Source organism: Barbus barbus, assembly GCF_936440315.1.
Source record: "Barbus barbus genome assembly, chromosome: 34".
Lineage (NCBI taxonomy): Eukaryota > Metazoa > Chordata > Actinopteri > Cypriniformes > Cyprinidae > Barbus > Barbus barbus.
This window is the reverse complement of record NC_136762.1, coordinates 25834573-25906661: the sequence shown is the minus strand read 5'-3', so window position 1 is coordinate 25906661 and position 72089 is coordinate 25834573. Positions and strand designations below refer to the sequence as shown.

Here is a 72089-nt window from a genome sequence, read left to right as displayed (position 1 = left end):
GACTAAAAGTGCTCGCTGGGATGTTGTTCTGTGGAGCCTTACCTCTCTAACTAAACTGGGATTTCAGCAGTGGACGCGTTTGTGGCTCGTTATTACAATGATAAAGGTACGTACGGCTTTTTTACTCTGCGTGTTTGGATGTGTACTGCTTACACAAATGTAGCAAATACATTCCTTATAAGCTTTCCATCGAAAAACAGCGATCTGTCGTCGATGCTTGAGGCTTAGACCTTCAAAATGATATATAGTTTGTCAAGATTAACTTTGTCCCGTTTCATTTATTCTATTAGAAAACAATGACACATGCAAACAAAGAGCGTTCAGTGCGACGTCGCTCTGGTGAACGTCAATAATCTGCCTGGTTAAAGCCGACAAAAATCATTTTATTTTACATTCTTTTTTTTAATCTCTGGCGGTGCCGTGAAGAGCACCGCTTGCACACCTCCAGCGAAACCGCCTACTTTCCTGCTATTCACAATTTGAATAACAGTTTTAATAAATGAGTTTTGTCTACCTCATGTAAGATATTTAATGTGGTTCGGGTTGGATAACGGGTTGGGTGTTCTGGGTGCGGGTATCAAACAGGTCCTGTGCAGGACTCTGCCTCCAGATGCTATGTTGAGGAAACCACATATTTTTCTCGTGGCCACGAGTTTAATGCTTAAACAAACCTGTGTGACCATAGCAACCAGGGATTATCAGAGATGGATTCATTACCATTTAATTTTGAATTACAGTATTTGCAAATTAAGGTAGCATATTAATAATATTCGTTATTAGTCGTGGCCTAATGGTTAAAGAGTCGGACTCGTAATCGAAAGGTTGCGGGTTCGAGTCCCCGGCCGGCAGGAATTGTAGGTGGGGGGAGGGAATGTCCAGCGCTCTCTCCACCCTCAATACCACGACTGAGGTGCCCTTGAGCAAGGCACTGAACCCCCAACTGCTCCCCGGGCGCCGCAGCATGGCTGCCCACTGCTCCGGGTGTGTGTTCACGGTGTGTGTGTGTGTGTGTGTGTGCATTTGTTCACTACTCACTGCTGTGTGTGTGCACTTGGATGGGTTAAACGCAGAGCACCAATTTCGAGTATGGGTCACCATACTTGACAATACGTCACGACTTTACTTTACTTTTTACTTAATACTAGCATAATTATACAGAACGCTAATTAGGTAAAGCTCTACACGAATTGAAAGGGAAATAAGCATATATAACAATAAATATAAAAATATAACCCTAACCAGTTAATACAATAATATAATATTATTTTTAGCCTACAGTTTTATAATAATAATATGCAAATATTAAATAAAAAGACAAGGTCAGTTAACGGATTTACAAGACTGTGGGATGGAGAAAAATATTTTATCCATCTCTGATAATCCCAGGTTGCTATGGTCACGCAGGTTTGTTTACACATTAAACTCTTTTTAATTATTTATTTATTTATTTTTTTTTCATTTTTTTTTTCAAATCAAACCATTACAGTATTTGAGAATTAACATGGGGCATGCGGACAACGACGAGGCATTCAATGAACTTCTGTTTGCTGATGTACCAAGTAATTATATACAATAACAAAATAAGCTACAAGAGCACATAGACCAGCTCAATGCAAGCTGTGAGAAATATGAAAATCAGCGTCAGCAAAACCGAGGTCATGATCGGTCATGATCAGAATCCTGACAAGCTGGACATCAACATCTGCAGAACCCCGTTGAAACAGGTTAGGGTATTCAAATATCTCTGCAGCATCTTCACTGAAGATGGCAAGCTAGACCGGGAAATTGAAACCCAATGCCAGAAAGCTATCGCAATCACCTACCAGCTTGCCCTGCTCCTTAAACACCCCAACATCTGCCTTAGTGCAAAACTCACCAACATCATCACACCATCTTCATACCCACTCTCACCTACCAGTGCCAGACATGGCCCCTAACAAAAGTCCACGAGAGAAAACTGACCACCTGTGAGATGAAATGCTTGAGGAGAGCAGTTAACAAGACTAGACGAGACAGGATCAGAAATTAAGAGATCAGAGACATGGTAGGAACAACATCAGTCCTAAGCTACATCGAGAATCAGAGAATAAAATGGTTTGGCCACCTCATGTGGATGTCACCCAATCAACCAGCACTCCGAGCTTACAACACCAGATACTCTGGAAGGAGAGCTAGAGGAAGACCAAGACGACGCTGGATAGACGCAGTGAAAGACACACTAACAGCTCACCAGTTGAGCCTTGCTCAATCCACACGCCTAGCAGTTGACAGATGTCTATATCTCCCCGCGACACTCCCAGTAAAAGTGGAAGGGAAAAGAAGAAAAAAACGGACAACATCACATGTAGATATAAGGGCTACACAAATCAGCATAATATAATGTCACAAACAAAACCCTTTACAGATACCTTACAACAGATTCAAGAATGTTTAATGTTTTAGAAGCCTTTGAATTCAAAAGTTTGGACACATTCTTAAATGAAGTAAAAAGAGATTTGACATCAGATGAAAACATTCTAAAGTTAGGTTTACAATGAATAGTTCTGGCTTTATGAAGGTGAAATTTACCCAGAAGACAAAGCAATAATACAGTATGTTCAAGACTGTATGTATGTTCAGTACTGTATGTTCCCATAGACATAGATAGACGCCCTATAAGACCGCTTCAGGCACGTAGATGCGGCAGCCATCTTGGAACGGTATTTTTGACATCATTCACCATACTGTAGGTTCACACAGAGCCGTTGAGCCGTTCTGTGTATGATTCCACATCTTTCAAATATTCAGTGAGTACTATGGTGTATGATGTTAAGTATACAGCTACAATATGGCGGACGGTTTACTTATAGCGGCCCATAGAAACAGTCGCTAATGAGGCATTTAGTATATCTATGGTTGTTCCCTCATACATTTACACTTACACACACATATATATATATATGGTGGCCACGACATATTATCACACTCCCACAAGTTAATATGTTGTGTCCAGGACAAAACTAGCCTATGGTTTTGTTAAATGACACTGTCAATAATTCAAATTTACACAATTCAAATTCAAATAGTTTTGTCATATTATAAGCTCCATACACAACACCGGTATACTTAAAAGTGTATACTTATGTAATAGAATCAGTTCAGTTTTTTTTTTTTTGTAATAAATTTGTTGTCACAAATCTGTTTTGTGCTTTGACATTATGGTGTATGGAAAAAAAGTAATTTAAAACAGTTTAACATATAGGGCTGCAACATAGCAAAACGTGAAAAAAATAATTAAGGGGTATTAATACTTTCACAAGGCACTGTATATAATCCACAAGCCAAAAAAAAAATTGCTAAGCAAACTTCCCACCATTCTTAAGAGAATTCCTTCAGCACTCGCACATTCCTGGTTTCTCAGCATCTTCTGCATACTTGAAATCTTTCCAGCAGTGGCTGATTGTGTGACATTTAAATCCGTCTTCACACACTAAGGGCAACTGCGGGACTCTGAGGTATGCAGCTATTGCAAACATTGATTGATGCTCAAGAAGGAAGCACAATGCATTAAGTGCTGGGGGTGTAAACTTTTGAACAGAATGATTGGGGTAAATTTGTATTTTGTTGGGAAAATATCTTATGTACATTCCTAAGGGCAGTATAGGCTACTAAATAAATAAGATCTTTAAACAAAATAAGATTAATTTTCACCAATGGTCCTGTTCACACCCTTAAATTAGTGTGTTGCCTGGAGCATCAGTGAATGTTTGCAGCTTTTCATCATTCAGCATAAAGAATAAAGTGCATGTAAAGTTTTGAACTGGGTTGTTGGTGTCAATTCAGTTATTATTTTGTCTTATATTCTATATGTAAATTTTGATTGTCTAAAATAGCCAGTCGACAGCAGCAACAGCCATTTTTCTGTGCAGTCACAGCAGCTTCTATGAGGAACCTGCAATGAATCAAACATCAAATAGAGATGCGCCAGTCGGCTGGCCATCATTCCTAATGTTTGCACACAAATGACACTAATTTATCTAATTGAATTAAAAAAATTGCTTATGCCTCATGCATGTAGCATCTTTGTGTGCATTGTGATTAATATGCAGTGTTTGCCTCTAATTTCAAACGGCTACATATACAGTTTGTTGAAGGCCAGTTCTATAATCTTTTTCTTGCCTCTTACTGTAAAACATTAACAATCAGAATCAATCAGTACATCCCGATATCAAATAATACAAAATGACAGGGATCAAAAATAGTGAAGTAGCCATGTTTGCCACAGCAGCATCTCAGAGATCTCGAATCGATTAATTAGCAGAAGTGATTGCTCCACCACCTGTGTGTGATGTCAATGACCTATATTACTCTATATAACTGTTAAACCAACGCAGTTCAAATGACAGTTAGTTTCTCCAATGAGATATCATACTTCAACAAGTTGTGTTGTTTGAGTAGTGGCTGCAGGTGTGGGTGATTCTGGTGACAGGGACCTGGTGACTGTGATTGTGATGGATCCCTGACAGTATCTATTTGAGCAAAAATAAAGGAAAAAAAAACTGTTATTTTGTGAAATTTTATTGTAATCTAAAATTACAGTTTTCTATTTTAATACACTTTAAAATATAATTTATTTCTGTGATCAAAGCTGAATTTTCAGCATCATTACTTTTCAATTTTCAGGATCATGTGACACTGAAGACTGGAGTATTGATGCTGAAAATCACAGAAATAAATTATATTTTAAAGTACATTAAAACAGAAAACCAATATTAGAAATTGCAATACGATTTCACAATATTAATGGTTTTTTTCGTGCATTTTTAATCTAATAAATACAGCCTTTATGAGCAGAAGAGACTCCCTTAAAAAACATTAAAAATCTTACTGATCCCAAAGTTTTGAGCGGCAGTGTATATATAAATATATACACTCTAAAAAATGCTGGGTTAAATACAACCCAGTGCTGGATAAATATTGGACAGAACATATGCGGGGTTGTTTTCAACCAACAGTTTTTTTAGAGTGTGTATATATATATTATATATATATATTCTGCTCATTTTGCTCATAATTGGCTGACGTAGCTTCCCCAATAGCGATCTAGACACAACGACTAAAGTTTCAGGCTCCTTGAAAGCTAAGTGACATCAAGGGACAGTAAGAGTCCTGGGCAGGAAGGGAGGGTAGTATGAATGGAAGAGGTTTCCAAAAATAAAATTGGTCTTTTTCTTTTTAGAAAATCCCTCATTGAGTTCTTGACGATGAGTCAGCCTGGACCATGCCTTCAAACACAAGCCAGACACACACACACTGACTCACACCAACTCCAGTCTGAAATGCTCTCATCAATACCATACACACAGACTGACCCAAATACACATTGACACAATGTACTAATTCAGACAAATGTCTACATACTAAAAATAGCTTCCAATGTGTCATCAAGCTACCTTTAAAAAAAAAAAAATGATTTGACTAGGATTAGATTCTTTTTGTGAAAACATGTCCAGGTCACATTTCAAACCTAAAACAGTAATATAAAGTCATTCACTTTAACAAACAAAAATGACACATTACAGTAATGGAGAGTGTGTCTGTGGGTGGGTGGGTGAAGATCTCAAGTACATATTACTCTCAAAAACATTCCTCCCTCTTGATTCGCTCCTTTGATGTGAAAACTGTGGTTTCCTCTCTCAAAGATCAAAAGATATATCACTTTGAACCTTAATTTATGAATCCTTAAGATCTTCTATGACCAACACAATATAGTTGTGTGAGTGAGGCAGGCTAATTCTTTAATAGACAATAATGGCATTTTATGGTCATCCAGTGAACAAGTGTGTGCGTGTGGTCTTGTTTTGTTTTGTTTTTCTTCCCATTTTATATCGCTTTCTCTATTCCTCTTCTTTGTTCTTCCCCTATCATACGGAGTTATGTAGAGGTGACAAAGGGTTAGGGAGCATCTTCAAAGTGGCATAATTTGAAAAGAGAAAAAGGCAGGCACATAGACAGATAAGGGTAATAAAAAGACATGCTTTGCTCTGCTGAATAGGTTTGTGATAGTTATCTTCCAGGTGTGAAAAGGAGAAAAGGGAAGAAGATCCATCCAGAAAAAAAAGCAGGTTTGTAGTTCTAAATATGATGTTTGGTACATGTTGGATATAATAGTTTATTTTTATTATAGTTATTCAATTTTATATTTTGCTGATGTTGTCATGTTTCTACCACTGTACAAATGGATGTAGCTTGCAGTTCTGCATAGAAAGGTTTAAGAATTGCATTGTATTTGGTACACTGTACTCTGAATATATGACGATAAAGTTTTGACTCTCAGTCTGACCAGCTGAAAAATGCCCAAATCCCCTCTAAAACCAGCAAAGCAGACCAGCCCTACCAGACTTTGGGACTAGTTAAAGGGCACCTATTATGCAAAATTCACTTGTACATGTTGTTTGAACATAAATCTGTGTTAGCAGTGTGTGTACAAACCACACTACAATGATACAAATCCACCCACTCCTTTTTTCTTTTTTATCCCCATAAATCAAAAGCAGTGTCTCAGAACAAGCCATTCACAGAATCCGTAAAATGACGACTGTTGGGACATTGCTGTATTAACATAGATCCTGCCCTGAGCGATCCACACACAATCCGCCATGTTTATCTTCACGCTAGAGTAGTGGTTTTCAAAGGTGCAAAATTCACTTTTCAAGTTGTTTGAACATAAATATGTGTTGGAAGTGTGTGTACACATCCATCCTATAATTATAAAAATCCACCCAGTGTTTTTTTTTTTCAATCCCAATTTCAAATCAGGCTGTCCTGAGGTTCCTGTCAGAATGACATAGTTTTGTACAGGCCCCTCCCATGATAGTTGATTGACAAGGCCATCTTACCTTAGACCTGCCCTGAGTGAGCTGAGAGAACTGATTGAGCTGTAAACAGTCCGACCGCCATTGTGTCCACTCCGGTGCAGGGGAAGACAAGATGTCTCAGATTAAGTGATTGAGGTGTTTTGTTGTTGGATGTAATAATGAATATAGCAGTAGTCATTTACTCCCGACATCTGAGCCGCTGAAGACGCAGAGGATTAACGCTACTTTCACTTTGAAGGGAATGCGCCGATCCCCAATCTGCCTAAATGCGTCTATGTTCGCGCGAATCATTCGTGATCCAGCTTCATCTACAGAAGAAGTGAGTATAAGGGTTTTTATGAATCTTTGCAAATCGACTTTCCTAATAATGTACTAGTTAGCCAGTTTCGCGGCTGAAGTAAACAGTACTGCTCGTCATTCCACGGAAGAGAAGGGCGGGGTCAGCAGAGCTCATTAGCATTTAGAGCAATATGGACTAAAAAACAGCTTCCTGAAAACAGAGCTGACTTTGGGTGAAAAAGGTGTTTTTTACACTACCATTGAGAAATTTTAACCGAAGTATGTTATAGACTTTTAATTAAACAATCATATCAACCCTAAAGAATCATATCAACTTGTGCAAAATGGGCAGTTATACATGGGCAAATACGTTGTACATTGAAGCATCCACAGTAATATAATAAAAACAGTAATATAAAGTCTAACATGACGAGACTAAACAAATAAAACCCACTATAAATGAGGCATTTGTTGCATCCAGTGGGGACATAATTACTGATTATAATGACTCATATGGTCTTTTTACGTGTTGCGTTGCACCACGCCACATAAACATAACACCATGTCTACATTTGTGATCGTAGAAACGCCAAACAAGCACTACTCTACACTGCTCCTCGCGTTTGAAAAGTCAGTAACAAATTCTTTACATATTGAAACCTACTTACAGGCTGTGAGTCAGAAGCACCAGACTGTCCTTGAGACGTTGGAATTGTCCCACTTTATAGTGTTCACAGCCATTCATAGTGTTCCACATTGAAGGCTACTCTCTCCCAGGTTCAGGAAACAGTCCTCCGTAAAATGCGCTGCACACACTCTAATATTTGTGTTGAACTGTTCTGGAACAGTGTTGTAAATACAACGTAATCACTAATTTCTAGTTGTGTACTCATTTGGAAGGCTGAAAAAGTACTTTATCTTTCACAACGAAACACACAGCGTCTGCACAACATGGCAGCGTCAACAACAATACTACAGCGAGGATACAAGTTACGCTTTCTTTCATTGCGTATACGTTTTGGCGGTGTTATGCAAATCTTCCCACACCGTGACATAGACATGTGGGGGCATGTTTGAATGAGCCATTTAGGAAGGCGTGGCAGAGTCTTTACTTTTATAAAGAATATCTCTTTGGGTTTGAGACTTTAATCTTTGCAACTTTGCAGATCTTATATATGCACAACCAGCTTGTAACACTCCAAAGACAAAGGAAAACATGAAATTGCATCATATGACCCATTTAAGGAAGCACACTTTGCACGCTTTCTTTGCTGTATATAGCCTATTCTCCATTCAGAATTTGAACAAAAGTTTTGTTTTACTGTTGCACAATAACTGAAGCTGTGTTTTCGTGGAAATAAAGTAGGCCTAATGAAAATCAAATATAGCCTACCGGTTTTTTTACCGGTGAGCATGAGCGGTGAGCATGAGCGGAACATTAGCGGAGCGTTTGCTTTGGCCGTGAGCAATTGAGTGTAGCACACGCCCACAAAGCGGAATATTGAGCGTGAATATTGAATATAGAGCTTCGCTCACATGCTCTGGTTTAAGCTCAATAAGACATGAAAGAGAGTTTATCAAAATCAAACCAATGTTTTGTTTTGGCAGAGATCTGAGACAGGAGCTGTAAAGGCACAGCCCTGTTCTAGAAAAGGGGGTGGGTAACAGCAGCTCATTTGCATTTAAAGAGACATGTACAAAAACAGCATGTTTCTGCTTCCAGTCGAAATAGGCATTTTCAAAATGATATAATAAATGATCTGTGGGATATTTTGAGCTGAAACTTTACAGACGCATTTTAGGGACACCTGCGACTTATATTACATATTGCAGAAAGGGCTATAATAGGTGTCCTTTAAAGCCAGCAAACAAGATTAGGTTGGTTGCACTTCAGGAAATGTTAAGGCACATCAAAAGTTTAAGTTCAAATAAAATTTACGTACTTGAATGTAGATACATTAGCTTTTTGTTCTGAAATTTGGTCATTATCCTCTATGCACACATTAACTATCTATGCTTCTCCTTAACAAGCTTGACATATTCTGGGACATCGGGATGGGCAAGAGTACTTCCATATTCAGAAGTGACAACAGTGATTAATTATGAAAACAATAATTTCATGACTTCTGATTTTTAATTGTGCGACTGGTTACCATGGCATTTTGGGTGGTGCCTTGTGGTTTGAATGATTAGATCTGGGACAGCAACTGAATATGAATATTGTACAAAGCGCTCCCTCAATGATGCTAAAACACTGTAAGTTTGTGTTTACAATCTCGATCAAGTTGCTGGTCTTGAGGCTTTTTTTCCCCCACAAATTATGAAAACTGTCTTTTACGCAATCAGACTCACAATAAAGCCCCAACAACTGTTTCTTCTTATTATTTTTATGAAAAAATATAAAAATCTGCTTTTATATAGTGTTTGAAATGAGTAATTTTGACATTTAATTTTGTTTTAGAGTTACAATGGCGTTTTACTGCCATATATAAAAAAAAAATAATAATAAAACAATCTAAGTTTACAAGATTCAAATCATAATATTTTGAGAATAAAGTCAAAATTGAAAGAATAAAGTTGTAGTAATATGAGATTGAAGTTGTAAAGTTGTAGATAAGACTAATCATTGTAATAATTTGACAATATTTTGAGAAGTGTATTGTGTGAATAAAGTCAATGAATGTGAAAATCTCAAAATACTATGACTTTATTCTCAAAATATTACAACTTTAATCTCATTTTTGTATGACTTTATTCTCATAATTTCAACTCTATTCTCAAAATATTATGACTTTAATGTCATAATTTTAGTTTTTTCTTTTTTTTTGTTTTTTTTTAAAGTGGCACTAGAGTACACAAAGTACTCACTGATTGAGTGTATATGAGAATTTGTTGAGTTGTATTTACAATGCATATTGTTCCAAAGCAGCATTAAGATAGTATAACAATAGTATGTGTAGCAGAGGCCAGCGGGTAAGTGCTGTGCAGGTTAAACCTCACTCCCCGACCTTAAGTGGCGCTCTAGCGACAGACGCTAGAGGCCGTGGCCTTTAGCCTCCTTGCTAGAGCGCCCGCCTCCCATGCTGGAGACCGTGACATATGTCAAAAGAAAAGTATCTGGAAAGAAAAATAGGCCTTTTGGCCTGAGAAACTGGGATAGAATCCAGGAGCTGCAACCCTACGTGGGACATATGCTTGGATACTGGATCCTTCAAGAGAGTAAGTCATAGGTGACAAAATAAAACTCGCTATAGAATATTATGTGGATGAGAAAAAGACTTCAGGAGGAACCAAGACAAGTGAATTTAGACCAAGGTTGTAGGTTTGGTTCGTAAGTTGGATATACTGGACAGAGGAATGAAGCAAAATTTTAATTTTTAAGATTAAAACAGTGAGTCACAGGAACTTGACCATATTTATAATTAGTTGTAGTGTAGGAAAGTAGAGTACTTAATTACAGAAGCTTATCTCGTAAAAGGGATTTCAGCATATTTCAGCATGGGTTCACTTAATAAAAAATAAATAAATGTAAAACTGTAAAAGCTTACTGTTAAACTGTTTACATACATGTACATGTGTTTGTCTGAAAAGCTGTGTGTTCTTTCATTGCAGCAGTGTTGTAGTATATCAGTTTTTCTGTGGTGGGTTTGTGAAATGAGAACATACTCCCTTTCTGTTCCAGTGAAGTGTCCTCACCACTGTGCTTTTCATTATCCTCTGTGGCCTGTGATTTAGAATGATGGAACTGTGGGTGTCACACTTTTTATAATTAAAAACAAAGAAAGACAAACAATCACTTTTTAGCATGACAAGCACATGTTCACTTTGTGCTTTCTTGTAAAACCAAAACAGTGCAAATGTGTTTAGGAGTAAAACATCATTTTTTCGTCTTTAAGTTAGTTTTTACAAGAGCTTGATTAGTTAAACAGAAGGGTGGATTTAAGGACACATGAAAACTTACTTATTTTTAACTGTTCTTTTTGATGTGAACACTTAAAACAGATCGCTGTTCCTGTGCTGTATTTACAAGGGTGTATGAGTGAATGTTACCCGATACGAGTAGCTTTAAAATAGTGCTTGTTGGACTCGATTGACCAACTATCAACAAAACTAACCTATCTGAAGAGAAGAGGGGTTAACACATTATAAGTAATGCAAGTTACTTAATCAGATTACTTTTTTCAAGTAACTAGTGAAGTACTGCATTATTTAAATTGCAACAAAATATCTGAGTTACTTCTAAGTTATAAGTAATAAGTTATTAATATTATTATTTTAAATTAAAGAAACAAATAAGCAAGCCAGGTGACAAAAAATTAACACAAAAGTATTGGGTAACACTTTATTTTGATGGTCCTTTTTGAACATTCTATTGATAATAAGTAACATTGCGCCTACATGTCAACTAACTCTCATTAAAGTATTAGTAGCCTGTCTGCTCAATATCTGCTGACTCTTTATTGTGATGGTCTCCCAAAAGACATTCTACTGACTATAAGTAACTTTGCAAATACGTCAACAATCTTATCCTAACCCTACCACTCTACTAACACTCTAGTGAGACTTTGTACATATGTAGGTGCGATGCTACTTATAGTCAACAGAATGTGTTAAAGGGACCATCAAAATAAAGTGAAACCAAGTATCGTAATGTATTACTAAATAATGCAATTAGTTACTTTTTACATTTACATTGTCATTTAGCAGACGCTTTTATCCAAAGTGACTTATAAATGAGGAAAATGGAAGCAATCAAAATCAACAAAAGAGCAATGATATGCTTTAAAAAGTTTTTATTATTTAATAAATAAAAAGAAAACAGATAGAATAGAAAAGGAATAGAGCAAACTATTGTTAGAGGCCTTTTTGATTTTGTTAATTGTATATTAAATTAAAAGAAAACAAATAGATAGAATACAAAAAGATTAGAAAAGCTAGTGTTAGTTTTTTTTTTTTTTAAGAATAGAATTAGAATAGAGAGTTCTAGATTTAGAGGGTCAAATAAAGATGGAAGAGATGTATTTTTAGCCGATTCTTGAAGATGTTTAAGGACTCAGCTGCTCGGATTGAGTTGGGCAGGTCATTCTAGAGGGAAGATTTAATTTAAAAGTCAGTGAAAGTGATTTTGTGCCTCTTTGGGATGGGCACATAAGTCTGAAGTAATGAATTTAGGTAAAGGGGTGCAGAGCCAGTGGCAGTTTTCTAGGCAAACATTAATGCCTTGAATTTTATGCGAGCAGTTATTGGAAGCCAGTGCAAATTGATAAACAGAGGTATGATGTGCATTATTTTTGACTCATTAAAAATTAATCTTGCTGCCGCATTCTGGATTAATTGTAAAGGTTTGATAGAACTGGCTGGAAGACCTGCTAAGAGAGCATTGCAATAATCCAGCCTGGGCAGAACAAAAGCTTGAACAAGGAGTTGTGAAGTATGTTCCGAAAGAAAGGGCCTGATCTTCTTGATGTTGAATAAAGCAATTCTGCAGGACTGGGCAGTTTTAGCAATGTGGTCTGAGAAAGTTAGCTGATCATCAATCACAACTCCAAGGTTTCTGGTTTTTGAAGGAGTTAAGGTTGATGTGCCTAACTGGATGGTGAAATTGTGATGAAACGATGGGTTTGATGGAACCACAAACGGTTCTGTCTTGGCAAGGTTGAGTTGAAGGTGATGGTCCTTCATCCAGCAAGAAATGCCTGTTAGACAAGCTGAGATGTGAGCAGCTATCTTCGGATCATCAGGATGGAATGAGAGGTAGAGTTGAATGTAATCAGCATAGCAGTGATATGAAAAGCCATGTTTCTGAATGACAGAACCTAGTGATGCCATATAGACAGAGAAGAGAAGTGGTCCAAGAACTGATCCCTGAGGCACCCCAGTAGTTAGATGTTGCAACTTGGATACCTCACCTCTCCAAGATACCATGAAGGACCTATCTGAGAGGTAAGACTCAAACCACTGGAGTGTGGTTTTTATAAAGCAATATTTGTAATGCATTACTTTTAAATGAATGTCAGCAGAGATCAGGACAACTAGATAAGCCCCAGAGATAGATCCCCAGTGAAGACCTAGTCACCTAGACAGCCATCGGGACAAGACCACGGGAACCAGATGAGTCCTCTGCACAAACTGCTGTTTCGTCTGGCCAGAGGAGAACTGGCCCTCCAACTGAGCCTGGTTTCTCCCAAGGTTTTTTTTCTCCATTCCTTCACCGATGGAGCTTTGGTTGCTTGCCGCTGTCGCCTCTGGCTTGATTAGTGGGGGACACTTAATTTCCAGTGATATCGTCGACTTAATTGCACAGAGACTATTAGAACTTAACTGAACTGGATGATGACATCACTGAATTCAACGATGAACTGCCTTTTCTTTTAAGCGCTATATAAATAAAGGTGACTTGAACTGACTTGACTTAAAAGTAACTTTCCCCAAAAATGGAAAAGAATGAAATGGTTTCAACGACTGTCTGCCTATTTATATAATTTGAAAATGGCATTCTCAAATTTACTTGGAAGAATGTATTCAAAAAGCTCAGTATATTAGCAAAATTCAGTTTTAGTGTGTACGGAACAGTAGTCTTTTCAAATGTATACGGATTAGCGTAGACATAGCCTTAAACATCTCCTTTGTATCTCCGTACAGATTTTAGATGGATTCCAGTGTCAGGAACAAGTGGATGAATTGTTTTAATGGCATTCTGTATCATGTCAGAGGGCTATATGTTTGTTCTGAGCATTTGACTGCAGAATGAGGCACATTATATTGGAGAGTTTTGCAAAGAAACTTTGTCGAAAGATGAAGCAGTACTGGATCTGACAGCAGCTGCATTGCAAACTGTAAGTAAATGATTTCATAGTGCTTTGTCTGTAAATGGCGGGTTCAAATGGATAATGTTTTATGTGCGTGCAGTTGCAAAAGGACATTCATATTGTTTTCTATGCAATGAGTTCCTATCATAACAGTGGCCTGTTATTGACAAGCCTTAAAGGGATAGTTAACCCATAAATGCAAATTTTGTGATAATTTACTCACCCCCAAGTTGTTCTAAACCTGTATGAGTTTCTGTCATCTGTGAAATGTAAAAGAATATATTTTTAAGATTATTAGTATCCAAACAGTTGGCAGTAGCCATTGATTTTATGCTATGAAAGTCAATGACTACCGTTTGCTTACCAACGTACTTCAACATATCTTCTTAGAGTTCAACAGAAGACAGAAACTCAGACAGGTTTGGAACAACTTGACGGTGAGCAAATGATGAAAGAATTTTAATTTTTGGGTGAAATATCGCTTTAAAGAAGCCTTCTCTTAAAACTGATAATTTCAGACAAAGGGTCAGAACGAGGGTTGAAAATAATAATTTTTCACATCTTTTTTTTTTCTTCTATTTTTCTTTGTATTGTGATTAAAAAAAAAGTTATAATTGAACCTTAAAAAACATTAAACAAAATAAATAAATAAAAATCCAAGTCATGGACCCTTTAAGAAACTCATTACATGGTAGATCAAACACCTGCTTTGGCTTCAGTCTGACCTCATCAAAGAGCTATAGACATCACTGGAACACGCCATCTGTGGATGTGAGAGTGTTTCAGATGGCAGACCTCATTTGTTATACAAGCAGAAACATGGAGCGTAACCACTTCACATGTCAGTGTAGGAACAATGGCTTAGACCTGGAGGAAAATTCACAGTGTATTTAAACTCCCCTGAAGCTGTCGACTCCAGTGCAGCTGTTGAATGAAGCTCGTTTGAGAACACAGAATGTTGCTGTTTATCGGCCCACTGGGGCTCTTATATTAGCACCCTGAAAGATTTACATGACATTTAACAACCACGCCACTCTAGTTCATCATCAGCGGGACTGTGGAAGAAAGCACATACACTTCTGTAATGTGACTCATTTCTAAGGGTTTCGGTACAAGTGACAGAAAATGTAAAGTCAGATTTGTTTGTGCACTTATGTATGATTCATGATAAGACTTGGAGCATGTATTAACAGAGCAAATAGAACATGATAGTCTCATAGGGGTAACATCTTTCAAAAAGATAAATATTAACTTTGGCATGTCGCAATTGGTCCCAAAACACAATGAGAGCCAATGACACTTGACATCACTGACGTCAAACCTGTGTTGTAACACTTTTTGAGGTGGTAATTGCTGAATGAGTTCAAGAACTGTAAGATTCAAGTCTAAAGGTTTGGATTATAACTGAAATAGAATTGATTACTTTTATGCTGGTTTAGTTCATTTTTTATTGTGTGTTAAAAGTTTAAGTATACTTCCTATAAACTAAAAATAAGAGAATTATGATCAGTCTACTTTTTATGTAATTACCAGTGATTTAACGAAATTATACTTAAGTAAACGTGGCTTATACTGACAAGTATACACAGAAAAGTCTAAGTATATTTGCCCTAAACTTGTTCTTAATATTTTGATTGAGATATACTCAAAAAAGTGTAAGTATTTTATTTTTTTATTTTTTTCACACATGGCTTCTTTGAGGCAGTACTGCGGCATATGTTTTACATACATCTTATAAACTTATGCTCAAGTTTACAGTAACAAGACAGCTTTGGGTGGAATTGCTTAAAGTAAATAATACATGGGTGGAGCCACTGGTAGTGTACAAAGGTTCAAGTGTAAAAATGAATAGTTGTAACCCAGTAGTACATAATGTGCAAAATTGATATATACAGTAGTAAACTGTGAGTGAGATGTTAAGTTCATTTAAACAAAATTTTCAAGTCTAATTTCAGTATAAAGTTTTTTTTTTTACTGAAGTGACGGTTTAAAGAGCCTGTTTCCGCCACCAATTAAAACAATTATAATAATTGCAACTTTTTGTCTCGCAATTCTGACTTTTTTTCTTGCAATTTCAAGTTTACTTCTTGTAAATCAGACATGAGATATCAACGCACAATTCTGAGAAACAAAAATGTAAAGATATAAACTTGCAAAAATTACTTTCTCACAGTTATGACTTTTTTCGGAGAATTATGAGTTTATTTCTCAGAATTGTTTTCACGCAATTCTGACAATTGTGAGTTTCTATTCCGCAATTCTGAAAAAAGTCTGAATTGTGTGATAAAAAGTCACAGCTACCTTTTTTAATTTTTATTCAGTGATGGAAACAGGCTTCCATAGACATTTCAGTGGTGCATGATAAAAGAGTATTGATTCCTTATGAGAGTGTTGCAATGGGATCAATTTTGATTTCATGTTGACTTGAAAGCTCTGCCAGCACATTCTGTGCCTTGGCAAAGACTGAAACTAATGGTTTGGTTAATGTGTGCTTGTTAAAAACCTCAAGGGGTAGCAATGAAACAATACTGATGGTGTTGGGAGAGAAGCATTTGTGTGAGGATGCCTCAGAGCCAAAGTTTGATGACAAGAGTTTGCAAAAATGTTAGAATGTTTATGAACAAAACAGTGTAGTAGATGAACGAAGCTTTTAGCCATTGCAGTCTGCATGCAACTTATGTAAAGGCTTGCATGGATGTTGTGGTGTGAGGCTCGCCAGCATTTGTATTTGTGAACTTTTCCATAGAGTCATCACTACAAGTTTTAAGAGCGGGCCTGGACACGCATCAGTCGTTTCCAAAGCCTGAGCAACCACATGTCAGTAATTCCCACAGGGAAGTGGAGAAAGGACTAAGTAAAAAGGAAACAACAACAAAAGGAAACAGAGAAGGACCATAGAGTTAAGATTGAAAGGGTCATGGCATGGATTTTTCTTATTATTTTAATATGTTCCTTGAGGGTCAATTATAATGTTAATAAAGGTGGGGTTTTTTTTGCACACACACATATGAGATACATTTTCAACTTGACAGAGTGCTTTGGAAACACTGGAATTATTGGGGTATAGCTCTAAAACGATTCAGGGTTTGAAACTATTGTTTGCCCCAATGCATGCTACTTCCACATTCTCAGTCTCCATTAGAAGTCTATGGTTGTGATGCAATTCTCTTTTTCCTTTTAAGGCAAGTCATTTCACTCTGTGGCCATCTTAGAAGTACCTCTCTGGCAGTCATGTCAGTCATGCAAGTACAGCTCCTAACTATTTGAAACAAACACCAAATTCTCCAAAGCTGTTCGCCAAACTTAAATTTCATATTAGAAAACACAAATGAAATCTGATAACAACTGTCTCGTAAATGTTTTATGCTCAAATAGCATTAAAAAGCTTATTTTTAAGGCTAGATGAGCCAATGTGCATGTGCACGTCTCAGAACGCTGACAGTTGGCAGCTGCAAATAGTGCCTTTACCAATTAACGATTGGTTCAGTAATTTCATCAAGCCAGTGAATGTGCTTGGGAAACACTAAAATTAAGGTTGCTTCCATCCTTAAAATGTCAAAGACAGAGCTAAGAACAAGGTCAGACTGCAGACATTAGAGACAACAAAGCTACAGACCGGCAAAAGGGCAAAAACAACTCTCCACTGACAGGGATGACCGCCATCTCATAAAAAAAACATAAGATGACATCAAGTGACCTACAAAAAGAATGGCAAACGGCAGCTTGGGTGAAGTGCATGGTGAAGACGGTTCGAAACAGGCTCCTAGGGGCAGGGCAAAGCTACAAAAAAAAAAAACGAGAATGAGAAGCAAAGAAGAGCCAGGCTGAGGTTTGCAAAACACCATAAGGATTTGAATTTTCAGCTTTGCCTAAACCTGGTCGTCTAATAATTAGACGGAGACCTGGAGAGGCCTACAAGCCACAATGTCCCACACACACTGTGAAATTTGGTGGAGCATCGGTGATGATCTGGGGTATCAGGCAGGACAATGCTCTATGCCGCACAGCCAGGTCAATCAAGGTGTGGATGTAGGACCACCAGGTCAAGACCCTGTTATAGCCAGCCCAATATTCAGACCTGAACCCCACTGAAAACGTCTGGAATGTGATCAATAGGAAGAGATCATGGCTCTGCACTCCTGTGCTGTGTACGTGCGAGTAAGAGCTTATTGTAAACAGGTATTTATTAAATCATTTTATTTAGTGAAGCACAGCCCTCATAGAAAGAATGTGTGTATTATCTGGTTACTGAATAATGTATTTGCAGTCCGTGCGTTTCACTTCGCAAGATAAATTTTGTGTAGTGAATTCATCAAACGCACCAACAGAGTATCGGCCTACTCAAGAAAAAACTAAAACCCAGTATAATTGCTGAGTAATGAGAATGAATTGAAAATATTACATTTGTTGTGTATGTGTATGATAACTTATCCCAGCTATTATTTAGTCGTGGAAAAGGGGGGGCTATGAACGGGAGTTTTAGGCTATAAAGTCACCCAACAGCAATGTGAAAGACTGGTGAAGAGCATGCCAAGACACATGAAAGTTGTGATAGTAAATCAGGGTTATTGCACCAAATATTGAATTCTGAAATACAGAGTTCTGGCATGAAACTCTAGATGGCGCTGTCCAATAGGTCTAACTCAATCTGACCTAATGACATCATTATCACATGGCACAGCTGACTGGTTCTCTCCTGTATTGGTAGCCAATGAGCTCGCTGCTCAATATTAAAAAATATGACTAGTGCTTGCTGTAGCAGTTTGCAGCATGCTTCAGAAACCCTCCACCTTCCCCAGCTCCACCTGTATAGATCTGCTACAAGGTGATTCATGTATGCTATATGGGGGTTATTTCACGTATTTTATATTTGCAGCAGCAGTATTTCTTACATGCTTGCAGCAGCATGTTGTGGACATATTGGAAGCAAATCTCGGACAGATCTATTCCGCCAAGACCAAATACATTAACATTGTCATGTGCATTACCATGCCAATTATTTGAGGACTGAAAATGCTGCATCTTTTTTGTCATTTTGACCAGTCGTCGTTTTCTGCAAATAAATGTTCTAAATGACAATACGTTTATTTGGAATTTGGGGAAATGTTGTCAGTAGTTTATAGAATGAAACAAAAATGTTTACTTTACTCAAACATATACCTATAAATAGTAAAACCAGAGAAACGCATCATTTGGAAGTGGTCTCTTAAATGTTTCCAGAGCTGTATGTCAAAAGATCAAGGAAAATTTGATGTGCCATTATGCCCCTTTAAAACATTAGATATTAAAAATGCATTAAGGAATAACATGTTGATATGAAGATATGCCCTTTTTAATATTGATATTTTTATACATTAATAAGTTATATCTATATATAAGTACGGTTGTTTGTAAAGCACAATTTGCTGTAGAAAAGGAGCTGTAACTCCATCACTCCACCTACACTAGGCCTACTTGTATTTAACACTACATCTTATGTAGCTTCTAAACTGATTGAAACTACTTTTTTGTTTTGCCAAACTGCTTTGTAAAGGCTAAATGTGGAAATGTTATATAACAAAATGTGTTCCAACACTGCCATTTCTCCTCTAGTTAACTTTTGGACAGGATTCTTTACTGTACTACAGTATTTCATGTAGTACAGTACATTATTTCACAGTAAATTATTTGTATTTGTGCATAACAATCTGTCTTTACATTAGATACTGTGGACTGAATTGTGAGTTTTGTTTATTGAAACAATTCATGTGTCACAATGGCATAAAATAATTGCAAAAAAGGAAATGTAATTATATAATAAAACACATGGATGTGAAATGTTTATCAAAGGAATTCTGTAGCAATTTAAAACAATTTAAAAAATGTCATAACAAAGAGGACAGTATTTTTCAGTGAAGAGTGACACTGCATTCATTTTGCGAACAGTGTGTTGCCGTATTGTCTTTAAACTAACACACAGAACACAATTCCCATCACTCAACACCGTCGATGTCAAACAGGAAGCCTCTATAAATATACACACTAATGTTCCTCATACAGATGTCAGCACGAGGCCAACACAGCTGAACACCACACAACAAACATACAGTACACACGCATAGATACAGACTCACTAACACAAACACATCACTTGCACAAACATGAAAGCTGAAATTTCACCTCAAAACCAGCAGAAAAAAAAATTTAAGTATATTTTGCAAGAACATTAAGCCTGTTTTTAGGAGCAGATTCTTTGCATTTTGACAACTGAGCACATTCTTCTTAGCGTAATAAAAATGATGCATTACTTTCATTTAATAATTTAATAGAAGTATTTACAGATCATGTATGTATTTTGTGTACTGTCTGTCCCTTTACTGTAAAACAATAATAACTGAATCGAATACATAAATTACAAATTGTGTCACAGGAAATCACACAATGCAAACAATCTTAATGGTCCTAAAAATAATGAAATGATTGTATTTAATAAATGTGAAACATGTCTCAGACATGTTTTGCTGAGATTGACCAATGCATTCATTTAGCAAAGCTGTACATATTTTTGAGAACTAACAAACCCTGACTACAGGAGACATTTTCCCGTGACACTCGGTATTGTGTGCAATACGAAGTTTGAAATGTTCACCATTCAGTCCTATTCCTCTAGTGTTCCACTCAGACCCTGTTCACAGAAAAGCTGTGCATGACAATAAACCCTACGGTGCACATAAAAAACTAATAATAATAATAATTAAAGCAGTTCATTGTTGCATGCTCCAATCCCATTAGCTTTCTTTGTAAGTCTCATACTGCACGTCATGAGCCTTCACTTCCATCGTTTAGTGCAAACACTTCTCTTTTATGTGTTTACGTTTAATTGAAATTTGAAATGTTCCTTTGACATGATTTCCTTTATCAGTTCAGCACCATTAGAAATCTTCATTGTACATTTGGCATGCAATGCTACACGGCTGCCTTCATGATACAATCAAATTATGAACTTAGAAGGCACAATAAATAATGGGAATTAATCATGTAAATAAACATTAAAAAAGATAAAGCATATACTTGGTTTAATATTGAACTTGTTTTATGAAATGCTTTAACGAAATGTCTTTGTGTGCCATTGTAGAGGGACATCGCTGAGAAAGTCTGATAGTTTCTTTTCCCCTCTTTCCTTTTGCTTCCACTTTTGCTCGACTGTCTCTTCTCCTTTCTCCTGTCCACGTCAGTTGTCTCAGCTCCTGATTTTCCTTCCCACTGAGAGTTTATGTCTATCTCTCTGTGCATTCTCTTACTTATCGTCCAGAGAGAGATAAAGCAACGGAGCACTTCTGAAGAAAACATAACGTTATGCAGTCAGATGAACTCTAACTGCACTTGCAGCTCCTCACCACCATGTTGGACAACTGCTCCACCTAGAAACAGAGCCATGACAAAATGACTCATTCACATTAATTAATTCAGGTGAAAATGGCCAATTTAAGAGACTGAGGAGATACAGATATTTTTTGTGCATAACATGAAGTACTTTCCACATAAACTTCTTTTCAGATAATAGATATACCAAATTGTTCTCACTCCAAAGAACACACTATTTGTGCCTTTCCTGCCTTAAAAGTACTTTGACACCAGTTCTGGGATATCTATATGCATGAAGTTTAGAAGCCATTTAAACAGTCAGAAAGAGGCATTTACCTTGTGTTGTCTTCCCACATAGTACACAATCGGCAAAGGGTCGAGGACTGCAGGTGCACAGCATGGTTGAGCAGATGCACCAGGGTTGTGGTGTTTGTACAAGGATAATATCTGTGAGACACAAATACACATACCATTTGATACTGCAATGAAACAATGAAGCTGTGCATGTCTGCACCCTGTAAAATAAGTGTTCATAAGAGCAAACTGTTATGTAAACTCACATTGAAATGCATTGAGACCACTGACTCCTGATCAAATATAGAGCATAGAGTGATTTGCACATGATGACGGATGGCTGAAAGTTATATTATGGCGTATTTTAATCATGAGTTTAGTTGTGTAATGGTAAACTATTTTAATGTTAAAAAAAATGGTAAAAGGTTTAAAATTGCACCATGAAATACAATTAAAATTGTGTAACACTAATTAGAAAAGACATTAGTTTAAATGTAGTGCATGAATTTATTCTGTTAATCAGATTCACTTAAATATTAAAATATTTTGTTTTTTGTCCAGTGTTGTTTTGAACCCCACTGACCTCCATGTTAAAGGCATTTAAAAAAAATAATAATAATAATAATATATATATATATATTGTGAATTCTTGAAACTGGTGAAATTTGAAGCTTGCATAGGTACAACTCAAAAAGCTAAAAAGAACAACACTGTTATAATTCAAGATGTAATGACATATGGCATTTCAGCCCTTGGGGAAACTAGTCATTCAAAACTTGTTTTTGACAACTTTAGCACTTCTTCTCTATCCTCTGCAAATGCCCCTCTGGATAATACTGTAACTCTGCATTGAAAATGAACTAATGTACTGTACACAGCCACAGGTGCAACACTGCATACTTATTACATAGATTCCAACTCAAATAAATCTGTCATCAGATTCTTAGAATGGTGTTGTGTGTCCTTGCTCTAAAAATGACAGAAACCAACCAGAGCAAGCAAATATTGCAGGCAGGAAATTTAAGTCTACATTTACACTGCAGTTCTTGAGGCCCAATTCCACTTTCTGGACTGTATCTGATTATTTTTTCTGATGACTAGTGTAGCAGAGGCCAGCGGGTAAGTGCTGTGCAGGTTAAACCTCACTCCCCGATCTCAAGTGGCGACAGACGCTAGGGGCCGTGGCCTTTAGCCTCCTTGTTAGAGCGCCTGCCTCCCACGCAGGAGACCATGTTTCGAATCCAGCTCAGAGCGGGGCGAGTAGGACCGCAACATTGGTGCCGTGACCCGGATGGGAGTGTGGTTTAGGGGGGTGAGTGTAGCAGAGGCCAGCGGGTAAGTGCTGTACAGGTAAAACCTCACTCCCCGATCTCAAGTGGCGCTCTAGCGACAGATGCTAGGGGCCGTGGCTTTTAGCCTCCTTGTTAGAGCACCCGCCTCCCACGCCGGAGACCGCTGTTCGAATCCCGCTCGGAGCCAGGCGAGTAGGACCGCAACACTGGTTTATATTTTCTTTTAAAAGTGACAATAAAAGAGCAATAAAGCTCTTTCTGATTCTGATATCTGAATTTACACTACACATGGCAAAACAATCCATGGTTGAGGGAGAAATAGATTTAACGTGCGGACTAAAAAACTTGAGAACGGCCACATATGAGGTGTTTCTTGGAGGTTATAGTGCATTGAAGAATGATCATGTGACATTTACGTACGTCAAGTTAGCTGTAAATGCGAGAAAAAATAAATAAATTATTTTTCGAATTGCCTAAAGAACCACCTCATGTGAGCACAAAAACTTTTTTGCAATATGAGTTTTTGCAAAACTGATGTGAGCGTTCCAATGAGCATATTTTCTATTTGTACTTTCAATTTGCGCAATTTGAAGGGTAATGGAAACACGGCTAGTGTAAAAGTATCCCAATTTCACTGGAAAACTGTGGAGTTGGCAACTCTACCCAGGAAAGCATCCACCTGAGTTGACGTAATTCGCCACCTTCACTTTTTCAGTGATGTACGACTCACATTAATGGGAATATCCGATCAGTGTGCTAACATGGCAGATGCAAATGCACAAATCCAATTCATATCCGACTTATTTACACATATGAATAAGGCCTGTAACTGATCCGAGAATATTGGAATCCATGTGTTTTTTTCCTGCATACACGTTCGTAGGTCATTCGATCTGTGCCACATGGAAGGAAAAAACAAAACAGAATTGGGTCAGTTGAACCATGTAATCTAAACGAGGCCTAAATGTGATGTTTTTTGTACTAAATTGTAAATAGATTAGAAATAGTGCATCCCAAATCATGTTAAAAATATTAACCCAAAAAGGTTCTGGTGTTCTGAGAAAGTGTTCATTGTGTATGTAATTTTAGACTAATATTGGCATAAGCCTTTGCACAGCACCAAAGAAGAGTTTAAGGATTCCTTTCAACATGTCCAGGTGAAGAAAGCCGGCAAGGAGCATGTTCAGACATACTGTAGCTTTTGTTACACAGTCACTGGTGAAGTACATACTTTTAAATACCTATGTGTCAGCTTTACAGGCCAAATGGGACAGGGGTGAAACAGCACCCTACCTGAGAGTATTTGTTCTCAGCATTCCAGATGTAGGTACAGGAGCCCATGCAGTAGTTGGCAAAGTATCCCTTCGGCTTGTTGATCCACTTCCAACCCAGATCTTTCCGAAAGTCAATGTAAAGCTTCCGCATACAGCAGGTCTCAGTTTTTCTGCCAGAGAATGTTGGGAAAGAAATGTTGTGCCTACTTGCATTACATTTTTACACCTCAATTTTAGATATAGAAATACTTGATGGTGAATTGTTGAATTACATCTTTTTTTTCCCAGCTGGAATTGCCATACATAATTTTATGTTTTAATCCGTGTTTTTTTTTTTTTTTTTTCTGATTTATTTCTGTGTGGCAGTCCACCAAATGTCTGAAGTCCTGTTAAAAAATATGCCAAAGGTCTATCTTGGTGAGTTCTTACTTAAATGCAATCAGTTATGTCTTAGGGGAACATTGGTAATTGAATGCTTGTCTGTATATTAGATCTATGCATTGTCAGTGACAGCAGCCTTATAAACCTGCTGCTGTCTCAGTCATTTAATGTTCTTCACTGAATAACTTTAGTAACTTTAATAACAATCAATGTATACTTAATGATGTATAACATCATTCAATTTCTGTAGGGTAGGCTATTATTTTTAGTAAGCTAAATGTATTATTTAATTTGGATCTTTTTTCTATTAAATTTGTCATATAGTTTGTAATTTTCTTAACTGCTCTGAGAGAACAGATTAAGGGGTCAGGGGTCATTTTGGAGTTTTTATGGATGCACTGACGGGGCGGCCTAAGCAGTTGTGCTTAGGACCCCCAGAGGTCCAGCACCAGCACTGCCAAATGAGAAGAGTATAAGTATTTGTTATCTGTACTCCTATACTGTATCTATAAACAAAACATAAATAGTGAAAGAGAGCAAACAGGCTTACTCATCACACGTTTCATCAGTGCCAACAGCTCGTTTTCTGCGAGCGGATGCAAGGGAGTTGCCATTAGAAGGCAAAGATAAAGCCAGAATATAAGGCTTCGCCATCATCTCTGCCAGACCAGCAGTGTCACCTCTCTGTTTGTCTAGTCCTGAAAATACATGCATACAGCACACAGAGAAAAATATTACATCAAAGATTATATCAGTTTGGATTATTTTGTCATACATTTCCAGCACTAGGTTTCAGATTATTGAGATTATCATACCTGATATACTGAAGAGGAATTTATCAGTACTCTGCTGGTCTGTCTTACAGCCACAGTATAACCTCAGCTCTAAACTTTCTTCCTCTTCTGTTAAACACACACAAGTTTATTTGGGTTTTGCACTGTATGAACCATTTAACACATGCACTAACATCAAAGATAGAAATAAATGGGTATGTAAAAATTGGTCACATACTAATCAAATCCATTCAGAATGAATAATATAGTTGTTTCAGCCAGTTTTTCTTAAAATTACCATCATTAATTTAATCTGTAACACTTTACAATAAGATGTCATTAGTTAACATTAACTAACCATGAACTGTTCAGCATTAGTTAATCTTAGTTAACATTAACTTGCACATATATAAATACATTGATTCATGTTAACAGCTTAATGAGTTAACATTAGTTAATACATGAACTAATCATGAACAATAATTGTAAACTTGCTATACATATTTACATTGCTATTCATGTTCATAGGCATGTTACTCTCTATTTATATTGAACAAAGCACTTATTAATAGAATTTAATAGTTATTTACTAGCCATAGTTAAACCATTGTATTTCAAATAAGACTGTAGTCACATATAAATTCATAATTCTGGATTATAATGGTTAATTTAAAGTAACCCTGACTACTTTTCTGTTTTTGAACTTTTTCACCTTCATTAGACATGGCAGTAGGAGAAAAGACAGGAAATGATTAGTCTCAGTCTCAGACGTCAGAAAGCCCACACTCTGTTAGCTAACTGTCTGATGCACGTGGCACACTTAGACTTTGAGAAAGTGTCTTCAGTTTAATCTAATTGTCTGATTTTACAAGATTTCAGGGAGACTAGTGTCTTTAACAGTCTGCTGAGAAACAAAGCTGTGTTTCAGAACAGTCTTCCAAAAGACAAATTCCAGAACTGCAATAATAACCACTTTAGAGGAGCAAGTAAATAAAAAATAAATAAATAAAAAATCATGCCGAATAGCATCTTAACTGCTTAATCATTTTTAAACATATTTGTAAAAATGCACTGAACAAATACAATAAAATCTGAACTGAAACCGTCGTAATTGATGAATGCTTTGGAATGCAGATCTAAGGTTGGTCTTTTTTAAAGAAGATTATTGGTGAGGTGAAAGATATGTGTAAAAACCGCTATAAAGGTTTAGGTTTACTATAAAGAAAATGTACTTTATTTTTTGTTATATAAAATAAATATTACACAAAATATTGATATATGCCATATGCCATAAGCCATATATGTCTTACTAAGTTATGCTCCAAATTTGAAGTTGATATCACAAAAATCGAAAAATATGATTTTGTTTAGGTGCTATACCAAAATAGCCACTGGATGCCACCTAAACTCCACTGGGTTTTTTAAATGCATTTTCCTGTCACAAATGTAAAATAAATAAATAAATATTCCACAGAATATGAAACATTGAGATTCAGACCTTTCCAACAATATGTTTTGTAAATATTAGAAAAAAAATTTGATTATAAAATATGATAGCAAATTTTGTAATATGGCACTTGACACCGCTCACTAAAAGGATTTAAAATAACATTTCCATGGTCAAATCCAAAATCCAATTTCAAAACGGTTTTCACAAAATTAATTTTGAGAGTTTAAGCTTTCAAATGGCAACTAATTACTAATATATGTGATGGGGAAAGGCAATAACAAAGAGAGCCAAGCAGTTAACAGGTTAAAAAGACATTTAAAAGTTGTGTGAAAAGGATATATTTGAAAGTGGCTGCCCACAAGGTTATGGCTCTGGCCAACTACAATATTTGTATTTATTCAAATCCCTAATCATAAGTATGAGAAATAGTAATAATGCTTTAGCAAACACCACAAATAAAACAGATTTGCTCACTTGCCTAACATATATTTCAGTACAAGTAACATTTCATCCAAATTATGGTGCTTATGACGATATTCATAATATAGCAAAGCCTCTTGTTCCTTGTTTATTAAGTATAACATGTACCATCACGATTGCTATGCTCTTTTAAGTACAGTGGTCTGCAAGTTCTTATTTGTTCTCATTTCAGTGCCAATAACAGAAGCCTGCATTATTGTGGGTTTTGGGTTATCACAACATTAAATAGATGCCCGAGAAAAGGTAGACTGTTTAAACCAAACAGATTATGTGGAACATGCATTCTTATGAGCACATCTCAAATACACTCATCAATCGCAATTAGGAAACTACAACTGATGTTAGCTGAATTACCTTACCTGAACCCTGCAGCCATTCGATCATCGTCTGTTTCACGTCAAACGAGAGCCAACGATTGGACAAGTCCTTGGAGACAAAGCGAGTGCCCAGATACCGAGCCTGATCGCCTGTTCCACGATACAGCTCCAGCCTCTGCTCCTGGTCCATTGTAGGATTCTTAATCCGAAGCCGTAACTCAGCTTGAGACAGCAGCCGGTGGTCCGGAATACTCCGCCTCATCTCTGACACGTTAAAAGTCATTTGATGCTTTGTGCCATTCTGAGCTAGAGAGAAAGTGAGAGACAGAAAAGTTGCTCAGGCAACAGATCGCTCTTTTGTCAAATTAACCATTAACACACAAAAGAACCAAAGTTTGCCAAATAGGAGCCAAATCTTTGAAAGATATTTAGAGTTTTGTTTGAAGCACTAAATAAACTAGGTGGCTATCCATAAGCAGTTGTTTTGACTTGTTTGTGAATTGTTCAGTATTTATTGGACTGTAATTTGTTGCTTTTTAAGTCAGTCAGGTGGTAGTTCTTGGCCTTTATAATACTGTCAAGGCAGCATTTGTGTTGTATGGCTTATTGAGGCTTATACTGCCCTTGCCTGTATTTTGGCTGTAGCTGTGTAATTTAAAGAGAAAGCTATCATTAACCTGTGTTCAAGGTTGCTATAACTGGTTTTGCTGATGTTTAACGTGGGGAGGAGGCCTGTAGTGTGGGATGAGTTACCTCAGTCTCATTATGTTTACGGCCACTGATTAGCCAGCCATCTACTACTGGCTAAACGTCAACTCTACCTTGATTTTTCAACCTGCTGGATAGACTTCAACTCTTCTAGCACCTAATGCCGGTGCGACGTATCCCAGTCTTCAAACAAAAGAAGCTAAAGGCCAGTTGAATAAACATAGCCGCTATATTAAGTGTGTTACTATTTATATATATATATATTTTTTTTTTAGTAATTTTTGCAGCTATGTATTACACGTTATGCAGGAAACCAACTACAACACCTCCACACATGACATTACAACAACACATTATTTTTGACATTTAAAGCTTGGCATTTAAATGAAATGTTTGTCAGAAAGGGGACTTCCTGTGCTGGAGCTCAGTGTTGTGACGGTCTGAGAGCAGATGATAACATGATTGAGATCCATCAGAGGTTGCTGGACATCTGCTGGAGGATGAAGGATGGCTGGAACATTCTCTGCGGTTTATTCCACTAACCATCCACTAACCAACTACTATCTTCAGTAACACTTTCAATAAGGGAACACATATTCACTATTAACTAAGAGTTTAATTTGAGTAAGAAAAGTACTTGTAGTTAAGTTTAGGTATGTGAATGATTAACGGATGTAGAATATGGTAAGAATAAGCCATAAATGTGCTTTATAAGTACTGATAAACAGACAAAAATAATAGGCTATGCAAACTAATAAACAACTAGTTAATAGTGAATAGTGTTCCATGATCTAAAGTGTTCCTACTACTACTACTATTACTACTAGTACTACTTCTAATAATAATAATATAAATTTTTATCTTGATTTTAGAGTGAAATATGTAATTATATTACTAATAATAAGTATAAAAATAAGCATTGTACTGTAATATTTGTTGTATTGTCTTAATAAATAACCACGTTGTAAACATCCAGTATGTGAGAGTACTATATATATAATTTATTTTATTTTATTGTGGTTTTGGGTTGAAATGTGACCCACATGCTTTCATAAGATTTATCCAATAGCTATAATGATTTTTTTTTTATTAGCTTGCTACATTTTGGAAACGTTCTATTCACTGTTCAGGGATATATCACATTGATTTGGAAACTATTTTATAATAGGTCCCATGTATTAACACCTGTGGCCATATGCTGTATAAAAGATGTCAAGGACTGCTCTTTGTTGCATCAGATGAGGGTGGAGAGGGATTTCTGTATATGTGTGTTTACGCAGACTGGCGCTCAGGTAAACCCAGGACAGCTGTCCTAACAGGCACTGAGACAGGCCTATCATTAGTAATGGGTGCAACCAGATTCCAGCAGGCTTAAAAATCTGCCTCTCCAACACACGCTTTACACTCCTCTCCTCTTACTATCGCCATCCATAGAATCATAACTCCCTGCTTCCTCGACTATCTGTGCTGCTCCAATCACATTGAGACATGACACTCTTTCCCGGCAGACGAGCTGTGCAGTCAGCACAATCTTTGACATGTGATAACATGAAATGAAATATAGCACACATGCATGACTGATTAGCCTGAAGAAGGACATGGAAACTTGGGCATGGCTGTAAATTGAGCACTCTATTTCTACAATTAGAACAAACCTTGTTCTTTAATACATTTTTTTCACATACAGTACAGGCTGGAATACATTACACCACTTTTGTCCAGTTTTTTTCTGGACAAGTTGATGCTAGTTGCCAAAAGCCAGAGTCAATCTGCAGATTTGATTTGATAGATTCCATAGAATTATTATTTTTTTATTTACCTTCAGACTATGATTCTAGCCAGTCGTCGGATATCAAAACCTGTGTTGGAGAAAATTACTTTGAAAGTAATGCATTACAATATTGCGCTACTCTATAAAAAAGTAACTAATTGCGTTACTTAGTTACTTTTACGGAAAGTGATGCATTACGTTACTTTTGCATTACTTTTTGTTACCTTGGCTCTTTTTGTTACCTGGGCTACTTTTTGTCTCCATTGTTTTTAATATCAGAAAACCCAAAGGTTATATTTTTGGCACCTGTAAAGGCCCTTTCACACCAAAAATTTAATTAATAAGTTGAAACAGGCTGAAGGAAATGCCTCACTGCCAATTTCTGTCAACACGGAGACAGGAGAAGTGTCAGTGAAAAAATGGGAAAACAAAATAACGTGTTATTTATTTGAAAAAGTATTTTGTCGTAAATTCAAAAGTAATGCATTACTTTAGTTACTTGAAAAAGTAATCTGATTACATTCCTTGTAATGCATTACCCGCAACACTGATTAAAACGTTTGATATTTTGATCGGATTTTAGAAAATGTCACATGTTTCTATGTCAGTTTGCTGAGTTTGAAATGACTTGAAAACTCTGGTAGTTTGTGATCCTCAGTCATCAGTCATGTGTGATGTCCAGTTTTTCCTCTGTAATTTACAGTCAGTGAGTGTATGATGCCTAGTGTTTTAAAATCAGTTTAGATTTTAGAGGTTGTGTAGTGTATTCCAGCCTTGACTCATCCAAAAACGTTACATGAATTATATCTCAAGTCATGCCATTTTGCTTAAAACCACCTAGCAACATCCCAGAATAGTTTAGCAACCACATCGAAATGTTCTAAAAACTTACTCTAAAATCTTAGAAACTCAAAGAAACACCCAGGAAACCAAACACTACACCCTATGACTGGGGCCGTGACATTTGCTTGGTTAAAGCACGGGGTAACCATCACCTTAACAGCCTACTAATACTCTAATGAGCGTTAGTTGACATGTAGATACAAAGTGACTTATAATCAACAGAATTTTTATTATGAAAATGAAATGTAAACACAGATTTCTTCAGCAAATGTAAAAATCTAATTAATTTACAATTGTGGCTCCAACCTTGGACTTGCTTCACATACTGTGCATCAATTAATTATTGTGTAACGTAGTCTTGCAAAAGTAAGAAATTACTACAGTACTACAGACTGTAAATACTGAGCGTGGGAGGCCTTGCATCAGAACTTATTTATTAAAATGTAGTCCACCTTAAACAAATCTAAGAAGCCTTACACAAACACAAGAACATAAAGAGGACTTTTGTCCCATGAGGGAAACTGCAAAAGGGGGAATTCAATGTTGCTATTTGGGACTATTTCCTCTAAATATTAGTCACACCTCAGAAACAAGCAACCCTTTGCTGTCAAATGGGCCTGTCAAAAATAGAGCAAAAAGACAGAACCAGTACGGGACACAAAATAGTCGGCTCAGTTACAGGAAAGCCCCTAACCCCAGAAGAAAACAGAATTAGTGAGAAGGACAGATCTGACTCGTCTACCCTTATCAACAGTTTCTCGCCCATATGTCTCTTTGTCCTTGGTTTTCATCCTTCGAGCAAGCCCCATCTCCACGGAGGTCTTTGTGGTTAAATGTGGTAAAGAGTGTGAGGGATGAAAGCAAGTGGGTGGTAAGCATCACATGTAAAGTTATTTCCCCATCCAAAAAAAAAAAAAAAAAATGACGTAGCAATGTATTAATAAGAGATCTAACAGGCACAAGACAAAAACTGTGAAAGAAACCCAACTTTGGGTTGGGTTGGATTGCTCGGAATGAACAGACAGAAGTGTGCTCAAAATGTTCACCCCCTGGCAAGAACTTGTTTTTAAAGCTTCGAGTTTAACAATCTAACACATGAAGCCAACAGCAAAAACAACTAGGCTATTAAAATACCACAGGTAGCCTGAGGGCAATGTTAAAATGGGATGAAATGCTGCCGCGCTCCCCTAGTGAATGCATGAGGGGTTTCAGGGGAAACCTAGGAGAGCATGATTCATCACATACGAGTTGTTACAGCATTAGAGAACCTAACATTAATTATCTGAACTGGACATGTTGGCCTGCTTTTCACAGAGCTAAAGAAACAAGACTTGTGATACTTGAATGACACTAATGTTTCTGAAAAGAAAAGATATTAAAGATTAAATCTTTGTAATGACTGGATGACTGTATACTATTCAACTAAATTAAATAGCTACTTACAAAATCAGCATGTGTGTTACATTTGTGTATATGAAATATACTGTCACAAGAAGTTAAAACACGTTTTGGAAATTAAAACAATTTCATAGTCCATATAAATATGTATGTTTATGTACTGTATGTGTGATTCAGTTTTGGACATATACTGTATGTCATGCTGATTTATATATCCTAAAACTATCAATACATGTTGATGTTATATAAGTAAATCCAAAATATAGTATGCATTAAAAATGCATTGAAAAGTAAACATACATATTTGTTTTAATAAAGATGTATGTATATATATATATATTGCTGCATAACTTTATATGTTATAAACTTGCAGGATAATTATATGTCATCTTATAGGTAACATATGGCAGATTCACTCTTTGCAATATTTGTCGTAAATAAATGTCATGTAATTTTGGTTTGAGCTCACCTTATTTTAGTACGTAAAATGAACAGTAAAATGAAATGAGAGACATGAGACTAGCACAGACATGCAGAAAATTGTAGGAAATAGATCAATTATACAGCTGTCAATTATAGTTATAGTTATAAAGTGATTATAATACAAAAATATTTCACCGTAGAATGGCGACATAAATAGGACATGATGTTAAATTGGACACTTCTTACCTTGCCGGATGGTGAACTTGTGCACCTCCTTGCCAAAGTAATCTTCATCTTCAGCCTGCACAGATACGGGCTTCATCTTCATTTCTTCACTCAGTTCAACAGTGCTGTTGTACAGAGAAAGCATGGTATCTGGGATCTTCTGTCCATCATCGTCTACCTCCGTTTCGGGCTCTTTGGCCATGCGCAGTTTGCTGAGGATCTGACCGCGGATGGCCTCTATCCGTTTCTTCTTCACCACCTCCAGGTCCAGAGTTTTGCACGTGGACATACCTCCCGTTCTAGCCACCATGCACAGGGCCGTCAGTACCAAGCAAACCAACCTCATGGTGCCAAATCTGAGCCCAAACTGTCTTTAGGTAAAGAGAGAGGCTCACCAAGAGTCTGTGATTGATGCAGAGCGTATGGATCAAACAGACACTGCAGTGTTGTTATTATGGAGGTGAAGCTACCCAATGATGATTCTGGAAAGCACCTTGAATAATGAAGCTGACAGAACAGCTGATATCTAATAAGGGAAATTCCTGATGCCTCACCTGTTTCAGAGGTCCATCCAGGTGCAGTTTGGCCAAATGGAACAACAACTCTCCCACATAAACAAGCTTAGAGGCACACAAAGACCTGAACGCCGCCACTTTTACATATGCATTTCAGTAAAAAATTCCCACGTTCACACACAAACACACGCTTTTCTCCTTTCGGCACAACTTTATCGCCGGCTCACTGCTGGCAGTCGCACACAAAAATGCTTGTTTGAGTGCATTCATCTGGACTGACTCTTTTTCTCTCCTCTGGTCTTGGATAGTTCCTGCTGTGAAAACACGCAGAGGTCGAGATACAATGACACGTCTGTAAGCCTGTTTGCTCACTAACTACTCACAGCTTTCCACCCCTCTTGATGCTTCAGCCGATGTTTTGTCATCTCACACGAAAACCACTAAAGAAGCCCTGTTAACTATTGGACTAAACAGGACAACCCCATCCAGCTGCATCCTGCATTCGTAACAAGACAAAGGGACGTGTCCAGCTCAGATTTCTTCAAAAGTTTGCATTTACAACATTAGGTTTCCTCTGCTGGTCAGATTGATTTTCCGGAAGCGTTCAAATGATCCGATAACAGTAACGGTGACTTGCAGAGTTTGAACGTTCTTCATTTAACATGCAAACCTTGTGGAAAAAACCTGCTTTTGAGGTTCTGTAAACCACCCAAAATTATAATATAGAAGTTCAGTCAAGTTTGAGGAACTCTATTCAGAGCCAAGGCTTCACAAGAGATCAGTTCAAATAAGTACCAGTGTTTTTTAGACGGCTTTTTAAGGGCTACAACCTCAGTTTCTCTTCAAACAAGCTTTTCCCACTACAAAGACAAGTGGAAAGATCCATTGACCCGGCTAACCAAACACACTGGTTCCCCCCCACCCCAACACACACTCACACACATTTCAAGAGGAATTGAAAGGAAAACAGATCCTCTCGGAAAATACCCTGACGTTTTGGCCCCAATGATGTAATGTGTCAGGAAAAGTCAAACTAACCACGTCCAACCCACGAGTCTCGAGTGACAGATGGAGTAAACAAATGAATCGTCCATGAGTAGCCAGGCAGTAAACGCGAGAACCGCAGCAGTGACAGCCAATGTCCTTTTTCCTTCCCGTCTTGCCTTTGTTCTTTTCCGTTTGTCCACTTTAATCCCTTTTGACCTCAGTCTTGAGTAAAAAAAAGTCCTTCAGACCCTCCTTCCCTCTCGTACAGCACTCTTTTTATTAGCTCCCTCTTGTAACACACTCCCTCTCCTCGCTTGTCAGAGCTTGCTGGTGACAAAATGATTTGTGAGAGCTTTACGTTCCAATAACTTCTCTATCCCACTCGAGCTTACTCACTCGCTCTCCTTTAGGGTTGCTGTTGCTTCACTAGTGCTCTCCGCCCAGGAAATGAGGCTAACAGACTCTCTGAAATCTGTTGCTCACACAGCGCTTCTCTTATACTGGCCAGGAAGCCCTTAGCAGCTTCTGGAAGACACACACCCACACACACACAGAGAAAGGACAGACAGGTAAATAACATGGGCATGACACTAGCGTCTGGCCAAACTAACCACACACCTTTTTAAATGACTGCCAAGGTAAGATGATGAGAGGCACACTGGAATGCTCTCTGTTGGATAAACACACTCCCAAACCGAACCTGACGAGCTGCACAACAGAGCACTGTTATCAAGGCCACATTTATGTCATGCGGTGAGCTGAAGTCCACTTTGCTGTTTATTTTCTGGAGTCTGTATGAAATGTTTTGAAGCAGCTAAATAGATGTGAAGCTGAAATTGCATTTGCATTGGGAGTTTTTTAAACAATGTCATCTCAGTACAGAATTAGACTACTATAGCACTATAGCAACCAGTTATTTGCATGCTCTCAGATAATCTCACTGCCCTAGGAAAATACAAAGGGAATCTACAGAGTAGTATACTGTGCTGGAAAATAATTCCATCATACATTTTCATAAAGCAATAAACATTATGCAAAGTTCACTTTGCATTGTGATTTTCAATTGGATTTGGTTTGATTGCTTTAAATGTGAGTAGCAAGAAAATTTAACTGATCTCTATACTTGACATATATTGACTTTGCTATGTTTTGGTAAGGTGTAACTGATATATTGTTCTTAAAATAGCTGATTAAACTTCTATATGTTTTGACAGCATCCATTTACATGTGTTTCTGGCCCCCTCTTGTGGACCAAATGAGAGCAGTGCAATGATCTGCTGGTTTCAAGTCCTAATAATTATTCCAATTTCAAGTACCTGTTATTTAACTACTACTACTATGTTATTGCTATTTAACATCACCATTTACAGGCATGCACAGAGACAGTCTGTAAAATTAAGTATTTTTACCTCTTTAAAAAATTACTACAAAATATTTTCTACTTTTTCTTGGCATATAGGTCTGCATCTTCTTTTCAGAAATTCAAAATAATAAAAAAACAAACAAAAAATAAAACAGTAGCATCTTCTGTTTTCTATATAATACATCCGTCACTATAGCTATATATGGATGTAATACTTCAATCTTCCCTGAGGTTACTGTGGGACAGGGTCATATTCAGTCCAGCACCATTTGTGTGTTTGTACAGCCAACACTGACCTGCAAACTTTCTCACAAACTATAGTCAGCAGGCTCTGAACCTGAGCGAGCACACACTTCTAGAGCCCACAAACTCAAACAGCAGTGTGACTCTGAAGACATGCAGTCTCAGAACCGTGTGCCATTATTTTCATACGCACGACAAAGCTAGGGCTTACTGGAAATTTCTTCAACTCTGCTAGACCTAGATTTTTTTAAGACCTTTTAACCTATGATTAACTATTTAGTAATTGTAAATATATATATATATATATATATGTATTAAGTAACTAAATAACACAAATCTGAAATGTCTGAAACAGGGAAAATTCATAAAAAATAAATAGAAAACAACTTGTCTCATATATTTAGTAGTTTATGTCTTATGTCTCCCTTTTAGTGAACAATATTGCAACAATCACAATTAGAGAGCTCTTCAATTCAATTCTAAGGAAGAATTCACCTGTAGAGCTATCTACTGAAATTACATTGTTAGTAAAAATGCAATTACGAAGAGTAACACTGGGAGCATTTTAAAGGGATAGTTCACTCAAAAATGAAAATTATATCATTAATTACTAATTAACATAATTAATTAATACATTACTAAACACAACAATTAACACATTAATTATTAATTAACCCGTAAGATCTTTGGAACACAAATTAAGATATTTTTGATAAAGTCTGAGAGCTTTCTGACCCTCCATAGACAGCAAGGTAACTACCACATTCAAGGTCCAGAAAGGACATGTTAAAATAGCCCATGTGACATCAGTGATTCAACTGTAATTTTATGAAGCTATGAGAATACTTTTTGTGCACAAAATAAACAAAAAATGACTTTATTCAACAATTTTTCTTTTCTGTGTCAGTCTCCGCTCTGCATTCAGAGTACCATGATGTATGTGTGTGCTGCTGCTGATGCTGCTGATGTTGTGACATTGAACTCGGATGCACTGTGCCTTGTTTGCAAGCAGAGGAATGCACATGTGTCATGGTACTCTCCTGATTTTCTTTTATATATATATATATATATACACATTTTATATTAGGTGAAATAATATGTACTAACATTGAATACATACAAGACTATGGATTTACTATTCAACCACATGCTGTTCTGGGACATTCCCACATTTTAAGGTATAGTTAGGTTTAGGAGCAAGGGCATGGTTAGAATTATCTGCAATTTAATTATTTCTAAAGATAAAAATTAATAATAATTGTAAAAAAAAAAAAAAAAAACATTTGTGTAGCGCTTACTATAAATATTAGACCAAAGCAAGTTTTTTACGTGAAATTTTCCGTGAACTAGCAACCCCTGGCGGCCCGCTGGGGTTAAAATGTGAACCCTAGTTGGAAACCCCAATATAGAGGAGACAAGAAATGTAAATAACTGTAATGTAACATTATATCTAACAGAGCCCCAGTGCACACAGATGAGCCTCGCAGAGGTGGAAGGGTTGTGTCACAATGCTCAGCGATCACTTACACCAGCCAGAGCTCAGATCCTGACCCAGCCTGACTCTGAGCTGCTGCGCGACAGGTGCTGCCAGTTCTTCTCCTTTATTTCCTCACGCCGTCTGCGCGTAATTACGCTTCTACAACGACTCGCTGGAGTGAATAAATCCACGAATATCCAGTGACGCCTCCATATACCGTTCTACCGGAATGACGGCTTATGGTTACTAGGATGCAGCTTTCTGGAAGACAATGCCTCAGGAACGTGCAGGCACTCAGCTAAAAGACCTGCGTGTTTGGAGCTCATGAGGAATATTTGCGACTGTAATAAACAATGAAATAATGTTCACAGCCAAAGAGGAAGTACTGTTATTCTGTATCATAGAGGAGATGAGAAAAGCTTTGAAACTGTAACTGACACGAGCTGTTCTTCAGGTAAGGTGACCAGGCTTCTGTTGTGCTTCTAATTCACGCTCACATTTTAGCCTTTGAATTAGACAAAGGCTATATGAAATATTGCGATTTTGCTTATTTATTTATTTATTGTATTGTATCATGGTCAGTCTTTTAGATGATAAACAGTTAGCATTAAAAAAATATCATAAATATTTAATTAGGTATTCATTAATTAGGCAAATTAAAAATAATAATAATTTTTGAACACTCGAGCCAGACAACTCTGACAGTGTACATGAATATAAACATGAATTCAACTAAAGCAGCTAGTAGTAGTATTAGACTTAATAATGACAAACATGTGCTTTAATATGTTATTTTAAGCTTCGGAAATATATAGGCCTAATTATATTTTTTTTATTATCATTATAGTAATTGATAATATTAACTTAATGTAAAAGTTATTTGCATTAGCTGTCAGAATATTTTGTGAGATACCTGACATAATTAACTGACACACACACACACACACACACACACACACATATATATACTAGTGCTGACAAACGATTGTGATTAATTAATGCGATTAATCGCATCCAAAATAAAAGTTTTTGTTTACATAATATATGTATGTATACAGTGTATTTTTATTATGTGTATATAAATATAAACACATGCATGTATATATTTAGGAAAAATATGTTATGTTTATATATTAAATATATTTGTATATAATATAAAATATAAGGAAATACCTTTATATAAAAGGTATAAATAAATATATACATGTAAATATTTTCAAAATATATACTATATATGTGTTTATATATATATATATATATATATATATATATATATATATATATATAATTTATCTTTAGTTTAGCTTAGCTTTAGTTTCACTTACTACTTTGCAGCTCCATGTCAGCTAGCAGTCATTAGTGTAGACTGTCTGCTTCATATCTGCTAACACTTTATTTTCATTTTCCCCCAACAGACATTCTACTAACTATCTTTGCAAGTGCATGTGAAATTATTCTACTAACCCTAACCTAACAGTCTACTAATGCTCTAATGAGAGTTTGTGGCAAAGTTACTTACCGTCAACTGAATTTCAGTAGGGGAGCATCAAAATAAAGTGCTACTGTGAAAATAAATCTACACCATTCAGTGACATTCTAGAGGATTTTGTGCTTCCAAGTTTGTGGCAACAGTTTGGAGAGGCTCCTTTTTTGATTCAGCATGACACTGAATGCCCTTGAGCACAGACTGAGGTTCATATAGAAATACTCTAACAGCAGCATCTGACCTACTGATGCTCTTTTGTCTGAATGAGAGCAAATCAGCCAAGTTCCAACATTTGAATTTTTCTGAAAGAATGGAGCTGTTATTGTATTAATGGCCGTGGATTTTGAAATTAATAGCATGTGTGGAAGTTGTGTTCAGGTGGCTTTTGGCCATATACTGTAGTGTTTCTTCTTAAACTTTAATTCATTTTTTGACCTTTTAGTTGTTCCACACCATACAGTATAACTTTGTGTGTTTGTTTGTTTGCAGTATGTAACTCTTCATGCTCTCTTTGAGATGGATAAGTATGAGAAACTGGCTAAGATCGGCGAGGGCTCATACGGAGTGGTGTTCAAATGCAGACACAGGGACACTGGTCAGATAGTGGCCATTAAAAAGTTTGTTGAGTCTGAGGATGACCCGGTCATCAAGAAGATCGCACTGAGAGAAATCCGCTTGCTGAAGGTAGATGGTAGATATGGAGATGCTTACTTATTGCAAATCCCCCAAACATTTGCACACTTATACATAAACATTTTCATTTGTATCCCTGTAGCAGCTGAAGCATGTGAATCTGGTGAACTTGCTCGAGGTCTTCAGGAGAAAGAGACGTCTTCACCTAGTCTTTGAGTTCTGTGAGCAAACTGTTCTAAATGAACTGGACAAACACCCCAGAGGGTCAGTCACGTTTCCTTTGAATATACTTCTAACATAAATAATGGGACTTGACTCACAAATGCAGTTCATTTGTGATTCATTAGATTAATCGACACATCATGTAATTAGAATTTAAAAAAAAAATAATTACTCAACAGCCCTAACTATATTATGTTTATACTGTTATCTCTAAAATCACCATGAAATTAAAACTGACCCTATTGAAACTGATGCTATCTACTCTTCTTGCAAAAATGTTTGCCTCTGTAATCTTCCATTCAAATGCAATAACTTGTCTCACCCTAGAAACAACTTTCTTTTCAGCTGACTTCACCAGTCGCTCTTTCTTTTCAACCCCTCCTCTCCTACCACCTGCAATGCCCACTTTTCACAAAGCAAGCTCTTTGATGGATTTCTTGACTCTCACATTTTATTTCATGCTGACTTCTATACACTGTATCTGTTGTTTTTTAGAGCTCCTAAACTGTTCTGACCACAAAGGCTGTGGCTGCCCAGCATTCTCTCTCTTTCCCAGAAGGCCTTTCAGTCGTAACCTTAGCTGCTCCTCAAAACAAAGGAACTGGTTGCCAGTGACTACAGGCCCTTGGTTACTGCAGATATATGGGAGCTGGGTAACACGTTACAATAAGGTTCCATTTATTAACATTAGTTAACAACATTAGTAAACATGAACTAAGAATGAACAATACAATACTACAGGATTTATTAATCTTAATGTTAATTTCAGCATTTACTGATGCATTATTAAATTCACAAGTTGTGTTTGTTAATATTAGTTAATGTAGTGTGAACTAACACGAGTAAACAATGAACAAACTAACATTAACAAAGTTTAATAAATAGTGTAATAAATGCATTGTTCATGTTAGTTAATACATTAGCTAATGTTAATAAATGGAACCTTATTCTAAAGTGTTACCGGGAGCTGCACTGATATTTAGAGAACTGTTGGTAGATCCTGCCAGCTATGCCAAAATTGTTAGATCCTGCTAAGCTGTAGTTAGCAGAATCTATGAGGCTTGATATTAACATTTGTAATTTTTTCTCTTTAGGGTTCCTGAGGCACAACTCAAGAGTATTGTGTGGCAAACTCTACAGGCCGTGAACTTCTGTCACAAACACAATGTCAGTATGTCCAGCCTCTCTTTTCCTGTCTACCGGTGTGTGTCACTTACAGTATGAATGCTACAGACAACTGTCAAAAGTCACACTATTGAATAACCTCATTTTTGGAATGAGAAGGAGATAACTAACAATAAAAAATAAATGTCTTGGAATAAGCAGGCTCTCAGTTCGCATTAGTGGTGAGGATTTTCAGTGTATTTTTGTCAGTGACTATGTTTACATGCAACCTCATAATGTGAATATTATGAGATTTATATTGCAATTAAACATTAGCAATATTTTGATCAAAATCATGCTCATAATCTCAGTAACCGATTTCCACCAAGTGCACCAAAGACAAACGAGCTTCAAAAATGAACTTCATAAAAAATTCTGAAGTATTCCTTCCACTTGAATCTCTGAAATCTATCAACAATTTCCACCAATCTCTGCTCCATATCTTCTTTCAGAGAACATAATCATGGAAACATAATCAAATTTTGATATTCATTGATATTGATGTTCATTTGATATTCACATTTTGATATTCATTATGGTGCAGAATAACCATTCAATAGATCCATAGAAATGTGTTTTGCATTTGACGTCTGAAACAGTGGCCACTGTATATGAGTTCATCATTACTGCTGAACACTGGGATTTGTGGACAGTGGCAGTAATAATAACCACTCTAAGGCCCGATGTCTCATAGGAAAGTGAAGTGTCCATTGAACGCACACTTCAGAATCTTAAAGGAAGTAGTATGGCACCTGGGTATTATTTGCCTATAATTCAGGGCCGTGCAGAGACCTTTGGAGGGGCATGCGCTCAAAGTATAAAAGGGGCACATGGAACACGGCTTTTAATAGGGCTGTGCTCCTTGCTGATATGTGTACCGAAATAGATGTTTCTGTATTGATACAGCAGCAAATTACGGAGCCCGGCATGTCACCTGTAGGAGAAAAAAACTAAATCCGTCCCCTCAATTTATAAACCGTACCCACGAATTTCCAATCCATGCACTCAGATTTTGTAAACCGTACCCTCGGTTTTTGAATCCGTGCCCACAAATTCATAATCCGTTCCCACGGGTTTGTAAACTCACGGATTTGTGACCCCGCCCCCACCGCCAGATTCAACCAGGCCACCTGTTTAGGTGCGGAATGCATTGTATTGTTTATTAAACATTATTTTTCATAGTAGCCTATAATGAGACCATGATCCGCACTCACAAAATAGTCTTTATTTTACATAGCGTTTATTTTACATTAATCACCAATAGGATAAAACATCTCCGCCTGTGTTTTATCCTATAGCTATAGCCTAAAATAAACGCTACACAAACAGAGTTCGAATGGCAAGACAAGGGTAAATCCAGGAAACACAGACCAGAAAAAAGAAACAGGCTCCGTATCGCCGCTAAAACTAGGGGAGTAATAAATGCAGAACAATACTGGAATTAAACAGAAACACAGAATGGCTTGGTAAGGCAGCTAACACTAGGAGAGTGCTATACGCAGAACAATACGCGGCAGAGAGGAAGAGGAAGTCCATGCTTTATGTAGGGTGTGTGATTGTGTGATAATTCTCAGGTGTGAGCGTGTGATTGAGACAGCTGTGTGTACATAGTGCAATGAATGATGGGAAATGCAGTCCAGGGTAATATATGACAGTCTTTGTGGAGTTGATTTGATGGAAGAGTGACCTCTGGTGGCAAGCGAATGAAAGTCCATGGACCTGTTTCATGACAAATAGAAAGCATTCATGAATAATTTTGTGATAAACATTTTACTGTCTTAAGTGCACTCATTTATTTAGCCTATTAATAATAATAATAATAATAACTAGGGTGAAGTCCGCTAAAATGGGCCACGTGTTAGTAAATGACTTATAATACCATCAAATAAGATATGCATGAGATCTAATGATATTCTTATAAATTAGCACGGGTCCCTTAAATATATTTATATTTATAAATGTGAAAAAGTATAAAAGTTTTAAAATGATGAGAGTTAGAGTATCAGCAGGTACCTTCTTGAGCCACGGCACAACATTCAGGTAAAATGGGCCAATTTAAAAAGAGAACAACAGGTCATTTCAGCTTAAATCATTTTATTTTAACAGTAAATTGACACTATTGTCTTTAGTGTGCCATAGCAACACCATAAATGTATTTCATTAAATAAAAAGTTGAATTAATATTTAATTAAACAATGCAATTAAAAATGAACTGATCATGTTGTATAGCTGTGTGTTTCTGTGCATTGGTGTCTTTTGTCTGCGTGTATGTGTGCTTGTGTTTTATTTTTAAAGTCTGTTAAGATTTTGTATGGACACATATCTACAGTAGGCCTATAAACCTATTTTCACCCTCAATTTCTGTGTAAAAGTGTGTGTGTGTATGCAGCCCATTTTACTGACATCTTCCTTTCTTTCCTTTTCTCTTCTCGTCTCTCTATTTCCTTTATTTGCTTGTCCTCCTGCCATACTGTCTGCAATGCATTTTTTTATATGACACTTCATATAAAATCTATATGAAATCTATCCGTTTATTAATCCGTGGGCATGATTTGTTAAACTGAGGGAACGGTTTAAGAATTCGTGAGCACGGTTTAAGTTAGTTTTTACAAGAGCTTGATTAGTTAAACAGAAGGGTGGATTTAAGGACACATGAAAACTTACTTATTTTTAACTGTTCTTTTTGATGTGAACACTTAAAACAGATCGCTGTTCCTGTGCTGTATTTACAAGGGTGTATGAGTGAATGTTACCCGATACGAGTAGCTTTAAAATAGTGCTTGTTGGACTCGATTGACCAACTATCAACAAAACTAACCTATCTGAAGAGAAGAGGGGTTAACACATTATAAGTAATGCAAGTTACTTAATCAGATTACTTTTTTCAAGTAACTAGTGAAGTACTGCATTATTTAAATTGCAACAAAATATCTGAGTTACTTCTAAGTTATAAGTAATAAGTTATTAATATTATTATTTTAAATTAAAGAAACAAATAAGCAAGCCAGGTGACAAAAAATTAACACAAAAGTATTGGGTAACACTTTATTTTGATGGTCCTTTTTGAACATTCTATTGATAATAAGTAACATTGCGCCTACATGTCAACTAACTCTCATTAAAGTATTAGTAGCCTGTCTGCTCAATATCTGCTGACTCTTTATTGTGATGGTCTCCCAAAAGACATTCTACTGACTATAAGTAACTTTGCAAATACGTCAACAATCTTATCCTAACCCTACCACTCTACTAACACTCTAGTGAGACTTTGTACATATGTAGGTGCGATGCTACTTATAGTCAACAGAATGTGTTAAAGGGACCATCAAAATAAAGTGAAACCAAGTATCGTAATGTATTACTAAATAATGCAATTAGTTACTTTTTACATTTACATTGTCATTTAGCAGACGCTTTTATCCAAAGTGACTTATAAATGAGGAAAATGGAAGCAATCAAAATCAACAAAAGAGCAATGATATGCTTTAAAAAGTTTTTATTATTTAATAAATAAAAAGAAAACAGATAGAATAGAAAAGGAATAGAGCAAACTATTGTTAGAGGCCTTTTTGATTTTGTTAATTGTATATTAAATTAAAAGAAAACAAATAGATAGAATACAAAAAGATTAGAAAAGCTAGTGTTAGTTTTTTTTTTTTTTAAGAATAGAATTAGAATAGAGAGTTCTAGATTTAGAGGGTCAAATAAAGATGGAAGAGATGTATTTTTAGCCGATTCTTGAAGATGTTTAAGGACTCAGCTGCTCGGATTGAGTTGGGCAGGTCATTCTAGAGGGAAGATTTAATTTAAAAGTCAGTGAAAGTGATTTTGTGCCTCTTTGGGATGGGCACATAAGTCTGAAGTAATGAATTTAGGTAAAGGGGTGCAGAGCCAGTGGCAGTTTTCTAGGCAAACATTAATGCCTTGAATTTTATGCGAGCAGTTATTGGAAGCCAGTGCAAATTGATAAACAGAGGTATGATGTGCATTATTTTTGACTCATTAAAAATTAATCTTGCTGCCGCATTCTGGATTAATTGTAAAGGTTTGATAGAACTGGCTGGAAGACCTGCTAAGAGAGCATTGCAATAATCCAGCCTGGGCAGAACAAAAGCTTGAACAAGGAGTTGTGAAGTATGTTCCGAAAGAAAGGGCCTGATCTTCTTGATGTTGAATAAAGCAATTCTGCAGGACTGGGCAGTTTTAGCAATGTGGTCTGAGAAAGTTAGCTGATCATCAATCACAACTCCAAGGTTTCTGGTTTTTGAAGGAGTTAAGGTTGATGTGCCTAACTGGATGGTGAAATTGTGATGAAACGATGGGTTTGATGGAACCACAAACGGTTCTGTCTTGGCAAGGTTGAGTTGAAGGTGATGGTCCTTCATCCAGCAAGAAATGCCTGTTAGACAAGCTGAGATGTGAGCAGCTATCTTCGGATCATCAGGATGGAATGAGAGGTAGAGTTGAATGTAATCAGCATAGCAGTGATATGAAAAGCCATGTTTCTGAATGACAGAACCTAGTGATGCCATATAGACAGAGAAGAGAAGTGGTCCAAGAACTGATCCCTGAGGCACCCCAGTAGTTAGATGTTGCAACTTGGATACCTCACCTCTCCAAGATACCATGAAGGACCTATCTGAGAGGTAAGACTCAAACCACTGGAGTGTGGTTTTTATAAAGCAATATTTGTAATGCATTACTTTTAAATGAATGTCAGCAGAGATCAGGACAACTAGATAAGCCCCAGAGATAGATCCCCAGTGAAGACCTAGTCACCTAGACAGCCATCGGGACAAGACCACGGGAACCAGATGAGTCCTCTGCACAAACTGCTGTTTCGTCTGGCCAGAGGAGAACTGGCCCTCCAACTGAGCCTGGTTTCTCCCAAGGTTTTTTTTCTCCATTCCTTCACCGATGGAGCTTTGGTTGCTTGCCGCTGTCGCCTCTGGCTTGATTAGTGGGGGACACTTAATTTCCAGTGATATCGTCGACTTAATTGCACAGAGACTATTAGAACTTAACTGAACTGGATGATGACATCACTGAATTCAACGATGAACTGCCTTTTCTTTTAAGCGCTATATAAATAAAGGTGACTTGAACTGACTTGACTTAAAAGTAACTTTCCCCAAAAATGGAAAAGAATGAAATGGTTTCAACGACTGTCTGCCTATTTATATAATTTGAAAATGGCATTCTCAAATTTACTTGGAAGAATGTATTCAAAAAGCTCAGTATATTAGCAAAATTCAGTTTTAGTGTGTACGGAACAGTAGTCTTTTCAAATGTATACGGATTAGCGTAGACATAGCCTTAAACATCTCCTTTGTATCTCCGTACAGATTTTAGATGGATTCCAGTGTCAGGAACAAGTGGATGAATTGTTTTAATGGCATTCTGTATCATGTCAGAGGGCTATATGTTTGTTCTGAGCATTTGACTGCAGAATGAGGCACATTATATTGGAGAGTTTTGCAAAGAAACTTTGTCGAAAGATGAAGCAGTACTGGATCTGACAGCAGCTGCATTGCAAACTGTAAGTAAATGATTTCATAGTGCTTTGTCTGTAAATGGCGGGTTCAAATGGATAATGTTTTATGTGCGTGCAGTTGCAAAAGGACATTCATATTGTTTTCTATGCAATGAGTTCCTATCATAACAGTGGCCTGTTATTGACAAGCCTTAAAGGGATAGTTAACCCATAAATGCAAATTTTGTGATAATTTACTCACCCCCAAGTTGTTCTAAACCTGTATGAGTTTCTGTCATCTGTGAAATGTAAAAGAATATATTTTTAAGATTATTAGTATCCAAACAGTTGGCAGTAGCCATTGATTTTATGCTATGAAAGTCAATGACTACCGTTTGCTTACCAACGTACTTCAACATATCTTCTTAGAGTTCAACAGAAGACAGAAACTCAGACAGGTTTGGAACAACTTGACGGTGAGCAAATGATGAAAGAATTTTAATTTTTGGGTGAAATATCGCTTTAAAGAAGCCTTCTCTTAAAACTGATAATTTCAGACAAAGGGTCAGAACGAGGGTTGAAAATAATAATTTTTCACATCTTTTTTTTTTCTTCTATTTTTCTTTGTATTGTGATTAAAAAAAAAGTTATAATTGAACCTTAAAAAACATTAAACAAAATAAATAAATAAAAATCCAAGTCATGGACCCTTTAAGAAACTCATTACATGGTAGATCAAACACCTGCTTTGGCTTCAGTCTGACCTCATCAAAGAGCTATAGACATCACTGGAACACGCCATCTGTGGATGTGAGAGTGTTTCAGATGGCAGACCTCATTTGTTATACAAGCAGAAACATGGAGCGTAACCACTTCACATGTCAGTGTAGGAACAATGGCTTAGACCTGGAGGAAAATTCACAGTGTATTTAAACTCCCCTGAAGCTGTCGACTCCAGTGCAGCTGTTGAATGAAGCTCGTTTGAGAACACAGAATGTTGCTGTTTATCGGCCCACTGGGGCTCTTATATTAGCACCCTGAAAGATTTACATGACATTTAACAACCACGCCACTCTAGTTCATCATCAGCGGGACTGTGGAAGAAAGCACATACACTTCTGTAATGTGACTCATTTCTAAGGGTTTCGGTACAAGTGACAGAAAATGTAAAGTCAGATTTGTTTGTGCACTTATGTATGATTCATGATAAGACTTGGAGCATGTATTAACAGAGCAAATAGAACATGATAGTCTCATAGGGGTAACATCTTTCAAAAAGATAAATATTAACTTTGGCATGTCGCAATTGGTCCCAAAACACAATGAGAGCCAATGACACTTGACATCACTGACGTCAAACCTGTGTTGTAACACTTTTTGAGGTGGTAATTGCTGAATGAGTTCAAGAACTGTAAGATTCAAGTCTAAAGGTTTGGATTATAACTGAAATAGAATTGATTACTTTTATGCTGGTTTAGTTCATTTTTTATTGTGTGTTAAAAGTTTAAGTATACTTCCTATAAACTAAAAATAAGAGAATTATGATCAGTCTACTTTTTATGTAATTACCAGTGATTTAACGAAATTATACTTAAGTAAACGTGGCTTATACTGACAAGTATACACAGAAAAGTCTAAGTATATTTGCCCTAAACTTGTTCTTAATATTTTGATTGAGATATACTCAAAAAAGTGTAAGTATTTTATTTTTTTATTTTTTTCACACATGGCTTCTTTGAGGCAGTACTGCGGCATATGTTTTACATACATCTTATAAACTTATGCTCAAGTTTACAGTAACAAGACAGCTTTGGGTGGAATTGCTTAAAGTAAATAATACATGGGTGGAGCCACTGGTAGTGTACAAAGGTTCAAGTGTAAAAATGAATAGTTGTAACCCAGTAGTACATAATGTGCAAAATTGATATATACAGTAGTAAACTGTGAGTGAGATGTTAAGTTCATTTAAACAAAATTTTCAAGTCTAATTTCAGTATAAAGTTTTTTTTTTTACTGAAGTGACGGTTTAAAGAGCCTGTTTCCGCCACCAATTAAAACAATTATAATAATTGCAACTTTTTGTCTCGCAATTCTGACTTTTTTTCTTGCAATTTCAAGTTTACTTCTTGTAAATCAGACATGAGATATCAACGCACAATTCTGAGAAACAAAAATGTAAAGATATAAACTTGCAAAAATTACTTTCTCACAGTTATGACTTTTTTCGGAGAATTATGAGTTTATTTCTCAGAATTGTTTTCACGCAATTCTGACAATTGTGAGTTTCTATTCCGCAATTCTGAAAAAAGTCTGAATTGTGTGATAAAAAGTCACAGCTACCTTTTTTAATTTTTATTCAGTGATGGAAACAGGCTTCCATAGACATTTCAGTGGTGCATGATAAAAGAGTATTGATTCCTTATGAGAGTGTTGCAATGGGATCAATTTTGATTTCATGTTGACTTGAAAGCTCTGCCAGCACATTCTGTGCCTTGGCAAAGACTGAAACTAATGGTTTGGTTAATGTGTGCTTGTTAAAAACCTCAAGGGGTAGCAATGAAACAATACTGATGGTGTTGGGAGAGAAGCATTTGTGTGAGGATGCCTCAGAGCCAAAGTTTGATGACAAGAGTTTGCAAAAATGTTAGAATGTTTATGAACAAAACAGTGTAGTAGATGAACGAAGCTTTTAGCCATTGCAGTCTGCATGCAACTTATGTAAAGGCTTGCATGGATGTTGTGGTGTGAGGCTCGCCAGCATTTGTATTTGTGAACTTTTCCATAGAGTCATCACTACAAGTTTTAAGAGCGGGCCTGGACACGCATCAGTCGTTTCCAAAGCCTGAGCAACCACATGTCAGTAATTCCCACAGGGAAGTGGAGAAAGGACTAAGTAAAAAGGAAACAACAACAAAAGGAAACAGAGAAGGACCATAGAGTTAAGATTGAAAGGGTCATGGCATGGATTTTTCTTATTATTTTAATATGTTCCTTGAGGGTCAATTATAATGTTAATAAAGGTGGGGTTTTTTTTGCACACACACATATGAGATACATTTTCAACTTGACAGAGTGCTTTGGAAACACTGGAATTATTGGGGTATAGCTCTAAAACGATTCAGGGTTTGAAACTATTGTTTGCCCCAATGCATGCTACTTCCACATTCTCAGTCTCCATTAGAAGTCTATGGTTGTGATGCAATTCTCTTTTTCCTTTTAAGGCAAGTCATTTCACTCTGTGGCCATCTTAGAAGTACCTCTCTGGCAGTCATGTCAGTCATGCAAGTACAGCTCCTAACTATTTGAAACAAACACCAAATTCTCCAAAGCTGTTCGCCAAACTTAAATTTCATATTAGAAAACACAAATGAAATCTGATAACAACTGTCTCGTAAATGTTTTATGCTCAAATAGCATTAAAAAGCTTATTTTTAAGGCTAGATGAGCCAATGTGCATGTGCACGTCTCAGAACGCTGACAGTTGGCAGCTGCAAATAGTGCCTTTACCAATTAACGATTGGTTCAGTAATTTCATCAAGCCAGTGAATGTGCTTGGGAAACACTAAAATTAAGGTTGCTTCCATCCTTAAAATGTCAAAGACAGAGCTAAGAACAAGGTCAGACTGCAGACATTAGAGACAACAAAGCTACAGACCGGCAAAAGGGCAAAAACAACTCTCCACTGACAGGGATGACCGCCATCTCATAAAAAAAACATAAGATGACATCAAGTGACCTACAAAAAGAATGGCAAACGGCAGCTTGGGTGAAGTGCATGGTGAAGACGGTTCGAAACAGGCTCCTAGGGGCAGGGCAAAGCTACAAAAAAAAAAAACGAGAATGAGAAGCAAAGAAGAGCCAGGCTGAGGTTTGCAAAACACCATAAGGATTTGAATTTTCAGCTTTGCCTAAACCTGGTCGTCTAATAATTAGACGGAGACCTGGAGAGGCCTACAAGCCACAATGTCCCACACACACTGTGAAATTTGGTGGAGCATCGGTGATGATCTGGGGTATCAGGCAGGACAATGCTCTATGCCGCACAGCCAGGTCAATCAAGGTGTGGATGTAGGACCACCAGGTCAAGACCCTGTTATAGCCAGCCCAATATTCAGACCTGAACCCCACTGAAAACGTCTGGAATGTGATCAATAGGAAGAGATCATGGCTCTGCACTCCTGTGCTGTGTACGTGCGAGTAAGAGCTTATTGTAAACAGGTATTTATTAAATCATTTTATTTAGTGAAGCACAGCCCTCATAGAAAGAATGTGTGTATTATCTGGTTACTGAATAATGTATTTGCAGTCCGTGCGTTTCACTTCGCAAGATAAATTTTGTGTAGTGAATTCATCAAACGCACCAACAGAGTATCGGCCTACTCAAGAAAAAACTAAAACCCAGTATAATTGCTGAGTAATGAGAATGAATTGAAAATATTACATTTGTTGTGTATGTGTATGATAACTTATCCCAGCTATTATTTAGTCGTGGAAAAGGGGGGGCTATGAACGGGAGTTTTAGGCTATAAAGTCACCCAACAGCAATGTGAAAGACTGGTGAAGAGCATGCCAAGACACATGAAAGTTGTGATAGTAAATCAGGGTTATTGCACCAAATATTGAATTCTGAAATACAGAGTTCTGGCATGAAACTCTAGATGGCGCTGTCCAATAGGTCTAACTCAATCTGACCTAATGACATCATTATCACATGGCACAGCTGACTGGTTCTCTCCTGTATTGGTAGCCAATGAGCTCGCTGCTCAATATTAAAAAATATGACTAGTGCTTGCTGTAGCAGTTTGCAGCATGCTTCAGAAACCCTCCACCTTCCCCAGCTCCACCTGTATAGATCTGCTACAAGGTGATTCATGTATGCTATATGGGGGTTATTTCACGTATTTTATATTTGCAGCAGCAGTATTTCTTACATGCTTGCAGCAGCATGTTGTGGACATATTGGAAGCAAATCTCGGACAGATCTATTCCGCCAAGACCAAATACATTAACATTGTCATGTGCATTACCATGCCAATTATTTGAGGACTGAAAATGCTGCATCTTTTTTGTCATTTTGACCAGTCGTCGTTTTCTGCAAATAAATGTTCTAAATGACAATACGTTTATTTGGAATTTGGGGAAATGTTGTCAGTAGTTTATAGAATGAAACAAAAATGTTTACTTTACTCAAACATATACCTATAAATAGTAAAACCAGAGAAACGCATCATTTGGAAGTGGTCTCTTAAATGTTTCCAGAGCTGTATGTCAAAAGATCAAGGAAAATTTGATGTGCCATTATGCCCCTTTAAAACATTAGATATTAAAAATGCATTAAGGAATAACATGTTGATATGAAGATATGCCCTTTTTAATATTGATATTTTTATACATTAATAAGTTATATCTATATATAAGTACGGTTGTTTGTAAAGCACAATTTGCTGTAGAAAAGGAGCTGTAACTCCATCACTCCACCTACACTAGGCCTACTTGTATTTAACACTACATCTTATGTAGCTTCTAAACTGATTGAAACTACTTTTTTGTTTTGCCAAACTGCTTTGTAAAGGCTAAATGTGGAAATGTTATATAACAAAATGTGTTCCAACACTGCCATTTCTCCTCTAGTTAACTTTTGGACAGGATTCTTTACTGTACTACAGTATTTCATGTAGTACAGTACATTATTTCACAGTAAATTATTTGTATTTGTGCATAACAATCTGTCTTTACATTAGATACTGTGGACTGAATTGTGAGTTTTGTTTATTGAAACAATTCATGTGTCACAATGGCATAAAATAATTGCAAAAAAGGAAATGTAATTATATAATAAAACACATGGATGTGAAATGTTTATCAAAGGAATTCTGTAGCAATTTAAAACAATTTAAAAAATGTCATAACAAAGAGGACAGTATTTTTCAGTGAAGAGTGACACTGCATTCATTTTGCGAACAGTGTGTTGCCGTATTGTCTTTAAACTAACACACAGAACACAATTCCCATCACTCAACACCGTCGATGTCAAACAGGAAGCCTCTATAAATATACACACTAATGTTCCTCATACAGATGTCAGCACGAGGCCAACACAGCTGAACACCACACAACAAACATACAGTACACACGCATAGATACAGACTCACTAACACAAACACATCACTTGCACAAACATGAAAGCTGAAATTTCACCTCAAAACCAGCAGAAAAAAAAATTTAAGTATATTTTGCAAGAACATTAAGCCTGTTTTTAGGAGCAGATTCTTTGCATTTTGACAACTGAGCACATTCTTCTTAGCGTAATAAAAATGATGCATTACTTTCATTTAATAATTTAATAGAAGTATTTACAGATCATGTATGTATTTTGTGTACTGTCTGTCCCTTTACTGTAAAACAATAATAACTGAATCGAATACATAAATTACAAATTGTGTCACAGGAAATCACACAATGCAAACAATCTTAATGGTCCTAAAAATAATGAAATGATTGTATTTAATAAATGTGAAACATGTCTCAGACATGTTTTGCTGAGATTGACCAATGCATTCATTTAGCAAAGCTGTACATATTTTTGAGAACTAACAAACCCTGACTACAGGAGACATTTTCCCGTGACACTCGGTATTGTGTGCAATACGAAGTTTGAAATGTTCACCATTCAGTCCTATTCCTCTAGTGTTCCACTCAGACCCTGTTCACAGAAAAGCTGTGCATGACAATAAACCCTACGGTGCACATAAAAAACTAATAATAATAATAATTAAAGCAGTTCATTGTTGCATGCTCCAATCCCATTAGCTTTCTTTGTAAGTCTCATACTGCACGTCATGAGCCTTCACTTCCATCGTTTAGTGCAAACACTTCTCTTTTATGTGTTTACGTTTAATTGAAATTTGAAATGTTCCTTTGACATGATTTCCTTTATCAGTTCAGCACCATTAGAAATCTTCATTGTACATTTGGCATGCAATGCTACACGGCTGCCTTCATGATACAATCAAATTATGAACTTAGAAGGCACAATAAATAATGGGAATTAATCATGTAAATAAACATTAAAAAAGATAAAGCATATACTTGGTTTAATATTGAACTTGTTTTATGAAATGCTTTAACGAAATGTCTTTGTGTGCCATTGTAGAGGGACATCGCTGAGAAAGTCTGATAGTTTCTTTTCCCCTCTTTCCTTTTGCTTCCACTTTTGCTCGACTGTCTCTTCTCCTTTCTCCTGTCCACGTCAGTTGTCTCAGCTCCTGATTTTCCTTCCCACTGAGAGTTTATGTCTATCTCTCTGTGCATTCTCTTACTTATCGTCCAGAGAGAGATAAAGCAACGGAGCACTTCTGAAGAAAACATAACGTTATGCAGTCAGATGAACTCTAACTGCACTTGCAGCTCCTCACCACCATGTTGGACAACTGCTCCACCTAGAAACAGAGCCATGACAAAATGACTCATTCACATTAATTAATTCAGGTGAAAATGGCCAATTTAAGAGACTGAGGAGATACAGATATTTTTTGTGCATAACATGAAGTACTTTCCACATAAACTTCTTTTCAGATAATAGATATACCAAATTGTTCTCACTCCAAAGAACACACTATTTGTGCCTTTCCTGCCTTAAAAGTACTTTGACACCAGTTCTGGGATATCTATATGCATGAAGTTTAGAAGCCATTTAAACAGTCAGAAAGAGGCATTTACCTTGTGTTGTCTTCCCACATAGTACACAATCGGCAAAGGGTCGAGGACTGCAGGTGCACAGCATGGTTGAGCAGATGCACCAGGGTTGTGGTGTTTGTACAAGGATAATATCTGTGAGACACAAATACACATACCATTTGATACTGCAATGAAACAATGAAGCTGTGCATGTCTGCACCCTGTAAAATAAGTGTTCATAAGAGCAAACTGTTATGTAAACTCACATTGAAATGCATTGAGACCACTGACTCCTGATCAAATATAGAGCATAGAGTGATTTGCACATGATGACGGATGGCTGAAAGTTATATTATGGCGTATTTTAATCATGAGTTTAGTTGTGTAATGGTAAACTATTTTAATGTTAAAAAAAATGGTAAAAGGTTTAAAATTGCACCATGAAATACAATTAAAATTGTGTAACACTAATTAGAAAAGACATTAGTTTAAATGTAGTGCATGAATTTATTCTGTTAATCAGATTCACTTAAATATTAAAATATTTTGTTTTTTGTCCAGTGTTGTTTTGAACCCCACTGACCTCCATGTTAAAGGCATTTAAAAAAAATAATAATAATAATAATATATATATATATATTGTGAATTCTTGAAACTGGTGAAATTTGAAGCTTGCATAGGTACAACTCAAAAAGCTAAAAAGAACAACACTGTTATAATTCAAGATGTAATGACATATGGCATTTCAGCCCTTGGGGAAACTAGTCATTCAAAACTTGTTTTTGACAACTTTAGCACTTCTTCTCTATCCTCTGCAAATGCCCCTCTGGATAATACTGTAACTCTGCATTGAAAATGAACTAATGTACTGTACACAGCCACAGGTGCAACACTGCATACTTATTACATAGATTCCAACTCAAATAAATCTGTCATCAGATTCTTAGAATGGTGTTGTGTGTCCTTGCTCTAAAAATGACAGAAACCAACCAGAGCAAGCAAATATTGCAGGCAGGAAATTTAAGTCTACATTTACACTGCAGTTCTTGAGGCCCAATTCCACTTTCTGGACTGTATCTGATTATTTTTTCTGATGACTAGTGTAGCAGAGGCCAGCGGGTAAGTGCTGTGCAGGTTAAACCTCACTCCCCGATCTCAAGTGGCGACAGACGCTAGGGGCCGTGGCCTTTAGCCTCCTTGTTAGAGCGCCTGCCTCCCACGCAGGAGACCATGTTTCGAATCCAGCTCAGAGCGGGGCGAGTAGGACCGCAACATTGGTGCCGTGACCCGGATGGGAGTGTGGTTTAGGGGGGTGAGTGTAGCAGAGGCCAGCGGGTAAGTGCTGTACAGGTAAAACCTCACTCCCCGATCTCAAGTGGCGCTCTAGCGACAGATGCTAGGGGCCGTGGCTTTTAGCCTCCTTGTTAGAGCACCCGCCTCCCACGCCGGAGACCGCTGTTCGAATCCCGCTCGGAGCCAGGCGAGTAGGACCGCAACACTGGTTTATATTTTCTTTTAAAAGTGACAATAAAAGAGCAATAAAGCTCTTTCTGATTCTGATATCTGAATTTACACTACACATGGCAAAACAATCCATGGTTGAGGGAGAAATAGATTTAACGTGCGGACTAAAAAACTTGAGAACGGCCACATATGAGGTGTTTCTTGGAGGTTATAGTGCATTGAAGAATGATCATGTGACATTTACGTACGTCAAGTTAGCTGTAAATGCGAGAAAAAATAAATAAATTATTTTTCGAATTGCCTAAAGAACCACCTCATGTGAGCACAAAAACTTTTTTGCAATATGAGTTTTTGCAAAACTGATGTGAGCGTTCCAATGAGCATATTTTCTATTTGTACTTTCAATTTGCGCAATTTGAAGGGTAATGGAAACACGGCTAGTGTAAAAGTATCCCAATTTCACTGGAAAACTGTGGAGTTGGCAACTCTACCCAGGAAAGCATCCACCTGAGTTGACGTAATTCGCCACCTTCACTTTTTCAGTGATGTACGACTCACATTAATGGGAATATCCGATCAGTGTGCTAACATGGCAGATGCAAATGCACAAATCCAATTCATATCCGACTTATTTACACATATGAATAAGGCCTGTAACTGATCCGAGAATATTGGAATCCATGTGTTTTTTTCCTGCATACACGTTCGTAGGTCATTCGATCTGTGCCACATGGAAGGAAAAAACAAAACAGAATTGGGTCAGTTGAACCATGTAATCTAAACGAGGCCTAAATGTGATGTTTTTTGTACTAAATTGTAAATAGATTAGAAATAGTGCATCCCAAATCATGTTAAAAATATTAACCCAAAAAGGTTCTGGTGTTCTGAGAAAGTGTTCATTGTGTATGTAATTTTAGACTAATATTGGCATAAGCCTTTGCACAGCACCAAAGAAGAGTTTAAGGATTCCTTTCAACATGTCCAGGTGAAGAAAGCCGGCAAGGAGCATGTTCAGACATACTGTAGCTTTTGTTACACAGTCACTGGTGAAGTACATACTTTTAAATACCTATGTGTCAGCTTTACAGGCCAAATGGGACAGGGGTGAAACAGCACCCTACCTGAGAGTATTTGTTCTCAGCATTCCAGATGTAGGTACAGGAGCCCATGCAGTAGTTGGCAAAGTATCCCTTCGGCTTGTTGATCCACTTCCAACCCAGATCTTTCCGAAAGTCAATGTAAAGCTTCCGCATACAGCAGGTCTCAGTTTTTCTGCCAGAGAATGTTGGGAAAGAAATGTTGTGCCTACTTGCATTACATTTTTACACCTCAATTTTAGATATAGAAATACTTGATGGTGAATTGTTGAATTACATCTTTTTTTTCCCAGCTGGAATTGCCATACATAATTTTATGTTTTAATCCGTGTTTTTTTTTTTTTTTTTTCTGATTTATTTCTGTGTGGCAGTCCACCAAATGTCTGAAGTCCTGTTAAAAAATATGCCAAAGGTCTATCTTGGTGAGTTCTTACTTAAATGCAATCAGTTATGTCTTAGGGGAACATTGGTAATTGAATGCTTGTCTGTATATTAGATCTATGCATTGTCAGTGACAGCAGCCTTATAAACCTGCTGCTGTCTCAGTCATTTAATGTTCTTCACTGAATAACTTTAGTAACTTTAATAACAATCAATGTATACTTAATGATGTATAACATCATTCAATTTCTGTAGGGTAGGCTATTATTTTTAGTAAGCTAAATGTATTATTTAATTTGGATCTTTTTTCTATTAAATTTGTCATATAGTTTGTAATTTTCTTAACTGCTCTGAGAGAACAGATTAAGGGGTCAGGGGTCATTTTGGAGTTTTTATGGATGCACTGACGGGGCGGCCTAAGCAGTTGTGCTTAGGACCCCCAGAGGTCCAGCACCAGCACTGCCAAATGAGAAGAGTATAAGTATTTGTTATCTGTACTCCTATACTGTATCTATAAACAAAACATAAATAGTGAAAGAGAGCAAACAGGCTTACTCATCACACGTTTCATCAGTGCCAACAGCTCGTTTTCTGCGAGCGGATGCAAGGGAGTTGCCATTAGAAGGCAAAGATAAAGCCAGAATATAAGGCTTCGCCATCATCTCTGCCAGACCAGCAGTGTCACCTCTCTGTTTGTCTAGTCCTGAAAATACATGCATACAGCACACAGAGAAAAATATTACATCAAAGATTATATCAGTTTGGATTATTTTGTCATACATTTCCAGCACTAGGTTTCAGATTATTGAGATTATCATACCTGATATACTGAAGAGGAATTTATCAGTACTCTGCTGGTCTGTCTTACAGCCACAGTATAACCTCAGCTCTAAACTTTCTTCCTCTTCTGTTAAACACACACAAGTTTATTTGGGTTTTGCACTGTATGAACCATTTAACACATGCACTAACATCAAAGATAGAAATAAATGGGTATGTAAAAATTGGTCACATACTAATCAAATCCATTCAGAATGAATAATATAGTTGTTTCAGCCAGTTTTTCTTAAAATTACCATCATTAATTTAATCTGTAACACTTTACAATAAGATGTCATTAGTTAACATTAACTAACCATGAACTGTTCAGCATTAGTTAATCTTAGTTAACATTAACTTGCACATATATAAATACATTGATTCATGTTAACAGCTTAATGAGTTAACATTAGTTAATACATGAACTAATCATGAACAATAATTGTAAACTTGCTATACATATTTACATTGCTATTCATGTTCATAGGCATGTTACTCTCTATTTATATTGAACAAAGCACTTATTAATAGAATTTAATAGTTATTTACTAGCCATAGTTAAACCATTGTATTTCAAATAAGACTGTAGTCACATATAAATTCATAATTCTGGATTATAATGGTTAATTTAAAGTAACCCTGACTACTTTTCTGTTTTTGAACTTTTTCACCTTCATTAGACATGGCAGTAGGAGAAAAGACAGGAAATGATTAGTCTCAGTCTCAGACGTCAGAAAGCCCACACTCTGTTAGCTAACTGTCTGATGCACGTGGCACACTTAGACTTTGAGAAAGTGTCTTCAGTTTAATCTAATTGTCTGATTTTACAAGATTTCAGGGAGACTAGTGTCTTTAACAGTCTGCTGAGAAACAAAGCTGTGTTTCAGAACAGTCTTCCAAAAGACAAATTCCAGAACTGCAATAATAACCACTTTAGAGGAGCAAGTAAATAAAAAATAAATAAATAAAAAATCATGCCGAATAGCATCTTAACTGCTTAATCATTTTTAAACATATTTGTAAAAATGCACTGAACAAATACAATAAAATCTGAACTGAAACCGTCGTAATTGATGAATGCTTTGGAATGCAGATCTAAGGTTGGTCTTTTTTAAAGAAGATTATTGGTGAGGTGAAAGATATGTGTAAAAACCGCTATAAAGGTTTAGGTTTACTATAAAGAAAATGTACTTTATTTTTTGTTATATAAAATAAATATTACACAAAATATTGATATATGCCATATGCCATAAGCCATATATGTCTTACTAAGTTATGCTCCAAATTTGAAGTTGATATCACAAAAATCGAAAAATATGATTTTGTTTAGGTGCTATACCAAAATAGCCACTGGATGCCACCTAAACTCCACTGGGTTTTTTAAATGCATTTTCCTGTCACAAATGTAAAATAAATAAATAAATATTCCACAGAATATGAAACATTGAGATTCAGACCTTTCCAACAATATGTTTTGTAAATATTAGAAAAAAAATTTGATTATAAAATATGATAGCAAATTTTGTAATATGGCACTTGACACCGCTCACTAAAAGGATTTAAAATAACATTTCCATGGTCAAATCCAAAATCCAATTTCAAAACGGTTTTCACAAAATTAATTTTGAGAGTTTAAGCTTTCAAATGGCAACTAATTACTAATATATGTGATGGGGAAAGGCAATAACAAAGAGAGCCAAGCAGTTAACAGGTTAAAAAGACATTTAAAAGTTGTGTGAAAAGGATATATTTGAAAGTGGCTGCCCACAAGGTTATGGCTCTGGCCAACTACAATATTTGTATTTATTCAAATCCCTAATCATAAGTATGAGAAATAGTAATAATGCTTTAGCAAACACCACAAATAAAACAGATTTGCTCACTTGCCTAACATATATTTCAGTACAAGTAACATTTCATCCAAATTATGGTGCTTATGACGATATTCATAATATAGCAAAGCCTCTTGTTCCTTGTTTATTAAGTATAACATGTACCATCACGATTGCTATGCTCTTTTAAGTACAGTGGTCTGCAAGTTCTTATTTGTTCTCATTTCAGTGCCAATAACAGAAGCCTGCATTATTGTGGGTTTTGGGTTATCACAACATTAAATAGATGCCCGAGAAAAGGTAGACTGTTTAAACCAAACAGATTATGTGGAACATGCATTCTTATGAGCACATCTCAAATACACTCATCAATCGCAATTAGGAAACTACAACTGATGTTAGCTGAATTACCTTACCTGAACCCTGCAGCCATTCGATCATCGTCTGTTTCACGTCAAACGAGAGCCAACGATTGGACAAGTCCTTGGAGACAAAGCGAGTGCCCAGATACCGAGCCTGATCGCCTGTTCCACGATACAGCTCCAGCCTCTGCTCCTGGTCCATTGTAGGATTCTTAATCCGAAGCCGTAACTCAGCTTGAGACAGCAGCCGGTGGTCCGGAATACTCCGCCTCATCTCTGACACGTTAAAAGTCATTTGATGCTTTGTGCCATTCTGAGCTAGAGAGAAAGTGAGAGACAGAAAAGTTGCTCAGGCAACAGATCGCTCTTTTGTCAAATTAACCATTAACACACAAAAGAACCAAAGTTTGCCAAATAGGAGCCAAATCTTTGAAAGATATTTAGAGTTTTGTTTGAAGCACTAAATAAACTAGGTGGCTATCCATAAGCAGTTGTTTTGACTTGTTTGTGAATTGTTCAGTATTTATTGGACTGTAATTTGTTGCTTTTTAAGTCAGTCAGGTGGTAGTTCTTGGCCTTTATAATACTGTCAAGGCAGCATTTGTGTTGTATGGCTTATTGAGGCTTATACTGCCCTTGCCTGTATTTTGGCTGTAGCTGTGTAATTTAAAGAGAAAGCTATCATTAACCTGTGTTCAAGGTTGCTATAACTGGTTTTGCTGATGTTTAACGTGGGGAGGAGGCCTGTAGTGTGGGATGAGTTACCTCAGTCTCATTATGTTTACGGCCACTGATTAGCCAGCCATCTACTACTGGCTAAACGTCAACTCTACCTTGATTTTTCAACCTGCTGGATAGACTTCAACTCTTCTAGCACCTAATGCCGGTGCGACGTATCCCAGTCTTCAAACAAAAGAAGCTAAAGGCCAGTTGAATAAACATAGCCGCTATATTAAGTGTGTTACTATTTATATATATATATATTTTTTTTTTAGTAATTTTTGCAGCTATGTATTACACGTTATGCAGGAAACCAACTACAACACCTCCACACATGACATTACAACAACACATTATTTTTGACATTTAAAGCTTGGCATTTAAATGAAATGTTTGTCAGAAAGGGGACTTCCTGTGCTGGAGCTCAGTGTTGTGACGGTCTGAGAGCAGATGATAACATGATTGAGATCCATCAGAGGTTGCTGGACATCTGCTGGAGGATGAAGGATGGCTGGAACATTCTCTGCGGTTTATTCCACTAACCATCCACTAACCAACTACTATCTTCAGTAACACTTTCAATAAGGGAACACATATTCACTATTAACTAAGAGTTTAATTTGAGTAAGAAAAGTACTTGTAGTTAAGTTTAGGTATGTGAATGATTAACGGATGTAGAATATGGTAAGAATAAGCCATAAATGTGCTTTATAAGTACTGATAAACAGACAAAAATAATAGGCTATGCAAACTAATAAACAACTAGTTAATAGTGAATAGTGTTCCATGATCTAAAGTGTTCCTACTACTACTACTATTACTACTAGTACTACTTCTAATAATAATAATATAAATTTTTATCTTGATTTTAGAGTGAAATATGTAATTATATTACTAATAATAAGTATAAAAATAAGCATTGTACTGTAATATTTGTTGTATTGTCTTAATAAATAACCACGTTGTAAACATCCAGTATGTGAGAGTACTATATATATAATTTATTTTATTTTATTGTGGTTTTGGGTTGAAATGTGACCCACATGCTTTCATAAGATTTATCCAATAGCTATAATGATTTTTTTTTTATTAGCTTGCTACATTTTGGAAACGTTCTATTCACTGTTCAGGGATATATCACATTGATTTGGAAACTATTTTATAATAGGTCCCATGTATTAACACCTGTGGCCATATGCTGTATAAAAGATGTCAAGGACTGCTCTTTGTTGCATCAGATGAGGGTGGAGAGGGATTTCTGTATATGTGTGTTTACGCAGACTGGCGCTCAGGTAAACCCAGGACAGCTGTCCTAACAGGCACTGAGACAGGCCTATCATTAGTAATGGGTGCAACCAGATTCCAGCAGGCTTAAAAATCTGCCTCTCCAACACACGCTTTACACTCCTCTCCTCTTACTATCGCCATCCATAGAATCATAACTCCCTGCTTCCTCGACTATCTGTGCTGCTCCAATCACATTGAGACATGACACTCTTTCCCGGCAGACGAGCTGTGCAGTCAGCACAATCTTTGACATGTGATAACATGAAATGAAATATAGCACACATGCATGACTGATTAGCCTGAAGAAGGACATGGAAACTTGGGCATGGCTGTAAATTGAGCACTCTATTTCTACAATTAGAACAAACCTTGTTCTTTAATACATTTTTTTCACATACAGTACAGGCTGGAATACATTACACCACTTTTGTCCAGTTTTTTTCTGGACAAGTTGATGCTAGTTGCCAAAAGCCAGAGTCAATCTGCAGATTTGATTTGATAGATTCCATAGAATTATTATTTTTTTATTTACCTTCAGACTATGATTCTAGCCAGTCGTCGGATATCAAAACCTGTGTTGGAGAAAATTACTTTGAAAGTAATGCATTACAATATTGCGCTACTCTATAAAAAAGTAACTAATTGCGTTACTTAGTTACTTTTACGGAAAGTGATGCATTACGTTACTTTTGCATTACTTTTTGTTACCTTGGCTCTTTTTGTTACCTGGGCTACTTTTTGTCTCCATTGTTTTTAATATCAGAAAACCCAAAGGTTATATTTTTGGCACCTGTAAAGGCCCTTTCACACCAAAAATTTAATTAATAAGTTGAAACAGGCTGAAGGAAATGCCTCACTGCCAATTTCTGTCAACACGGAGACAGGAGAAGTGTCAGTGAAAAAATGGGAAAACAAAATAACGTGTTATTTATTTGAAAAAGTATTTTGTCGTAAATTCAAAAGTAATGCATTACTTTAGTTACTTGAAAAAGTAATCTGATTACATTCCTTGTAATGCATTACCCGCAACACTGATTAAAACGTTTGATATTTTGATCGGATTTTAGAAAATGTCACATGTTTCTATGTCAGTTTGCTGAGTTTGAAATGACTTGAAAACTCTGGTAGTTTGTGATCCTCAGTCATCAGTCATGTGTGATGTCCAGTTTTTCCTCTGTAATTTACAGTCAGTGAGTGTATGATGCCTAGTGTTTTAAAATCAGTTTAGATTTTAGAGGTTGTGTAGTGTATTCCAGCCTTGACTCATCCAAAAACGTTACATGAATTATATCTCAAGTCATGCCATTTTGCTTAAAACCACCTAGCAACATCCCAGAATAGTTTAGCAACCACATCGAAATGTTCTAAAAACTTACTCTAAAATCTTAGAAACTCAAAGAAACACCCAGGAAACCAAACACTACACCCTATGACTGGGGCCGTGACATTTGCTTGGTTAAAGCACGGGGTAACCATCACCTTAACAGCCTACTAATACTCTAATGAGCGTTAGTTGACATGTAGATACAAAGTGACTTATAATCAACAGAATTTTTATTATGAAAATGAAATGTAAACACAGATTTCTTCAGCAAATGTAAAAATCTAATTAATTTACAATTGTGGCTCCAACCTTGGACTTGCTTCACATACTGTGCATCAATTAATTATTGTGTAACGTAGTCTTGCAAAAGTAAGAAATTACTACAGTACTACAGACTGTAAATACTGAGCGTGGGAGGCCTTGCATCAGAACTTATTTATTAAAATGTAGTCCACCTTAAACAAATCTAAGAAGCCTTACACAAACACAAGAACATAAAGAGGACTTTTGTCCCATGAGGGAAACTGCAAAAGGGGGAATTCAATGTTGCTATTTGGGACTATTTCCTCTAAATATTAGTCACACCTCAGAAACAAGCAACCCTTTGCTGTCAAATGGGCCTGTCAAAAATAGAGCAAAAAGACAGAACCAGTACGGGACACAAAATAGTCGGCTCAGTTACAGGAAAGCCCCTAACCCCAGAAGAAAACAGAATTAGTGAGAAGGACAGATCTGACTCGTCTACCCTTATCAACAGTTTCTCGCCCATATGTCTCTTTGTCCTTGGTTTTCATCCTTCGAGCAAGCCCCATCTCCACGGAGGTCTTTGTGGTTAAATGTGGTAAAGAGTGTGAGGGATGAAAGCAAGTGGGTGGTAAGCATCACATGTAAAGTTATTTCCCCATCCAAAAAAAAAAAAAAAAAATGACGTAGCAATGTATTAATAAGAGATCTAACAGGCACAAGACAAAAACTGTGAAAGAAACCCAACTTTGGGTTGGGTTGGATTGCTCGGAATGAACAGACAGAAGTGTGCTCAAAATGTTCACCCCCTGGCAAGAACTTGTTTTTAAAGCTTCGAGTTTAACAATCTAACACATGAAGCCAACAGCAAAAACAACTAGGCTATTAAAATACCACAGGTAGCCTGAGGGCAATGTTAAAATGGGATGAAATGCTGCCGCGCTCCCCTAGTGAATGCATGAGGGGTTTCAGGGGAAACCTAGGAGAGCATGATTCATCACATACGAGTTGTTACAGCATTAGAGAACCTAACATTAATTATCTGAACTGGACATGTTGGCCTGCTTTTCACAGAGCTAAAGAAACAAGACTTGTGATACTTGAATGACACTAATGTTTCTGAAAAGAAAAGATATTAAAGATTAAATCTTTGTAATGACTGGATGACTGTATACTATTCAACTAAATTAAATAGCTACTTACAAAATCAGCATGTGTGTTACATTTGTGTATATGAAATATACTGTCACAAGAAGTTAAAACACGTTTTGGAAATTAAAACAATTTCATAGTCCATATAAATATGTATGTTTATGTACTGTATGTGTGATTCAGTTTTGGACATATACTGTATGTCATGCTGATTTATATATCCTAAAACTATCAATACATGTTGATGTTATATAAGTAAATCCAAAATATAGTATGCATTAAAAATGCATTGAAAAGTAAACATACATATTTGTTTTAATAAAGATGTATGTATATATATATATATTGCTGCATAACTTTATATGTTATAAACTTGCAGGATAATTATATGTCATCTTATAGGTAACATATGGCAGATTCACTCTTTGCAATATTTGTCGTAAATAAATGTCATGTAATTTTGGTTTGAGCTCACCTTATTTTAGTACGTAAAATGAACAGTAAAATGAAATGAGAGACATGAGACTAGCACAGACATGCAGAAAATTGTAGGAAATAGATCAATTATACAGCTGTCAATTATAGTTATAGTTATAAAGTGATTATAATACAAAAATATTTCACCGTAGAATGGCGACATAAATAGGACATGATGTTAAATTGGACACTTCTTACCTTGCCGGATGGTGAACTTGTGCACCTCCTTGCCAAAGTAATCTTCATCTTCAGCCTGCACAGATACGGGCTTCATCTTCATTTCTTCACTCAGTTCAACAGTGCTGTTGTACAGAGAAAGCATGGTATCTGGGATCTTCTGTCCATCATCGTCTACCTCCGTTTCGGGCTCTTTGGCCATGCGCAGTTTGCTGAGGATCTGACCGCGGATGGCCTCTATCCGTTTCTTCTTCACCACCTCCAGGTCCAGAGTTTTGCACGTGGACATACCTCCCGTTCTAGCCACCATGCACAGGGCCGTCAGTACCAAGCAAACCAACCTCATGGTGCCAAATCTGAGCCCAAACTGTCTTTAGGTAAAGAGAGAGGCTCACCAAGAGTCTGTGATTGATGCAGAGCGTATGGATCAAACAGACACTGCAGTGTTGTTATTATGGAGGTGAAGCTACCCAATGATGATTCTGGAAAGCACCTTGAATAATGAAGCTGACAGAACAGCTGATATCTAATAAGGGAAATTCCTGATGCCTCACCTGTTTCAGAGGTCCATCCAGGTGCAGTTTGGCCAAATGGAACAACAACTCTCCCACATAAACAAGCTTAGAGGCACACAAAGACCTGAACGCCGCCACTTTTACATATGCATTTCAGTAAAAAATTCCCACGTTCACACACAAACACACGCTTTTCTCCTTTCGGCACAACTTTATCGCCGGCTCACTGCTGGCAGTCGCACACAAAAATGCTTGTTTGAGTGCATTCATCTGGACTGACTCTTTTTCTCTCCTCTGGTCTTGGATAGTTCCTGCTGTGAAAACACGCAGAGGTCGAGATACAATGACACGTCTGTAAGCCTGTTTGCTCACTAACTACTCACAGCTTTCCACCCCTCTTGATGCTTCAGCCGATGTTTTGTCATCTCACACGAAAACCACTAAAGAAGCCCTGTTAACTATTGGACTAAACAGGACAACCCCATCCAGCTGCATCCTGCATTCGTAACAAGACAAAGGGACGTGTCCAGCTCAGATTTCTTCAAAAGTTTGCATTTACAACATTAGGTTTCCTCTGCTGGTCAGATTGATTTTCCGGAAGCGTTCAAATGATCCGATAACAGTAACGGTGACTTGCAGAGTTTGAACGTTCTTCATTTAACATGCAAACCTTGTGGAAAAAACCTGCTTTTGAGGTTCTGTAAACCACCCAAAATTATAATATAGAAGTTCAGTCAAGTTTGAGGAACTCTATTCAGAGCCAAGGCTTCACAAGAGATCAGTTCAAATAAGTACCAGTGTTTTTTAGACGGCTTTTTAAGGGCTACAACCTCAGTTTCTCTTCAAACAAGCTTTTCCCACTACAAAGACAAGTGGAAAGATCCATTGACCCGGCTAACCAAACACACTGGTTCCCCCCCACCCCAACACACACTCACACACATTTCAAGAGGAATTGAAAGGAAAACAGATCCTCTCGGAAAATACCCTGACGTTTTGGCCCCAATGATGTAATGTGTCAGGAAAAGTCAAACTAACCACGTCCAACCCACGAGTCTCGAGTGACAGATGGAGTAAACAAATGAATCGTCCATGAGTAGCCAGGCAGTAAACGCGAGAACCGCAGCAGTGACAGCCAATGTCCTTTTTCCTTCCCGTCTTGCCTTTGTTCTTTTCCGTTTGTCCACTTTAATCCCTTTTGACCTCAGTCTTGAGTAAAAAAAAGTCCTTCAGACCCTCCTTCCCTCTCGTACAGCACTCTTTTTATTAGCTCCCTCTTGTAACACACTCCCTCTCCTCGCTTGTCAGAGCTTGCTGGTGACAAAATGATTTGTGAGAGCTTTACGTTCCAATAACTTCTCTATCCCACTCGAGCTTACTCACTCGCTCTCCTTTAGGGTTGCTGTTGCTTCACTAGTGCTCTCCGCCCAGGAAATGAGGCTAACAGACTCTCTGAAATCTGTTGCTCACACAGCGCTTCTCTTATACTGGCCAGGAAGCCCTTAGCAGCTTCTGGAAGACACACACCCACACACACACAGAGAAAGGACAGACAGGTAAATAACATGGGCATGACACTAGCGTCTGGCCAAACTAACCACACACCTTTTTAAATGACTGCCAAGGTAAGATGATGAGAGGCACACTGGAATGCTCTCTGTTGGATAAACACACTCCCAAACCGAACCTGACGAGCTGCACAACAGAGCACTGTTATCAAGGCCACATTTATGTCATGCGGTGAGCTGAAGTCCACTTTGCTGTTTATTTTCTGGAGTCTGTATGAAATGTTTTGAAGCAGCTAAATAGATGTGAAGCTGAAATTGCATTTGCATTGGGAGTTTTTTAAACAATGTCATCTCAGTACAGAATTAGACTACTATAGCACTATAGCAACCAGTTATTTGCATGCTCTCAGATAATCTCACTGCCCTAGGAAAATACAAAGGGAATCTACAGAGTAGTATACTGTGCTGGAAAATAATTCCATCATACATTTTCATAAAGCAATAAACATTATGCAAAGTTCACTTTGCATTGTGATTTTCAATTGGATTTGGTTTGATTGCTTTAAATGTGAGTAGCAAGAAAATTTAACTGATCTCTATACTTGACATATATTGACTTTGCTATGTTTTGGTAAGGTGTAACTGATATATTGTTCTTAAAATAGCTGATTAAACTTCTATATGTTTTGACAGCATCCATTTACATGTGTTTCTGGCCCCCTCTTGTGGACCAAATGAGAGCAGTGCAATGATCTGCTGGTTTCAAGTCCTAATAATTATTCCAATTTCAAGTACCTGTTATTTAACTACTACTACTATGTTATTGCTATTTAACATCACCATTTACAGGCATGCACAGAGACAGTCTGTAAAATTAAGTATTTTTACCTCTTTAAAAAATTACTACAAAATATTTTCTACTTTTTCTTGGCATATAGGTCTGCATCTTCTTTTCAGAAATTCAAAATAATAAAAAAACAAACAAAAAATAAAACAGTAGCATCTTCTGTTTTCTATATAATACATCCGTCACTATAGCTATATATGGATGTAATACTTCAATCTTCCCTGAGGTTACTGTGGGACAGGGTCATATTCAGTCCAGCACCATTTGTGTGTTTGTACAGCCAACACTGACCTGCAAACTTTCTCACAAACTATAGTCAGCAGGCTCTGAACCTGAGCGAGCACACACTTCTAGAGCCCACAAACTCAAACAGCAGTGTGACTCTGAAGACATGCAGTCTCAGAACCGTGTGCCATTATTTTCATACGCACGACAAAGCTAGGGCTTACTGGAAATTTCTTCAACTCTGCTAGACCTAGATTTTTTTAAGACCTTTTAACCTATGATTAACTATTTAGTAATTGTAAATATATATATATATATATATATGTATTAAGTAACTAAATAACACAAATCTGAAATGTCTGAAACAGGGAAAATTCATAAAAAATAAATAGAAAACAACTTGTCTCATATATTTAGTAGTTTATGTCTTATGTCTCCCTTTTAGTGAACAATATTGCAACAATCACAATTAGAGAGCTCTTCAATTCAATTCTAAGGAAGAATTCACCTGTAGAGCTATCTACTGAAATTACATTGTTAGTAAAAATGCAATTACGAAGAGTAACACTGGGAGCATTTTAAAGGGATAGTTCACTCAAAAATGAAAATTATATCATTAATTACTAATTAACATAATTAATTAATACATTACTAAACACAACAATTAACACATTAATTATTAATTAACCCGTAAGATCTTTGGAACACAAATTAAGATATTTTTGATAAAGTCTGAGAGCTTTCTGACCCTCCATAGACAGCAAGGTAACTACCACATTCAAGGTCCAGAAAGGACATGTTAAAATAGCCCATGTGACATCAGTGATTCAACTGTAATTTTATGAAGCTATGAGAATACTTTTTGTGCACAAAATAAACAAAAAATGACTTTATTCAACAATTTTTCTTTTCTGTGTCAGTCTCCGCTCTGCATTCAGAGTACCATGATGTATGTGTGTGCTGCTGCTGATGCTGCTGATGTTGTGACATTGAACTCGGATGCACTGTGCCTTGTTTGCAAGCAGAGGAATGCACATGTGTCATGGTACTCTCCTGATTTTCTTTTATATATATATATATATATACACATTTTATATTAGGTGAAATAATATGTACTAACATTGAATACATACAAGACTATGGATTTACTATTCAACCACATGCTGTTCTGGGACATTCCCACATTTTAAGGTATAGTTAGGTTTAGGAGCAAGGGCATGGTTAGAATTATCTGCAATTTAATTATTTCTAAAGATAAAAATTAATAATAATTGTAAAAAAAAAAAAAAAAAACATTTGTGTAGCGCTTACTATAAATATTAGACCAAAGCAAGTTTTTTACGTGAAATTTTCCGTGAACTAGCAACCCCTGGCGGCCCGCTGGGGTTAAAATGTGAACCCTAGTTGGAAACCCCAATATAGAGGAGACAAGAAATGTAAATAACTGTAATGTAACATTATATCTAACAGAGCCCCAGTGCACACAGATGAGCCTCGCAGAGGTGGAAGGGTTGTGTCACAATGCTCAGCGATCACTTACACCAGCCAGAGCTCAGATCCTGACCCAGCCTGACTCTGAGCTGCTGCGCGACAGGTGCTGCCAGTTCTTCTCCTTTATTTCCTCACGCCGTCTGCGCGTAATTACGCTTCTACAACGACTCGCTGGAGTGAATAAATCCACGAATATCCAGTGACGCCTCCATATACCGTTCTACCGGAATGACGGCTTATGGTTACTAGGATGCAGCTTTCTGGAAGACAATGCCTCAGGAACGTGCAGGCACTCAGCTAAAAGACCTGCGTGTTTGGAGCTCATGAGGAATATTTGCGACTGTAATAAACAATGAAATAATGTTCACAGCCAAAGAGGAAGTACTGTTATTCTGTATCATAGAGGAGATGAGAAAAGCTTTGAAACTGTAACTGACACGAGCTGTTCTTCAGGTAAGGTGACCAGGCTTCTGTTGTGCTTCTAATTCACGCTCACATTTTAGCCTTTGAATTAGACAAAGGCTATATGAAATATTGCGATTTTGCTTATTTATTTATTTATTGTATTGTATCATGGTCAGTCTTTTAGATGATAAACAGTTAGCATTAAAAAAATATCATAAATATTTAATTAGGTATTCATTAATTAGGCAAATTAAAAATAATAATAATTTTTGAACACTCGAGCCAGACAACTCTGACAGTGTACATGAATATAAACATGAATTCAACTAAAGCAGCTAGTAGTAGTATTAGACTTAATAATGACAAACATGTGCTTTAATATGTTATTTTAAGCTTCGGAAATATATAGGCCTAATTATATTTTTTTTATTATCATTATAGTAATTGATAATATTAACTTAATGTAAAAGTTATTTGCATTAGCTGTCAGAATATTTTGTGAGATACCTGACATAATTAACTGACACACACACACACACACACACACACACACATATATATACTAGTGCTGACAAACGATTGTGATTAATTAATGCGATTAATCGCATCCAAAATAAAAGTTTTTGTTTACATAATATATGTATGTATACAGTGTATTTTTATTATGTGTATATAAATATAAACACATGCATGTATATATTTAGGAAAAATATGTTATGTTTATATATTAAATATATTTGTATATAATATAAAATATAAGGAAATACCTTTATATAAAAGGTATAAATAAATATATACATGTAAATATTTTCAAAATATATACTATATATGTGTTTATATATATATATATATATATATATATATATATATATATATATATAATTTATCTTTAGTTTAGCTTAGCTTTAGTTTCACTTACTACTTTGCAGCTCCATGTCAGCTAGCAGTCATTAGTGTAGACTGTCTGCTTCATATCTGCTAACACTTTATTTTCATTTTCCCCCAACAGACATTCTACTAACTATCTTTGCAAGTGCATGTGAAATTATTCTACTAACCCTAACCTAACAGTCTACTAATGCTCTAATGAGAGTTTGTGGCAAAGTTACTTACCGTCAACTGAATTTCAGTAGGGGAGCATCAAAATAAAGTGCTACTGTGAAAATAAATCTACACCATTCAGTGACATTCTAGAGGATTTTGTGCTTCCAAGTTTGTGGCAACAGTTTGGAGAGGCTCCTTTTTTGATTCAGCATGACACTGAATGCCCTTGAGCACAGACTGAGGTTCATATAGAAATACTCTAACAGCAGCATCTGACCTACTGATGCTCTTTTGTCTGAATGAGAGCAAATCAGCCAAGTTCCAACATTTGAATTTTTCTGAAAGAATGGAGCTGTTATTGTATTAATGGCCGTGGATTTTGAAATTAATAGCATGTGTGGAAGTTGTGTTCAGGTGGCTTTTGGCCATATACTGTAGTGTTTCTTCTTAAACTTTAATTCATTTTTTGACCTTTTAGTTGTTCCACACCATACAGTATAACTTTGTGTGTTTGTTTGTTTGCAGTATGTAACTCTTCATGCTCTCTTTGAGATGGATAAG

The 72089-nt window shown here is 36.7% G+C and overlaps 3 protein-coding genes across 3 annotated transcripts in view; 1 reads left to right on the top strand and 2 right to left on the bottom strand.

The window, feature by feature from the left end:
- Positions 1–19649: 19649 nt before the first annotated feature.
- LOC306854107 (transforming growth factor beta-1 proprotein-like) lies at positions 19650–34922 on the bottom strand. The gene is made up of 7 exons (XM_079391933.1): positions 32940–34922; positions 27593–27856; positions 25346–25432; positions 25081–25228; positions 24169–24319; positions 21626–21736; positions 19650–21345 (listed from the first exon to the last, which is right to left on the bottom strand). The coding sequence occupies exons 1-7, from the start codon at positions 33262–33264 to the stop codon at positions 21298–21300; spliced, it is 1134 nt and encodes a 377-aa protein (XP_079248059.1). The 5' UTR covers positions 33265–34922; the 3' UTR covers positions 19650–21297.
- Positions 34923–52224: 17302 nt separating this feature from the next.
- On the bottom strand, positions 52225–67497 carry LOC306854018 (transforming growth factor beta-1 proprotein-like). Its single transcript, XM_079391799.1, has 7 exons — positions 65515–67497; positions 60168–60431; positions 57921–58007; positions 57656–57803; positions 56744–56894; positions 54201–54311; positions 52225–53920 (listed from the first exon to the last, which is right to left on the bottom strand). Exons 1-7 carry the CDS (start codon positions 65837–65839, stop codon positions 53873–53875), a joined length of 1134 nt encoding a protein of 377 aa, XP_079247925.1. The 5' UTR covers positions 65840–67497; the 3' UTR covers positions 52225–53872.
- Positions 67498–72080: 4583 nt separating this feature from the next.
- Positions 72081–72089, top strand: part of LOC306853879 (cyclin-dependent kinase-like 1) — a gene marked incomplete at both ends in the record, with an annotated part of 11760 nt that continues 11751 nt past the window's right edge. Inside the window, one exon of the mRNA XM_079391547.1 lies at positions 72081–72089. This exon is cut by the window's right edge and continues 159 nt beyond it. Coding sequence (XP_079247673.1) covers positions 72081–72089 — 9 coding nt within the window.

Bases quoted from the DNA above. Each gene is read 5' to 3' on its own strand.
- LOC306854107 (XM_079391933.1), bottom strand. From the start codon at position 33,264: ATGAGGTTGGTTTGCTTGGTACTGACGGCCCTGTGCATGGTGGCTAGA. The intron at 25,229-25,345 runs GTATGATAATCT...ATGTATTTTCAG, and splicing joins ATTCCTCTTCAGTATATCAG to GACTAGACAAACAGAGAGGT. The intron at 24,320-25,080 runs GTAAGCCTGTTT...ATTCTCTGGCAG, and splicing joins ACTGATGAAACGTGTGATGA to AAAAACTGAGACCTGCTGTA.
- LOC306854018 (XM_079391799.1), bottom strand. From the start codon at position 65,839: ATGAGGTTGGTTTGCTTGGTACTGACGGCCCTGTGCATGGTGGCTAGA. The intron at 60,432-65,514 runs GTAAGAAGTGTC...CTTTCTCTCTAG, and splicing joins CAAGTTCACCATCCGGCAAG to CTCAGAATGGCACAAAGCAT. The intron at 58,008-60,167 runs GTAAGGTAATTC...TGTGTTTAACAG, and splicing joins CGAATGGCTGCAGGGTTCAG to AAGAGGAAGAAAGTTTAGAG.